General features: G+C 41.0%; 1 protein-coding gene across 1 annotated transcript; it reads left to right on the top strand.

Annotated features, from left to right (window-relative positions):
- Positions 1-3,488: 3,488 nt before the first annotated feature.
- Positions 3,489-54,865, top strand: LOC127622133 (forkhead box protein O3-like). The gene is made up of 4 exons (XM_052096083.1): positions 3,489-4,023; positions 4,217-4,924; positions 51,873-53,305; positions 53,754-54,865. Exons 2-3 carry the CDS (start codon positions 4,385-4,387, stop codon positions 53,289-53,291), a joined length of 1,959 nt encoding a protein of 652 aa, XP_051952043.1. The 5' UTR covers positions 3,489-4,023; positions 4,217-4,384; the 3' UTR covers positions 53,292-53,305; positions 53,754-54,865.
- The last annotated feature ends 17,224 nt before the right edge of the window (positions 54,866-72,089 follow it).

Consider the following 72,089-nt stretch of genomic DNA (forward strand, 5'->3'; position numbering starts at 1 on the left):
AACAGTCTGAATAAACAACACAGACAGCACATAGCCATAAAAAAAGAGAATTATGGAAAGGCTATTTAAAAAACTTATTCAAAGAAATTTCTCCAGAAAATCTCACACCTGACCAGAAAAACATTAACATCAATAAGATGACTAAATTGGAATCTACAATAAAAAAATAACCAAAACCCTTTAGACCATCAGATTAGCAGAGTAGAATTGGCAGATGCACTTAAGAAACTAAAACCGAGAAAGGCATGTGGTTTAGACAATATTAGAACAGAAATGCAGAAGCACAGCCCTGTAGTAGGGCTACAGTAGCACCTGGACCTGCTGGAGAACTACTGTCAGAACTGGGCAGTCAATAAAAAAAAAAAAAGTCTAATAAAATTATGATCTTCCAGAAAAAAATTCAGATTACAGGAAACCAGATACACATTCACTCTGGGAAACACTGCAATATAACACACCCTAGACTACAACAACCTCAGTCTAAAAAATAGTGCTTCAGGGAGTTTTGGCCTAACAGTGAATGCACTAAAAGAGAGAGCTAGAAGAGCATTCTGTGCTATTAAGGGCAAATTTACCAAAATATACATTCCTGTAACACTTTGGTTAAAACCTTTGATAGTATAATTATGCTTATTGCTCTGTAAGGATGTGAGGTTTGGGGTCCACTCTGTCTGGCAGATTACTCTAGATGGGAAAAACACCCCATAGAATCTCTGCATGACGAATTCTGTAGAAACATTCAAAGAGTTCATGCATGCCGGGCGAGATAGGCAGATACCCCCTTATTATACATATTAAAAAACTATCCCTAAAATTCTGGACACACCTAAATTCAAATACCCAGAACACACTGCAACATGATGCCTTAAAACCCAACAGTTGAAACCTAAAACCAGTCCCATTTGTCAGCTGGCTCTGAAACTCACAAATCTACTAACAACTAACAAACACCAGATTCAGACCAGCACTGCTGAATAAACCCAAATCAGAATAATCAAAATAATATAATAAAGCAAAAATTCATATTTGAACCATTGAGAATAGAAAGTAAAAACCAAAGCAAATTGGAATGTTATCGGGCCCTAAACAGAAAGTATAATCTGGCAGAATATCTCCACATTGTAAGAGATCCAAAACAGAGACGGATCCTCACCAAATACAGACTCAGTGATCACAGTCTGGCCATAGAAAAAGACAAACATGGCTTTCAAAGGAAGAGCAAGTCTGTGCTCACTGTGACACTTGTGAGGTTGAGAGAGACAAACTTTCTCCTTCACTCTGAGAAATTTACAGAGATGAGATAGAAATACTTTGACAAACTCTCAAACCTCGTGCCACAATTTTCCAGTTGAGCAGACACAGAGCAAATGCAGGTGTTACTGGGGGAGAACAATCATGCATCAGTAGCAGCTAAATTCATTTTTGAAGTGCCAATCACTGCCTTATTGTACTTTGTTCACAGTACTTTTATTCTCTTATGTTCATAATGTCTTACTAAATGTTTATTTTATTTTATATTGTATAGAGTATATTGTTATTATAGTTTTTATTTAATTCATTATCTGGCACCTTAATTTAATTCTATTTGTATTGTTATTTGTTACTGCCATTATTTGTTCTGTGTATTAATGCTTTGGCAATATTGTATGTGAACACAATCATGCTAATAAAGTACATTTAAATTGAGAGAGAGAGAGAGAGAGAGAGAGAGAGAGAGAGAGAGAGAGAGAGAGAGAGAGAGGACTGCAGGAGAAAAACAGGAGGGGGATGGTTGATTTTGAAAAGATATGTAGTGAATAAAGGAGGGGTCTTGAGCAGAAGCATGTGCTTGTTCATCCACACAATGAATGCAGTGAAATCTTTTGTGAGTTGATGAGCAACAGCATTTTTCTGTCATAGAGCCACTTGTTGTTGGACATACAATAATATCACCACATAGTAACATTCGAATATCAGACCTAAGATTAATGAGTGCACGAAGGCGTTCTAGCAATAGCTCGTGCTTGTTTTCCTGTAATATTTCCGAATGTGGTGCATTTTATTAGCTAAATTGGCATAGATGCGGAATGATTATTCTTCCGATTAATGCAAGTTTTCTCTGATGTTCACAGGTGTTAGATGGATTCGCATTCCTTCAAAGCATCATTAGCGCTCACCGTCGACATCGCTGTACGCATCTCTGTAGGAACAAAGACGTGCTGGTGTTTTAATAAGACTTGAGACGAGGGAGGGGGATATGAGCGCAACAGTAGAAGCGAAACGGCACAGGGAGAGGACAGTAAAAGGCGCATAACAGTCCTTGATTATGAATTACGTCATGTGTTTGAATAAAACCAGGGTGGCAGTAAGGGGCGTGGTATGACGACTTCACACATGGATTAAAGGGCCAACGTTGGGAAATTGGCTAAACTAAATTTATAAGAGGAAGGTAAATATAATACATCTACATTTGTTCTAAATCTAAAACTGCTACTGTTCTGATAGAGGTACAATTCTTAACATTATTAAATATTGTAATGAATTAACATTACTTCAAGTGAATGGATGTTTAACCAAATTGATTTAACCACTCAAAGATCAAAGATCCAGCATAGAGATTGATAATACATTTACTTTTAATATATTGGTTTATTGCATTACATTGTCATGGCAACAAAGTTTTAAAATGGTACATATCTTTACACAGAAAAGGTAAGCATTTTTATTACACTAAAATGGTGTTAACAGGCATATTGTTTACATTTTGTGGTTATACTTTTGAAACAGTGAGTATTTTAACATTTAAGGATTGGCCCCATTCACTTCCATTGTATGTGCCTCACTGTAACCCAGATTTGTGCTTTTTTAAAGAAAGGGAAAAATAATTATTATTAATAATAATATAATAATAAACAAAATCTAAATACATTTTTGTGGTAAGCATTTGGTGGCCACACATGCTGTCGATTGAGCTTAACTTGTATTGAACCCAGAATATTGCTTTATGCCCATTTTGCTTTGAAGAAACTATTGTGTGCCTTGAGCAAGCTGTGACATTCAATATGCAACTTTTACCACCAAAACTGTAGTTGTGATCAAGTTCGGAGTAGTGTCAGCTACTGTTATGTGTATTTTTAAGATTATGCTGAGACAAGAGATTATTTTCTAAGACTTCTAATTATTACCACATTCATTATGCAATAATTTGATTGCTACATGTGTTACCTGGAAAAAATTTATCCAATCTATAGCACATTCCTGATAATATTTTTAGATAAGGTTGTTTGCAACATCTGAATCTATATTTGGAAATCCGATAAACTGATTCGGGTACTTGGGGTGACTTGTTTGAACATGTCCTCTCGCCTGTTGGCAGCTGTGTTTAAGGAGCACGGGCCCTTTAAGAGGCGATCCCACGCGCGGAATCTAGGGGGCAGGTTCCTGTCAGTGGTAGAGGCTGCGTTTTTATTCTCGCCCCCCTCCGCTCCAGTCAGTCAGTAAGTCCTAAGTCGAGCTCGCTTGAGTGCTGATAGAATTGCAGTTAGCCCTCCTGTAACTGCGGACAGCGAGGGGCTTTCTGGAAGTGAATTTTCCGCAAAGTAAAATAAAGCTAAAGCGTGACATCGAGCGGTTCGTCACGCGCAACACACTGACAATAAGCGGGAGTTTCGTTTCTACCTTTTAACTGTTAAAGAGACTCCGGAATTAGAAGGAACATCGGGTTAAACTGGCACATGACAACAAAATATCACTGCTTTCTGTGAGAACGCGCAGTTTTGTTCTCGTTCGTGTAGCTGTCTTGATCTGACATAACGGCGTTTTGATCAAAAGCCCCGCTGAATGTGCTGTGGCTCTGGCAGTTCTTTTGTCACTACAGTGACTTGCTGCTTGTGATGGTTGTGTGCGGTGACGTTGTGGAGCTTTGTCCGTGGCTATTGGCGAGGTGCACTGGAGAGATAGTTGTATTACATCAGTGCACCAAGTGATTGGGAGTGCGACATAGAGAGGAAGACTGCGGGATCTGACCGTGTCTGAGTGAATGCTGTGAGTGCAAGTGTTATTGCATTATTATATTTACTCATGCATACATATGCCTTGTATGTAGTTTATAAATATTGCACTGAGACTGTTTCCATGAACTAAACATATAACGGATTATTAATTTGCCAATATAATACTCAATTGTTTATCAGATATTTTTGTAATTGTATATTGCATTTGTCTTTCTGAATTACAGGGAGAGGTGTTAATGTTCGTTGAGATTTGCACTAGTCGTTCAAGAAGCGTTGAGCCCCAGTTAGAATAGAAGAGACGCATTCATGGAATGCGACTGTGACCGCGTCCCACTGCTTATCTAACTTTGAACTAGTGAGTACCGGGGGAGAGACGAAGGCTGGAAGAGGCGATGACGGAAACAAGCCTGGAGCCACTGTCCGACCTGGACATTGCCATTGATCCGGACTTTGAGCCGCAAACGCGCCCGAGATCATGCACTTGGCCGCTGCCGGAGTCCAGCTCGGTGAAGCCAGCGTTCCATGACACTGACATCATCCCCGAGGAAGAGGATGAGGAGGATGACAGCGCAATGGCAATCAACGCCAATGGCACGGGTGCAAGAGAGGACAGCGGCAGTCCAAGTCTGGCCGAAGGATTGCTTGTCACAAGCGGTCAGGAGAACATGGGTTCCCCACTCTCCTCTCAGTCCCCACCCGCGTCTACATCGAGCCCGGGGGTGAGCGGTCAGGGCAGCCAACAGCAAACTCCCCGGAAGTCATCCGCGCGTAGGAACGCCTGGGGCAATCTGTCCTACGCAGACCTAATTACTAAAGCCATAGAGAGTGCCCCAGACAAGAGACTGACACTGTCCCAGATCTATGACTGGATGGTCAGAAGCGTCCCCTACTTTAAAGACAAAGGCGACAGCAACAGCTCAGCTGGTTGGAAGGTAAGCCTACCGCTAGTATGTGCGAGAGAGAATTCGTGTGATTGTCATGTCCTTGTTAATTATGTGCTGATGTCACTCTAAATCGCAACAAGAAACACATGTTCTGCCGTTTTCACGCATGTTTGGTCACGCGTGCACGCGCGCAGAGAAGCAGAACTTTAAGAGGTTTTGAGGGATCGTGTGCGCATGACTCAATGACGTCACTAGTAAACAAACCAATTCTCCGGATTCCTGCGTAAAATAAATAGCGAATTACCCACGGTCGGTGTGGAAAATTCGTCTAGGAAAACAATGTGCTCCAACTGAAAAGTTTCATTTAGATTTACTCTTGTCACACTGAGATTTTTATGTCCTGGGGAATAGACGTACTTAAACCTTAAAAATGCCATTTCCACAGTGTCAATCCTAATACATTTCCATATATCTAAACACACTTATGTTCATATGCACACCACTGCTTATGTAAAACTTGGCACGGTAAATGTTCCCAAGATAGAAGCTGCCCAGACTGTTTATGTAGGTGTTGAATGGCATTAGGAATTGCGTAACGACACAGAATGGCGCGATGTTCTCCTTAGCAGTCAGTGGTCACGAATGCCTTCAAAGGTAATGTCATGGCCAGCACAAGACTAACAGGCCTGTCACTGACAGAGCCAGGATGGGTTGGGGGTATATGGATGAGGCTGATGTGGGGTGGTGGGAGGGTCCAAGGTCAAGGACTGAATTTGCTGCAGGAGGCCCAGCTCACCAGTCCTATTTGCTGTAAAAAGCTGTGAATTATAATAGTGAAAGCTGAGTTACTGCTGGGACTTTGGCAACAGAAAACCATGTGGACTCCAGCTCAGCATGGAACTGTTTGTACATCAACTCATTTAGTATTCAAGACTGTGCATGTGTGCATCACAATGATCATATTTCACAAACAGCTATGCAAAACATTATCCATCAGTCAAAAATGTTTTATGATCAAATACAATAACCACAGTTCTAGTAGGGGTACACACTAAACACACCTCCCCCTCCTCTTTTAGTCAGACAAGTAGTACAGTGCCTAGTGCCATTTCTGTCATCTGGAAAAATGTCTAACCATGTTCCACTGAACTTTGTGTTCCTGTGTAATTTAACTTGAGCTCTAAATATGAGACACATCCCAGCACATGTCTGACAGACTCTAAGCAGATCTCTATGAACCAAGTGAGGATACTGTTGTTAACAGCCTCAGATAAACACAGATAAAAAAAATGCAGACATGCAGATTCACATTTAAATAAAAATGGAATCATTTAACTGATGTAATACAGAATGAGTCATGTGCACACACATACAAACATGATTTATTTAATATATCCATCAAAACCAATGAAATGGGTAATTATTAAAAATAAATAAAGACTTCACAGGTTGATAACCCCCTGAAATTATATATTACGATTTCTTAATGTATGCATATTATTTCAGTAAATCACTAGGTTCGCTTTACTGTGAGCAGCTTGTAATAAAGAATCTCAGTAGCAATGAGAGAGAACATAAGAGAACACCACAGTGATGCCCCAGGGCAGCGGTCACTAATTAGCGGACTGCGGTCCAGGTCCGGACCCCGGCTTTGTTCCATCCGGACCACGAGACATCATAAGATCGGCTCACCCATTTCACAGTTTTTGCATATAAAATTATCAGCATGACAAAACAACGGGGCTGTATTCTACAATATTTTTCTCTATTACAGAAGAACTCGCTTCATTTATACCATTTTGCGCTCCACCCGTATTGCTACACGTGGCGCCGTGTGCAGATTTGCAGATGTGGTTATTTTAATGGCAGTAGGCCATAGCAGAAAAATACAGTGAGCAGCAATGTAGATACTGGCATCTTTTGCTAAAACTGAAAAATGTGATATTACTAGTAGTATAGTGGAGTTCTCATGAGAACGTTTCCATTATTTGATATATATATTCCATTTATAGGCCTACTTAACTTTAGCTAACAGTATTTTAAGCTTTACTCTTGTGATGTACATGGTTTGTTGTTGGTAGATTTTCAATTTCCAAGGTCCATTCAGACTTTTATATTTTCTAGGGATGCACCGACCCCGATACAGAAGCTTTTAGATGGATCGAGTATCGGTCCGATGAGCCCGATCCAAATCCGATACTGTGTGATAGTCGTTCGTTACTGTCAAGCTCCAAAAATTACATAAAATAATTCATATGACTCGTGCAATTTATTCAAAGCCACTTGAAGATGTGTGAAAGCTCTGTGAATCACAAAAGGCTGTGTATATTAATAAAGAAATATATAGTGTGTGCAGCGCCAGCGCATTAGTGAATGACGCTGCTCTGTTGACACAAACTCATGCACAGGCTGGTGATGCACTTGCAGCTATTTTTAGCATGTGACCAGAATTTGAATTAAGAAAGCGAATTAAACTACTGTAAACTTTTCGAAAAACAGACCCATACAGGACTTCCTGGAGAGTTCAGAATGTCAAAATAAAAGTGTGACGCCCGTTTCACACATACTCCATTTGCTGTGCGTATTTTCTTTCCGTACCCATGTTAACAGGTTAGAGCTTTTACACTGCACGCGGATGCAGTCCGTCGATCCGTTCCAGTTGCGGTACGTATACAGCAGTGCAGCGATCGTTTACGCACCGAGTCTATTTTTGCTGTGCTGCACCGCACTGAATTAAAGTGGCAGCGCATTGTTCACATTAAAATAGACATAGATTGACAAGAAACTGTAATAATTTCATCATATACGCATAATTTCAGTTAATGTGTTCTACAGTTACTAAATTACAGGGTCAAAAAAGTATGATTATAGTCCCAAAATTTGCAAAATGCCATCATATATGATTTTTTTTACCCTAAAAAAAGACAGAGTGAACGCAAATGCGTCTCATTCTTCTCCTTATTAGCAACAGATATAGCGCGATAGCTTTTCTTCTGTCAACAACTCGAACTACATGTAAAACAAAGAATCACAATGATTAAAATTAATTTTCATAATGTTTCAATGTCTTAAACAATGTCAAAGTGAACGTTTGGATTTAAAATCAAAATTTTTGATTTTTGATTTTGTGGCACACAGAAACTGCGGATCAGTGTAGAAAGCACTATAGCGCGTGCTGCTGTACCGTATATGCACCGCATACGCACTGCAAACGGAGTATGTGTGAAATGGGCGCAAGGGTTTAAAAAGTGCACGATTACAATATATTACTGTTCTATTTAAAATTAAAAGTCAATAATAATAATATTAATAACAATTTATTATTATGAAGATTATTATTATTGTCATCATTAGTATTTGTTTGCAATTTGTATCAATATTTAAGTTGATGCAAGTTGAAACATTAAAAAAAAAAAAGAAAAGGCAAAAATAAAACGCTTGTTTCTTTTCTACTGAAGACTTGAAGACTGGAATTACTGTTAATTTTGCTGCTACTTTATCCAGTATACTAGTTAGCAATAAAGTTTTTCTTATTAAGCTATACATTTAAAATGGTATTGGTGCATCCCTATTATTTTCCAAGGTTTTTTCTCAGGGGGTACCACTGTACCCCGATTATGTATCTTTCTTTAGTCACAAGGCCTGCTATGCCCCTTAGGTATAGAAAACTTTCAAACACAAATACTGGACTACTGTAATTCAGCTTCAAAACAAAGAGTTGAATTTGTCTTTTAATATTCATTTGAAAGTGCACTCGATTGATGAACTCATTGAAATATTTGAATCTTTTGGTAGAATATTCCCCAAACCCCACTATTTTGGCTTTGTCTCTGGGGCCCCAATGTCATAATCCTTGCCTAATTTGAAGAGACTGTTTCTTTTACAAAGTAATATTGCTGCCAACTTGTACATTTGTAATAACTATTTCATAAAATTGATTAAGCATTCCTTATGTCATTTCATAGCTACAGTATACTGACTACTGACACCATGTCAATTATTGCCAGGACCTTTGCTGGGAAGGAAGTGTAGAGACCAGACCTCTTGGAACTTTAAATGAATACCGCCTCACCCTAGGGCCTAGGCATTTTAGGGCATGTTTGCAAAACCTACAACATAGGACTGGCTTTGTGCCAGCTTTTCTAATTAAGTGAAAAATGAAGCAAAAAATAAATTAAGCAAAAATTTAATTAAGAAACAAGAAATGGAAACAGAAAGAAGAACAAAACATTACTAAGCTTAAGATGGCTTATACAAACTCAAAGATTGGAATGGCCAGATATAGATTAAAAAAATGTAATGAAGCTGCATCACTGAGGCTACAGGTTGTTGCATTCTCTGTTCTAATGAGGGAGGGTTCTAATGTCATGTGATCTCATAAAGAGGTTCCTGTAGATCATGCTTCTGTGACTGTGCATGGGAGAGAGGAGAGGGCTGACTGTTATTGCATATTGTAGATAACATTAAGTATGGAAATGCTATGTTTTAATTTAATGATCTGGTTATACAAATATATATGTATTGTATACTAATATTAATTAATTCAGTGTTTGAAAAAGATCAAGCTTCTAAACATTAATATTGTAAGGTTTCATTAGAGGTGGCTAGATTGTATTGATTTTTCTTTCCTCTTCACAATATACTCCTGCAGTGACAGATTGCGCATCCACTGCCAAATTATGTACTCTACTCGTTTTAAAAAGCCAGCCTTTAAATGATTCACTGCTTCAAGTATTAATTCAGGTCATTTTATAAATTTTTAAAAGACAGCTCTTGGCTGAGGGTATCTCGCAGTCACACACTCTTACAACGCACACTTGCAACTCACCGTTTTTAATCTTGTAATCTTGACAACCACACATTTATCTGTATTCTCTTACCTATGTAATAACCATGTATAACCCCTCTATTTATCTTGCATTTAAATATAATACGATTATGTAACGTATAAATAACAAACTACTATCATAACGTGTTGCACCATTCTTGTTGCTGGAACACTTAATAGTCTGAGCTGCTCTGCTAGACCCAGTTGAAATGTTTCAGTCACAGCGATGAGAACAGAAGGGTCACCCTCCAGAGGGTCTATATTCAGAAAATTACATTTGGCACAGCTCCAGGATGTAGGTGGGGGATATTTTAAGTGTTTCCTGTAATCCATTTATTGTCAAGAGGGTGGGGTAAACAGTTTAAAGATACAACATTATTTAAGAAATGCACGAATACATGCAGCATTGCACTCCAAGAAGTGCCTGTGTCTTTACAGGCTGTTTTGTCTCAAAAGCACTTACTTAAGAAATGTGTAATATTGTATGCTTGTGTGCAGAAACCTGCAATTGCAATGATTGTTCACTTATGAAGTCCACTAGTGTGTATGATTCTTCTGTTGAATCAATGTGAATGTTGGTGTTTAGTGTTTTTATGTGTACATGCTTGGCATGGATCGTCATGCTGTGTAATGTTACAAAAGGTTGAGATGGTTTGTATACTTCTCTGTCTGGTAATGTAACTACAAAGTACAGTATGTGTGCCAGAGAGACAGGCCAGGAGAGTGCAGATAGGTTTCCAGAGGCTGAGGCATTCTGTGTGTCAAACAACACAGGTCATGACTGAAATACATTAAAGTGAAGGTCGCTGAAAAAGAGTTGTACTGTAGATTTTTCGCTATGGTTACGTGGAAGGCCACTGACATGGGTTTACAGGTTGCCGGAGTGTTGTTTGATAAGTTGTAAGCCAGCCTTTTTACTTTCCTTTTACCCTTCAGTGATTCAACACACCTCTGTTAAGCCTGATAAGCATATGGCTCATCATCATCTTAGAATGACGAATTTGACCATCACCACTTACACTCACTCTACCTCGTACTTATGCATACACTCTTTTTCTTCCCCTCGCCACGCAGACATTTTTTTATTTGAGAACATTTGAACATTTGAGCCGGGGCGGCTGTGGCTCAGTTGGTAGCGCGGGTTGGCCACAAATCGCAGGGTTGGTGATTCGAATCCCGGCCCACATGACTCCACATGCAGAAGTATCCTTGGGCAAAACACTGAACCCCAAGTTGCTCCCAATGGCAGGCTAGCACCTTGTATGGCAGCTCTGCTGAATGGGTGAATGAATCACAGTGTAAAGCGCTTTGAATACCATTAAGGTTAAAAAGGCGCTATATAAGTGCACACCATTTACCATTAAAACACAGACTTCCTGATTGGATGGCAACTGATGGCAACTGTAGTGGCCTGTTAGAAGCAGATATGCTTATTTAAGGACATTTGAATGTCTTTCTAGTTTAACCTATATTTCATAGCACTTTTTTCATGACCGTTTCCCCTCATCCCTCAGTCATTCACTTGGTAAGGGCGTGCTTCCTTGCAGCTCAGACCTGAGGCTTTTGAACGTTTAATTTGTTTTCTTCCCGGCCCGTCATTTCCAATTATATCTGTCTGTCATGACATGAGCACTGAATAGAGGCGGATAAATTGTTCTCAGTTAAAATTTAATTGAGTACAATAAAGATAGCTTTCTGTGTCATAAGCTCTTGGCCAGACAAAGCCAGCAGTAATGAGAGGAGATGTGGCTTTGTAATGAGTGATTATTATTGTGAACAGAGGAAACACCTAACAGACAATCTTATACATCAACCCTTTGAGAGATAACAGAGAAACACTGTCAGACGTGAGTGGGCGATTATTAGCCTGTTTGGTGTGACACAGGTAGCTTATTTTGGTATGTGTGTGTGTAAGAATGTGAGTGTTGACTTTTTATTAGCCACAGGATTGGATTAGATTAACCCAGATTAGAATTAGATTATGGTAGATTCAGATTGAGTGTTGCGGTTCTTGTACATGGATTGTGAAGCAAGTCAAGTCAAGTCAAGTGGTTTTTATTGTCGTTTCAACCATATACAGTTAGTACAGTACACAGCAAAACGAGACAACGTTCCTCCAGGACCATGGTGCTACATAAAAACAACAAAGGACCAACATAGGACCACATGAGACTACACACGAAATAAAATACCTATATAAACTACCTATATATACCTATATAAAGTGCACGTGCAAACATGTGCAAAAAGTACAGGACAGTACAACAAATTACTGACAATGAACAGGACAATAGACAGTGCAGCGCCGACCAGTACTCAGTAGTGCAAAAAGATGACAGTTTCTAAAATGTAAACATAACATACTATGAGATAATGTTCTATGCACATAGCAGTTATTGAGGTAGCAGACAGTTATAAAGTGACAGTAATTAAAGTGCAACTCAGGACACGTGTGTGTCAAACCAGTCTCTGAGTATTGAGGAGTCTGATGGCTTGGGGAAGAAGCTGTTACACAGTCTGGCCGTGAGGGCCCGAATGCTTCGGTACCTCTTGCCAGACGGGAGGAGGGTAAAGAGTTTGTGTGAGGGGTGTGTGGGGTCGTCCACAATGCTGGTTGCTTCTGTGGATACAGTGTTTTTTGTAAATGTCTTTGATGGAGGGAAGAGAGACCCCAATGATCTTCTCAGCTGTCCTCACTATCTTCTGCAGGGCTTTGCGGTCCGAAACGGTGCAAGTCCCAAACCAGGCAGTGATGCAGCTGCTCAGGATGCTCTCAATAGTCCCTCTATAGAATGTAGTGAGGATGGGGGTTGGGAGATGTGCTTTCCTCAGCCTTCGAAGAAAGTAGAGACGCTGCTGGGCTTTCTTGGTGATAGAGCTGGTGTTGAGGGACCAGGTGAGGTTCTCCGCCAAGTGAACACCAAGGAATTTGGTGCTTTTGACGATCTCCACAGAGGAGCCGTCGATGTTCAGCGGAGTGTGTTCACCTTGTGCTCTCCTAAAGTCAACAACCATCTCTTTTGTTTTGTCGACATTCAGGGACAGGTTGTTGGCTCTACACCAGTTCGATCAGCTGCTGCACCTCCTCTCTGTATGCTGACTCGTTGTTCTTGCTGATGAGACCCACCACGGTCGTGTCATCGGCGAACTTGATGATGTGATTCGAGCTGTGCATTGCTGCACAGTCGTGAGTCAGCAGAGTGAACAGCAGTGGACTGAGCACACAGCCCTGGGGGCCCCAGTGCTCAGTGTGGTGGTGGTGGAGATGCTGTTCCCGATCCGGACTGACTGAGGTCTCCCAGTCAGGAAGTCCAGGATCCAGTTGCAGAGGGAGGTGTCCAGGCCCAGCAGGTTCAGCTTTCCAATCAGGTGCTGGGGAATGATTGTGTTGAATGCTGAGCTGAAATCTATGAACAGCATTCGAACGTATGAGTCCTTATTGTCTAGGTGGGTGAGGGCCAGATGGAGGGTTGTGGTGATGGCATCGTCCGTTGAACGGTTTGAATGATACGCAAACTGCAGTGGGTCTAGTGAGGGGGGCAGCTGGGTCTTAATCTGCCTCATGACGAGCCTCTCGAAGCAGGTGATAAATATGGGTCTGTGATGATGTAAGACTTTCAGATCTACAAATCTTGACTAAACACAATTTCTTTCTGTGAAATAACACCACAGTGACCACACTGCACAGTGCATTTGGTAGTCAAATGTGTGATGGGTTGTAGACCTAACAGGGTCATCATTTAAATTCAGGGCCCAAAACAAAATCTATATGTGTGTGTGGGTATGTATATTCGCAGGGAGTAGATTTCAGATTAGGTAGTAAGGCACTATTGTGAAAACCCTGTACAAATCAATTAAATTGGGTTAATGTAATGTACTGTATATGTATCTCTTGGTCTTAATGTTTCTCAATCTGAATTTCTCTGAAGTGAAAGTCTTTTCGACAAAGTTACGTCAACAATGTCCCAAACAAGCACCTCTTATCAATACAGTCTGTTCTATATAAGGGGCCAATCAGATGTTCCACAGGTGCTGAGGTCATCGGCCCCTGCCTGTTATCAGTTTTAAGAGCCCACTGCCTTGCACGCTTATCAGCAAAGACTTATCTCTTTTCAGTGCACCTTCAGTGTTTACACACCTGTCTTTAACCTGTGCTGGAGTCTGCTCTGGTGATATGGATGTCAGGGGAGGCTGGTGGATCAGGTTGAATGGGAGCAGAATGCTGACTTAGCAGTAAAGTCGACAATGGTTCCAGCTGCTGGACACATCAGCAGTTTGTTATTAGCCAGCCAGCTCAGTCAGAGTGAGGATGCAGTCTCTCAGGAACACTGGGTTAAAGTAATGTGGTACATGCCTTTTGGCATGCATTTAACACAACAATTTTAATGTCTAACTAAAGATGTCTTTTAGTTACATTTACTCCTAGATTTTTGTCCCATTTACCTCTGCTTGGCATCCTCCCCACCTACCCCTCCACCTCTCTCTTTACTCCCATGTGTGCTACAGTGTTTATGGGGGCATGAAATCGCTCCACAGCTCCTGGGCATCTCATGTGCCATTTTACTCAGACTGCCATCACTGACATATTGCTCTCTTTGTTTCTACCTCTCTGTTTGAATTTTTATAATTTATTTATTTATTTTTACATTTGCCTGTTTCTCCTTTATACATCCTTTTAAATAAATATACATTCTCTGTCTTTGCATATGCCAATTGTTCCTTCTCTGGAAACAAAGGTTCAAACTAGTCATTGTAGGTCCAATGCCTCATAATCTAACATTACTTTACCACTCACATCATGATATTTTTTTTTAAAGTACAAAAAAAAAAAAAAACATAACACTGGCTTCTATGAATCAAATTCTCAAAAATAATCTTGCTTTGTGAGGTACCACATTTAGGTCCTATCTGATTATTCCACTTTCCATATTGTTTCTATTCCACCTTGGTGTGTCCAGTTACAGTGCAGTAATATAGAGAAAGTATATATAGTATTATTCCTAACACCAGAAGAACTGACAATAAGCATAAAATGTAAGGAAATCTGTCAAACCTTGTGCTATTCCCATCTGTGTAGCACCTGCCACTTTGCAAATCCTACCGAAGGATCCCAGCATTAGAAAACAAGTGGCTGAAGCAGTAAATGGTCTGTTTAATTCTAAGGGTTAGAGCGAGGGAGGAAAATGGTTGTAACATTTTTTAATTATAACATTTTTGGCACAAATATTTGCACTAATGTTATAAGTGGAAAATTGTATATAAAAATAATGTATGATACGACTCCTTTAAAATTGAAATATTTGTTTGTTTCAGTTACACCTAGCGTCATATTTGCAGCATCATACAAAAACAGAAGTACTCTGTGTCATTGTAAAATTGCACTAATTCGCAGTCAGCCATGATTAATTTATTAAACCTGTCCATTATAGGATAATAATCTTAATACTACAGGGATTATTGAGAAAAAGCAAGTAATATGATCTCAACATGGCTCATGAATGTGCACCCAGCACCATATGTATATTATATACAGGACAGTATGTTATATTAATATTGTATTATTATATGTTAAATACATGAATATGTTTAAAAGTTTAGCAATTAGCAAAAAATAAATAATAATAATCATTCCTGAGTGCACCTTTAAGGAATCACTGAGTTTTCTACATGGAAGGTGCAAAAATACAAAGCTTATCCTACGTGTAGAGAAGTATGTAATAGTAATAGTTTGCTTGCTGGCATAGAGGATCACAGGATTTAATGAGTAAACATGCTCTTCATTGACTGCACTAATGAACACGCATGCTCCCTCAATTCTGCAAGCCAAGCTAGCTGGGTCACAGAGTTTTATGTTTCAAAGATAGTTTTCTTTTGTGTGTGTGGATGAAAGCATGAGTGACCATATGCACTAATGTTGCGTGAACTGCAACACAGATATGTCTGTAGGGCTAAAATGATTAGTCAACGTTAACAACAGCGTCGACAAAAAAAAATGTAATTGTCGAACAGTCGTTTGATCTCATTTAACACAAGATCATATGAAACTGATGGCATGCGAGAGCACTGCAGCTCGTGCCTGACTGAGGAGAGGAAAACAGCTCACAGTACAGACGCATTCTAAACTTTCCAAACAGTCAAAAAAGTGATGTAGATCGCAAAGTATGAGGGAATTTTAATGCAAAAATACAAAATAAGTAAATACAGAATCACACAGCGTGCAATCATCGTCAGATCTGGCATTCCGCTTAAGTAAAATTTGCATGTGAGAGCATCTAAAAAGCAAACAACCTGATGTTATATCTTTAATGCATCTTTTATTAAAGTTAAAGTAAAAGGAAGTGGGTCATAAACAAACTCTGAAAATGGCATTTCTCTGTGCGCTCAGCACCGCTTCTATGGGTCGTGTGAAGGGGGAGAGATTAAAACTGCACCCGGCTGATGCACACTCTAACATGGGGACACTTGTCCCGCATGTGCGTTTGCTGCAGTTAGATTATAACGTGATAGCTTGCGACATATTGGATCATAACATACTGTATGTGTCACGGTGTGTATCTTATTGTGAAGAGAATCACTGAAATGCAGCTCTATTAAGAAGAGAGAGTTTGTTTTTGTGAGTTAAAGATGGATTGAAGTGAACATAAAGGTGAGAGAGTGTAGTCTTAGCCCATTATACACTAGCACAAAATATGTTTTTGATTGGTCTTTTTTGGCTTGTTTTCCAAAATAATATCTAAAACCCATTTAAAACAACATACATTTACTTTAGGAGCTATAATGCAGAAGATTTGTTGAGAATTTTGAACACAGTATTTAATATTTAAATATTTTAAAATATCTAAAAATGGGTAACTTATAACAAGATACATTTATATGTTCCTTCTCAAGTAAATGTATCTTGTTTTAAGGATTTTTAGATAATTTAAATGGAAAACAAGACAAAAACTCTTGATTACAATATGATTATTTTGCAGTGAATGTTTTAATGAATATAAGATGTGAGTGGTGGTTGCGTAGTGTGCTAATGCACATTACTAGTAATCAGAATGTCACTGGTTCGGTCCCCACGGCCAACACCATTGTGTCATTGAGCAAGGCACTTAACTCCAGGTTGCTCCAGGGGGATTGTCCCTGTAATAAGTGCACTGTAAGTCACTTTGGATAAAAGCGTCTGTCAAATGCATAAAAATGTAAATGTAAGATGATTGTGTCCTCTTTATTGTTAGTAAGCACATTTAATAAAAAAAGTTTAAGCCGGGCACAAGCTTAATAATCGATAAAGAGCTAATGATTAATTTTGGCAATAATTGCTTGAATAATCGTTCTAATAATCGTTATATTAGTCAATATATTCTCAAAATAATCGTCAAAAGCCCTATATGCCTGTTGTCTATATACAGTGTGTGTGCATGTGTGCTCTCTGAAAGGAGCCCCTAGTTAATCTTTGGTGTTACGGTGTCCATGTCCTTTTCTGTGTTTTCATTCCCTCTGTGTAGAGGCCCAGTAAAGGGTTACATGGGGTACTAGAAAAAGGGGCCCCTCGTCTTCTCTCTCTCTTCCTTCTTTTCTTTATCTCAGTTTCCCTCCTTATTTTTCTCTCAGATTACTGTAAAAGGGTGGGTGGGGGTGGGAGGTTTCACTCAACCGTGCTGTATGTAGACTTTGAGGGAAATATACAGTCTTGGCATTGCTTTGAATAGGAATGTCTCTTTGTAAAACAGTGTATGAAAGTGCAACATCCAACAATCAGTCAAAGTTCTTAGAAAGTTTATTTAGACATTGTAGGGTATATAAATTTGTTTAAATGAGTGGCTTGCTCTAGCATGATCTTGATGTAACAAAATGTTGCATGTTTTCGGTTCACCATCTCGAATCAATCTCCTCAGGTGAAAAGACAGCACTCTAACTTTAGTGTTACTTGTATGCAGTGGCACATCAAAAAGCTCTGGTCAGAGCTCTGTGGTGTGCTGATGAAAAGAAGGCAGTGAATGTTGTATGCAAAGATTTGTTAATGGGTATTGATAAAGTGAAGAACAATATCTTAAAAACAAACTCAAAAAAGAGCTTTACATAATCCTTCTGTAAAAATTTTCATAATTAAGGTTAAGAAGTACTCTGCCCATACTGTGCACTCTCCTGATAAGGCTAGTTTAAAAGGGATGAAAAAATAGCAGAGAGAGAGATGATTGAGATGATTGAGCCGATTGAACTGTATGGCATTGAGCTGCACTGGCAGTAAGCTGTACCAAGAGTTGAGCAAAGAAACCAATCCCCTCTTTCAGCTGGTCAAGAGCTTTAGTCCTGATGCTTCACCAACATCTACTAACCCTCATCATACTGAAGACCTGGACCAGAACAATACTGCTAAACTAATTAGACATAGCCAAATTACAGCACAAATAAAAAATAATTGGGAAACTCAAACACAACAACAGAGTAAAATGCAATGCCATCTGGCCCTAAAAAGAGAATACACCATGGCAGACTATCTGTACACACTGACAGTAAAAACTCTCAGTAAAAACTGAGAGCCACCGTGACAAGGTACAGACTCGGTGGACACAACCTCACTAAAGAAATGGGCAGACACAGGAAAACATGGCTGCCACAGGAAGACAGGTTGTGTCCACACTGTGATCAAAACAAAATCGAGACAGAGATGCATTTTCTAATGGTTAGATTACCGTCTGAGAAAACATGCATGAAATATACAGCCATCCAAGAAAATGTTTACCACAAAATTAAACATATTCAAAGCACATTTGACCATTTAACAAACAATTAAAAACTGCCCTTCTTAGTTGAATACAAGGACTGCTGTGTGGTAGCAGCACAATATGTGTCTGTTTGCCACAGAAAGAGGGACAGTGAGTGAACTGACCCGAGACTGCATATCCATACTTTACTTTGTCTATTAGTAATATTTTATTTTTCCTTTATGTGTAACTTTAAACTTGTGTAAATTTGTATTATTTAACATGATCCTGTAAAATGTTGCCTTATTTGTCAAGAATTCCTTGTATATTTAGTTTTCTTATATTATGTACATTGTTTTGCACTGTCTTTGCTTTGCACTTTGTTTTATTTGAATGCAGCTCAGCTGTAAATGCTTTGGCAATACAAATGTAAAAATGTTTGCCATGCCAATAAAGCACCTTACAACTGAAACTGAAAACTGAGATGGATAGACAGAGATTGGTCCAGTGGGAGAGAATTGCTGATGATCTAGTTTAGGATGACATCACTGCTTAATGGAAAAGGCTTTTAGGCTGATTGATTTGCACACATGCGGGTGAGAATATGTCATCACCATGTGTTGATGCTCACAGTATCAGTGCCATATATAATACTGTGCATATTAATGGTCTTAAAGCTTTCGCCATTTTACACACATTTTTCTTCACTCTCAGCGCTGCTCAGTAAATATGGGTTAGTATGCCTTTCCTGTCTCTCCTCTCCCCACTTCTTCCCCCTGTTTGTTTTACTTTTCCTTTTCATCCACCCAGCTTTTTTCTCCCTGCTTTTTTCCCTCTTCCTGCAGCTGTGCAGCGGGATCCAAGGTTTTTCCAGGAGAACTCAAAGGCTTGCAATGGCCAGACTTTTTGACACACAGCAGATTGCTTGGAGTTGAAAAGGAGGGACGAGTCCAAATAATGTTTTGTGCTAATCGAAATTTTGTTACAAATGATGTCGATTGAGCTTAACATGTATTGAACCCAGACTATTTTTTTTTAATACCAATGCCATTTTTTAACAGAACTTGTGTTTGAAAGAATAGGCTTGCTTTATACATTATGCACTGTAAATACAATTTATCAGTGGTGTGATGTGGTGCAGTGTGAGGATTAGTCTCTCTTTACTTGAAGCTTAGTCAGGTGGTGGGTCATATGATCTAACTGAGTGTGTATGTACACATACAGTGTGCTAATGCTCGTTTGCGTGTGCCTACAGAGAGCAACAGGAGATTAAACAGGGTAGAGAAAGCTGTGGATCACACTGTAATCTGCTATGTGTGATTACATCAGTTTCACTATCACACCATGCATCACACCAGACTGCTTAATGCAGAGAGAAATTACACCAGGATAGAGAAAGAGAAGAAGAGGTGGAGATATTCAGGGCACGCAGATAAAACAAGAACAAAGGAAGCTCTTTGATTTTTTTATCAGTTGCTGACCAGAATGAATGTCAGTTCTCATGCTGACCATTTCAGTTCAGGCTCTATGCTATGACCTCCTGATGACACTGTTTTGGCATTTGCCAAATTAATGTGGTTGTGTGTAAGTTTAGCCAGGAGCTCATGTTTCTTTGTTTGTGTTAGGGTATACTAAGTGTCAGTGGTGGAAAGAGTACTGCTTTTTTTTACTTAAGTAAACGTACTGCTACTGAAGAAATAATTCAAGTAGAAGTACTGAGAAATATTATGAGTCAAGTAAATAAGTAGTTTGCTGAAAAACTACTCAAGTAATTACGTTGCAAGTTACTTTTTGAAAATTGTATTATATATAGTATATATTTTCCCCATTTGCTGAGGTATTTAGTTCTTACAAGTTGCTTTACACTTGCAAGTCAAATTTTGGTTTTAAAAATAGGCACAAAAAACACATTACTCCTGAAATTATATTTTCTCCTAAAATCTATTGTTTTAGATAGAAGGGTATTACATGAATTATTGTTTTGAAAAAATCATTTCTAACCAGGATAGAGAGCGAAGTGGATGGCCAGATGCAGAACAAAAAGACAAGTAAATCACAGTCTCTAGTTTGAGAAACAGACTCCTCACAGGTCCAAAACTATCAGCTTCTAAATGCCAAAGACCTGCATTGCTGCAATAGGATTCTTGGACAAGCAGAACATTTGAAGAATACAACTTTTATTTAAATAGAAATAGCCATTTATAACATTCTAAATGTCTGTAAATCATCTCTAAACCACATAATGTGTATTGTGACAGAAACACATTCCTATTTCAGGTTTATTCTCATTCACGTATGTCCAAGTATTTTGGCTATTAAGTTAACATACTGTACAAGAGTAATGTAATGCAATAGCATAGGAAAGGAAATGTATCTTCTAATGATATTGCAGCAACTATCCAGTTATGGAATTAAGCACACTGTTATCAACTCCTACATGCCAACTGAATAAAATAAGGCAAAAATAAAAATTTCCCACAGTGAGAGATATAATTGATTCAAACACTAAAAGTGGTTGTTCTGTATATGTATTATTGTATTACAGTTGTAATAATAAAGACATATTATGGTTATTTAGCATATTGAGATATTATTATTAAGTAAATTGTTGCATTTGGTTACATTATTTTTTGTGATTTCTCGTACCTTTATATAACATTCATCCATTGCGTACTTTTGGCCTCTAGTGGGTGAGTCTTTTCAGACAGATAAACAGCAGCACAGGGCAGGGAATTACTGTACAGCACCGTGAGCGAGAGTGTTACCCACAAGGACAGTTTATTTTGAACAAGAGGGGCAAACTGTTATGGAATTTAACGTGGTAGCACAATACCGAACTGATGCGGATTGATAGAAGCAGAGAGCCTTTCTGTGTGCACGATGATGCGAGGAACTGGACGGTGGGAAACAATATGATGTTCAGTGAAGTCAAAAGATCGCAATATATGTAATTGTAACTATATCAGATATTATTCATAAAACATGGGAACTCATTGCGTGGGCATTTTCATCTTTTTCAATTTCGGTGGAATATGGGTAGCTCAGCGAGTAAAGACGCTGACTACCACCCCTGGAGTCACGGGTTCGAATCCAGGGTGTGCTGAGTGACTCCAGCCAGGTCTCCTAAGCAACAAAATTGTAGCGTCACATGGGGTAACCTCCTCGTGGTCTCTATAATGTGGTTCTTGCTCTCGGTGGGGTGCGTGGTGAGTTGTGTGTGGATGCCTCCACATGTGTGTGGATGCCTCCACATGTGCTGTGTGTCTGCGGTAATGCACTCAACAAGCCACGAGATAAGATGAGCAGTTTGATGGTCTCAGACGAGGAGGCAACTGAGATTCGTCCTCTGCAACCCGGATTGAGGCAAGTCACTAGGCCACCACGAGGACTTAGAGCGCATTTGGAATTGGGCATTCAAAATTGGGGAGAAAAGAGGAGAGAAAAAAAAAGAAAAGTAGAAAAATTTGAAAAATGCACTCAAGTACTGTAACAAGAGTAATTGTAATTTGTTACTTTCCACCTCTGTTGAGTGTATATATAATTGTGAAATACTAAAGCCTTCACCACTGAGATGAAACTTCAGCGAAGCATGAAGAGGCAGAATTGACATCAGTGCACCCAGCCCCGGATCAGGAACTTAGAAATAGTAAATTCTCATGCTGAAGCTAAAAAAAAAAAAGAAAAAAAGTGGTCACATTTAATTTCCATTCGTAGCAATTTTTCCCCCCTGCTTGACAGCTCTAAAACTGTACAGAGACCGAAAGAGCTTGTGCTGAAGGCAAAAAATGCAATTGGCTAACTATCACTCCTCCCCCATCTGTGATTGGCTCAAAGGTTCAGTGGGGCACTCAATCAGCGCAGTGGAAGCATATGTAGGTCAGTGTGTAGCTGTGCTGCATGGTGTGTTCGTGTGTGTGTGTTTTTGTGTGTGTGTAATGTGCAGTCGCCTACACTGCCAGTCTTCCAGCTCTCTCTTTCTGTGTGAGAGAAGTGAGCAGAGGGGGAGGGCGAGAACGAGAGGACAGAGGGAGGAGTAGACTGTGAGGCCTCTTCTATCCAGTCTGCACATCAGAGTATAATACTAAATACATTAGTGTTTAGGCCCCATCGGTGAGAATCATTTGTAACAACTTTTCTTGCGTCCAGACTTTCTTACTCTTGTAATTCCATAAATAGTATTCTGTTGCAACAGAGATTGGCAACACCTCTGCACCAACTTTCGCTCAAACCACTACATAGAAATGCATAAGGATGCAAACATCAAGCTGTCTCTTTCAGTGTTTCTCGCTCTTTTGTGGGCTCTTTAATAACCATTGGCCACTTTAACAGCCCAAGACTTGGAAAGCTGTAGTGCTTTTGAAGGAAATTTATTTACAATGAAAATGAAATTGTAGAGTGAAATGGAATGCCAGGGTGGTTAGAAGAAAAAACAGGCTTTGAGCGCTGTCCAAAAACTACACTTTTCTATCTGCCATTAATGAATGTGCCCTGAAAGTGCCCCATGCACTTAGAAAGCAGTTCCTTCTGGAACAGCGAGGAATTTCAAGTCCTTATGTCTTGCCACAAAAAGCACAGAAAATGTGTTTAACATCTAAGCTTACTCAAACATCCCATTGCTCACATGCACATGTGCTAGGCAACCTGGCACAGAAAAAAAACATATTTTCTCAGACTAGGAATGTAGCGACTACGCAGCTTCACTATTAACCACGATTAAAATGTCATGGTTAATTTAACCGTACAGATGACACTATTTTTGCAAATTGTTCCGAGATGGCTGACAGATAAGAAATAGTAAGAACTCCTCATTAGTGCGTTCAGACATGCTTGCACTGTGCATGTGAGCACCAAAGCACCAATGACCCTCTGAATACACAGCGAATTAGACATGCGCATTGACGGCTTTTCTTTAGTCTGTTCTTCAAAATATCATCAAGTGTGTTTCTTTAAGTGTGCGTTTTTGTGTCTAATGGTATTTCTTGTCATCACTCCGAGACATCTTACAGGTCGCCTGTCACAGTGGCAGGTAGGTGAGCAAAATTACCCACCAATGTGCATGAAATAGCCACATTTGGCATGTGGAGGATGCTAATTTCATACCCTGACTATTGTCCTAATAAAGTGCCCGACATGGTCTTTTGCTTTTGTAGCACATCCACCTCAAGGTTTGATGTGTTGTGCATTCTGAGATTCTATTCTGCTCACTACACTTAAACAGAGCGGTTATCTGAGTTACCATAGCCTTTCTGTCAGCTTGAACCAGTCTGACCATTCTCCGTTTACTTCTCTCATCAACAAGGCATTTCCATCCACAGAACTGCCACTCACTGGATGTTTTTTGCTTTTGGCCCATTCTGAGTAAACTCTAGATACTGTTGTGCGAGAAAATCCAAGGAGATTAGCAGTTACATAAATACTCCAACCAGCCCATCTGGCACCAACAATCATGCCACGGTCTAAATCACTGAGATCAGATTTTTCCCCATTATGATGGTTGATGTGAACATTAACTTAGCTCCTGACCCATATCTGCATGATTTTATGCATTGCACTACTGCCCCACTTTTGGCTGATTAGATAATCCCATGAATATGTAGGAGTAAAAGTGTACATAATAAAGTGGTATGTGAGTGTATATAATATAAAATATATATTTTTTGTGTAAGCCTAAATGTGAAAATCTCTTGTGCCTGTGCCTGTCTGGTTCGTGGAGCTTTTACTATGGTTATGGACAATGTTTTTGTGGTGCTTGGCCAGGTATTGCGGACTGAACATGTACTTTCAATTCAAGCAAAATGGTGGCTACACTAGAACTCCAAAATATAACAGAAGTATCGGATCTCCCAGACTCATATCCACCAAAAAAGTGGCTTAAAGGGGCTGTTTGGGAGCATTTGAATGACTGAAGGTTACTGAAGACGATGGATGTAAAACATGCAGACAGATGTAATATAAAGGTACACAACCTACAAATGGAACAGGATATTCCACCAGTCATCCAAAAACAAACTAGTGAGTTTAATAACTTTTTGCTGTGGTACTTTTAAAAAGATGAATTGAGAGATGCAACATTTTTGAATGTTTTAGCATGCTGCTGGTGTGCGGTGCATTTGCGTGTTGTTACTATCATCATGGTAAACTTTGAGAAGTTGATTCTAAAATCATTAAAATATTTTTGTATTTTTTTGGGGAATCTGTTGCTGATTTATTTTTTACTGTGGAGTGTCTTGACAGACAGCGGGGATTGCTTAAATAATCTGTTAAAAGAAAAAACACTCTAGTTACATTTAAGCGCATCATTCTGCGCTCATGATGCGCGTAAGCAGTGTTGTGCCCTATGTTGGAGCATCTCTTATTATATACTTCCTATTTATTTGTTGTGTATTTATCAGTTTTCCTATTATAGGGCTGCAATTACCGTGCATATATTCCTAAGAAACGTGTCCACTAACATGATCAATTGTGATATGATATGACCTTCTTTGCCTCAGTGCTGTTGCATAAGACAGTTTGCAAAAAAAAAAAAGAAAGTTAAACCTGTTAACCGTATTCTAACCGTCAAAACTCAAACCGTGGCATCCCAAGTCTAGAAGGAGAGCGAAAGGGTCAGACAAAGAGTCTCATGAGCATCGCTGCCTGTGCATTTTACAGTGAACACACTCAGTAAGCACGCACACAATTATTCATGTACACAAACCCAAACAAAAAAAAAATCACTTAAAGCCCAGTGGCATATTCTACACTTCAATGAATTATGAATCACTGTTGTTAGGCAGACTAAATGCACAAGGTCTTTACCCAGATTTCAAACTGCACACATGCACAGTTCAGCAGTGCATCTAGATATGCTTTGTTTGCAGAAATATGTGATCTAGTTCTTTTTTTGCACTGGACATATCAGACAGTTCTCTTACGAGAGGTGCTCTCGTATTGCGTAAGCTAGCTTACGCTACGGGAAAGATTAATCTTTTCTGAGATATTGAAGCCAAAAAATTATCCTTAATTTTGTATCATTTGTCAACGCAGTGCAGCAACTGCAGACCTTGAGCGGGCTAGCTAGTGAGCTCATTGGTTGCTCTGTGGCAACTGCTGCAGCCTATAGACGAACTTGGGTGAACTCGCGTCCAATGAGAGGCGTCCGCACGCTTACTGCATCAAAGCCCGCCAAAATGGGCGTGGCTAGAGTGCATATAAGCGTAGTTCGTAGGCTGGAACCCTGATTTTCATCTCTTCAGCGAAGCTCTTCGCATCTCTGAACTGGAAGCCGCGTCGCCGTTCGAGGGGCATCTAGCAAGCTTGGACAGCGCTCGAAGAAGCCGGCCGTCTCCGCCACCTTCAGCCATCCTGCGAGCTACGCCATCCGGCGACGTATCCTTTTTTTAGAGCAAGCTAGTTCTTAACGAACTTCACAAAAGAGTAACGAGCGTCTTTTTTAAGATGCCTCGCACCACTTGCGCTTCATGCCGCGCCCCTCTCAGCGCCGGAGACCGCCACATCATCTGCGCTCTCTGCCTGGGACTGGGGCATGCAGAGCTCGCCCTCGCTGAAGGCGGATGCGACCTCTGCGAGGAGCATCCGATGTCGACCCTGCGGGCTCGACTCGAAGTGCTCAGAACCGAAGCCGCCGCGCCGCCTTCCGTTCCACCGCGCAGGAAAAAGCGCCGCTCCCAAAGGCTGCCAGAACCGGTGATAGAAGCGACTGCCTCGCCGGAGCCTCTCCCTCGAGGATCGCTCTCACCCTCCCCGCCCCCCCGGGACGCGCAGTTGCCGCCCAGCGGCCGCACTGCTGCCATCTCGGAGGACGAGGCGGAGGATAAGGGCTGTTCCATCATGGCTTCGGACAGCGAGGAGTGGTCAGGCTCCCACGCCTCCTCCTCGGCCCAGGAATCCAGCAGGACCCGCGCCAGAGTCGAAGGGGAACTAACACGCCTCCTCACACAGGCCGTCGACCGCCTCGGGCTCGAGTGGTCACCGCCCCCTGAGCAGGCTCCCAACAGACTCGACGGCTGCTTTCTTCAGAGCCGTCGCCGCGCAACACCCGCGGCCCGGGCCGCTCCCTTCCTGCCGGAACTCCACACTCAAGGGCTACTCCTCCATCCCCCCGGTCGAGGATTCGGTAGCAGCACACCTTTGCCCGCCCTCCACGAGATGGCGGTCTAAGCCAGTGCTCCCGTCTAAGGCCTGCAGAGCGACTTCCGCCTATGTTGGCCGCGCCTATTCCGCCGCCGGCCAAGCCGCATCTGCTCTGCACTCCTTGGCCGTCTTACAGATCCTCCAAGCGGACCTTCTTCGGGAGTGGGATGAGAAAGGCAGGCACCCAGAGGCTGTTACAGATCTAAGAAGCGTGACGGACCTCGCCCTTTGCGCCACCAAAGCTGCAGCCCAAGCTCTTGGGAAGTGCATGGCCTTGCTGACTGTGACCGAGAGACATCTGTGGCTAACGCTAGCCGACATGGGAGAAGCAGAGCGCTCCACGTTCCTCAACGCACCGCTCTCTCCGACCGGTCTCTTCGGCTCCGCGGTGAGTGGCATTGTTGACCGCTTTTCAGAAGTCCAGAAAGCAACCCAAGCCATGAACCTCTCCCTGCCGCCCTCGATCGCGCTCAGATAGCCACCGCAGACCGCCGCCCCCCCGCGGGCCTCGGTCTAAGGTTGCGCTGAAACCTGAGCAACCGAAGTCCTCCTAGCCTTGTTGAAAAAACAACGGCTCAGTCCTGCCGCGGCCGGACCACCGTCAAAGCTTCGCCCCCTGTCAGTCCCCCTCTCTCAGGCTACTACAGTGGTGGATTCAGCAGCCAACAAGCCGGTGATACTGCCCGCTTGCCTGCACTCAAATGCCGTTTTCACGGCGACCCAAAGAAATCTTGTAAAGAGCAAACATGCCTTATGTGTAGAAAATGTGCCCACAATCCAGTGTTCACCTCTACACACAAGCATTACACTTCCCGTGTCCCGATCAGAGCCCACTCACATAAAGCGGACACAACCGGCTCGAGTTTTAGAGTCAATAAACGCGCTCACGAATACGTGCGCGCGCCCATTCTCTGCCCGCTCTGTCACACGGCCAGCAAACACTTCTCTGTATGTAAGTCCCGTGCCCGTGACTATGCTCGCGCATCACTTAACAGATGTGACTCTTTCCCCATTCACCTCAATCGGGAAGTCCCTCACAGAACAGCCTGTCCCTGCTGTCTGCGAGCAGTCATGCATCTGTTCATTCTGTTCAGCGCGCTGTGTGCGGCAATCAGGGCGATTTGGCCATTCACCCTCTAGCGTTACGCTTCAAAGCGTGGGAAGCTATCCCAGGGATATCCAAATGGGTGTTAAGCACAATAAAACATGGCTATTTGCTACAGTTCGATCGCCGCCCTCCCCGCTTCAGAGCGCGGCTCGAAACTATTGTGAACACGGAAGCAGCCTGCATGCTTCCTTCAGGAATAGCAAACCTTCTGTGCAAAAGGGCCATAGAGAAAGTGCCGCCTTCGCTGAGCGAGTCGGGGTTTTACAGCCGTTATTTTCTTGTTCCCAAGAAAGACGGCGGCCTCAGACCAATATTAGATCTCAGGGGTTTGAACAAGGTGCTTGCAAAAAGACCGTTCAAAATGCTTACAATCAGGAAACTCCTCGCGCATACGCGCCAGGGGGACTGGTTTATCTCTCTCGATCTGAAAGATGCCTACTTTCAGATTCAGATAAATCCCCGTCACAGGCCATTCTTGAGATTCGCCTTCGACGGCCAGGTTTATCAATACACTGTCCTTCCGTTCGGCCTGTCTTTAGCACCCCGTACTTTCACGAAGTGCATGGATGCGGCGCTCGCACCCCTGCGGAGTCAGGGCTTGCGAATTCTGAACTATTTGGACGACTGGCTGATTATGGCACAGTCACATACGGAGCTTCTGTCTCACAGAACAGTTCTCCTCAGCCATCTGAACAGTTTGGGTCTTGCAGTCAATTGGACCAAGAGCTCACTACAGCCCAGTCAGGCAATTTCCTTCCTTGGAATAGAACTAGACTCCGTGGCAATTACGGCTCGCTTATCTACACAGCGCGCGCGCCGTGTTCAGCGACTAGCCGCGTCCTTTCAGATGAACAGCCTCACGCCTCTGAAAAAATTTCAGAGAGTGCTAGGTTACATGGCCTCAGCCGCAGCAGTACTTCAGCTGGGTTTACTGCGCATGCGCCCGCTTCAGCATTGGCTAAACACCCGCGCGTCTCGCCGGGCTTGGGCCACAGGCCGCCAGCAGATCAAGGTGACTCAGACCTGTATTTCAGCTCTGCAGCCCTGGACAGTAGCCGAATGGTATCAGCGGGGAGTGACGATGGGAGCTGTATCTCGCCGAAAAGTCATCTCGACAGACGCGTCCAACACTGGTTGGGGCGCGGTCTGCGAGGGCTCTCTGGTTTTTGGCCTATGGTCAGTTCAGGAAAAGCTCCTTCACATAAATTGTCTGGAAATGATAGCGGTCGAGTACGCGCTTGTGCGTTTCTCCCGGTCATTCAGGGTCACCACGTCCTGGTCCGTTCGGACAACAGATCTGTGGTATCCTACCTAAACCGTCAGGGCGGTGTCAGATCCAGGAACCACTTCCATCTGACGAAACGCATACTGAGTTGGTCCCAGCGCCACCTGCGCTCGCTGAGGGCGACGCACGTGCCAGGCCACCTGAACGACGGCCCAGACAGACTGTCCAGAGACAATATTCCTCCAGGGGAATGGTCCCTGCACGCTCAAACAGTCCAGAAGTTATGGCGCATATTCGGCAGAGCAGAGATAGACCTCTTGCGTCAAAAGAGAACTCTCACTGCCCAATATTTTTCTCGAAAAGCGAGGACGCGCTGGCCCAGGACTGGCCCAACTGCCCGCTTTACGCCTTCCCTCCCGTCTCGCTATTGCCACAGGTAATGCAGAGGATCAGGGAAACGCGTCACTCGGTGCTCCTCATAGCCCCGCGTTGGGAGAATCAGACATGGTTCCCGGAGCTTACGCAGCTGTCACTGACAGCGCCGTGGCCCATCCCAGTGAGAGCAGATCTCCTCTCTCAAGCTTGCGGCACGATGTGGCATCCCCACCCAGAGCGCTGGGCGCTGCACGCGTGGGTGATCAACGACTACCCGTCGCTCTGCCAGAAGGGGTAATAAACACCATCATACACGCTAGAGCCCCTTCCACGAGAAGACTCTATGCGTCAAAATGGTCTGTGTTTTCAAAATAGTGCACCGACAGAGACCTGGACCCACGGACATGTGGGGTGTCGTCGCTGCTCGTGTTTTTACAAGAGCTGCTGGATAAGGGCAGATCCCCATCCACGCTCAAAGTGTATGTGGCGGCCGTCGCGGCGTTCGCTGAACCCCTGCACGGCCAGTCACTGGGAAAAAACGAGCTGGTCATCCGCTTCCTCAAGGGAGCTAGAAGGATGAACCCTCCGCGCCCCCCATCGGTTCCTATCTGGGATCTTTCTATAGTTCTTGAAACTATGAAAGCCCCCCCTTTCGAACCGATTCAATCCGTGGATTTGAAATACCTTTCACTCAAAACCGTTTTTCTGACTGCCCTATCATCAGTCAAACGTGTGGGAGACCTTCACGCGCTGTCTGTCAGCGCTGCGTGTCTTGAGTTTGGACCAAGTGACTCCAAGGTCATTTTAAAGCCTAGACACTGCTATGTTCCCAAGGTGATCGGTACTCCTTTCAGAGCACAGGTCATTTCCCTATCGGCGCTGCCAGCATCCGATAGCGAACGCGACGCCAATCTCCTTTGCCCAGTCAGAGCACTGAGATTGTATACTGCACGCTCCGCCTCTTTCAGACGCTCTGAGCAGCTTTTCGTTTCGTTCGGAGGGCGCACCAAAGGTCTCGCCGCCTCGAAACAGACACTGTCTAGATGGATAGTGGATGCTATTGCTGCCGCATACGCGTCAAAAGACCTGCCATGCCCGTTGGGCATTAGGGCTCACTCCACTAGAGGCATGGCCTCATCGTGGGCATGGTCCAGCGGGATTTCCATTCACGACATATGTGTGGCAGCGGGCTGGGCTTCCCCCTCCACCTTTGTCAGATTTTACAATCTGGAAGTGCCCGCCCTACAGGCAAAACTACTAGCGGTTTAATACGCTACAGCTCCCCTGGTGAGCTGCACTGATGGGACTCATTCCACACAGACCGGCACCGCCGCTCTGTCGTTCCCTTCCCACTATGTGTTTATGTATTACACACACACTGGCCCGCACTCTTGCCAGCCAAATATTATTTCCCCACTCACAAGGGCTCCCCCGGGTCCCCCCACCCCCGGGGCTCATGCAGTGGATGCTTGGCGCGCAGATGCCTCGCACCACTTGCGCTTCATGCCGCGCCCCTCTCAGCGCCGGAGACCGCCACATCATCTGCGCTCTCTGCCTGGGACTGGGGCATGCAGAGCTCGCCCTCGCTGAAGGCGGATGCGACCTCTGCGCAGGGTCGACATCGGATGCTCCTCGCAGAGGTCGCATCCGCCTTCAGCGAGGGCGAGCTCTGCATGCCCCAGTCCCAGGCAGAGAGCGCAGATGATGTGGCGGTCTCCGGCGCTGAGAGGGGCGCGGCATGAAGCGCAAGTGGTGCGAGGCATCTTAAAAAAGACGCTCGTTACTCTTTTGTGAAGTTCGTTAAGAACTAGCTTGCTCTAAAAAAGGATACGTCGCCAGATGGCGTAGCTCGCAGGATGGCTGAAGGTGGCGGAGACGGCCGGCTTCTTCGAGCGCTGTCCAAGCTTGCTAGATGCCCCTCGAACGGCGACGCGGCTTCCAGTTCAGAGATGCGAAGAGCTTCGCTGAAGAGATGAAAATCAGGGTTCCAGCCTACGAACTACGCTTATATGCACTCTAGCCACGCCCATTTTGGCGGGCTTTGATGCAGTAGCGCGCGGACGCCTCTCATTGGACGCGAGTTCGCCCAAGTTCGTCTATAGGCTGCAGCAGTTGCCGCAGAGCAACCAATGAGCTCGCTAGCTAGCCCGCTCAAGGTCTGCAGTTGCTGCACTGCGTTGACAAATGATACAAAATTAAGGATAATTTTTTGGCTTCAATATCTCAGAAAAGATTAATCTTTCCCGTAGCGTAAGCTAGCTTACGCAATACTCGTTCCCTCATCTAGAGAGAACCGAGGTTACGTTAGGTAACCGATTCGTTACCCTGCATTGTTGCACAAGGTATATTCTCTATATACAGTATACAGTATGTGCATGATTGTCTAATATCTTATTAGGCAAGTGCATGCTTCCACACTGTTTTGAAGCATTATAAATTGGTTACAAAAGCAGTCGGTAACCTTTGTATCAGATAATCATATGGTGTTTAATTAGGAGTTTCGTTGACTGCTCGGAATACAGGTACTGCATGAGAAATGCTGTCAGCTGACAACCACACCTTAAGAGCACACGAGCATTATGCCAGTTATTTTTGACCCCGCAAGCAGATAGACGAAGAGGAACCAAAGAGTAAACATCCTGCACAGCGATGTTGGCTTTTGTCTGTCTCGTGATCCGACCGCCACTTCTGTCTGTCTGCAAATAAAAATAGAACATTAACTTCCTTTTTCTGATGAGAACCATGGCTGCGGGGGCAAATGCAGAGTACATAATGTAGCGCTTTTTAATGCAATGAGAGCAAAACTGATTAATTCACAGAATTTAAAAAACTTCTTGGTTAGAGGGTTAAATTTAGAGTATACATGAGCAAGCTTGTTGAAAGCTATGCTCCGAATTTCTTATGTCATAGGTCAGTTTAAATCCAGTTAATATACTTATTCTGAAACACATATAATCTTGCAAAGAGAGACGTGGTCAACATAAACATACACATGCAACTGAGACACACTTTTGATATGAACACACTACTTTGTTACATTTCAAGAAGTCAGGAGGTGGGTGATGGGTAGACGTGTGCGTGCATGGGTGTATGTGTCAGGGAGAGGGGTTGCTATGCAGGTTTTTCAAGTTGTCTGGAGTTGTGCTCCAGTTCTTAACTGAAGAACTTGTCAACACTTATTACACCACAAAACCCCCCTTCTTTCTAAATTTCTGGAGGGATTACCTCCTTAAGAGTGGGTTTCATGGTAAGATTCAGCCCTTGGATTGACACCCTGCTCATGTATCAGTCTTATTTAGTGGATGGGTACCAATACTACTGTATGTGTTCACTCACTTATGACTTGATTGTCTGTGGATTTCCAAAGTGCTCTTCTAGAGCTCTTTTTTAATTCCAGAGAGAGGCCCAGTTCAACCGTGTGTGTGTGTGTGTGTGTGTGTGTGTGTGTGTGTGTGTGTGTGTGTGTGTGTGTGTGTGTGTGTGTGTGTGTGTGTGTGTAATGATTCTGGCAGGAGTCCAATTTGCCAGAGAGCATATGAATGCATTGGCACTTTGCCAGAGATTTCAGCGCTGTAGATGAGTTGTTACTGGAAGGCTTTTGTTCTGGATTCCACTGGATTTCCACTAAAATCCCTTCACAGGAGTCAGCCAGTCAAAATGGTAGAAAGGAGAAAGAAGAGGAAAAACCCAAAGTCCAACTTATAATTTGGATGCTACAGTGTATCGTGGTTAACCATTTTATGATTATTTACCAATTTTCTTATTATGCAACAGCACTGAGGCAAAAAAATCATATTCAGATCACAATTGAATGTGTTAGTGGATGCGTTTCTTAGGGTTAAGTGGATGCTAAGCACAGCCATACAATAGTCCCTCATTTCATCTGTTGTGGATCGCTCAATTGGAAACATCTTAGTCTCAGATCACGCCCTAGTAAGTTTAGAGGTGGTTCTTAGGGGCTGGATCATACAGTATGCGTCATTCATCAAAAAATCCAAAGCACGAGAACTCGTGGACTTGGAAGGGAATATTAAGAGTGCCTAGGCAGAGCTGAAGTGCTGAATGTCACCTGATGGCCTCAGAGTTAACCCCATTGAAATACAGATATAATACTATTTTGTCGCGGAAGGTTAAGTTTTGGCTATTCAGGGCAAGAAAGTCATATTTTGAGTTGGGAGACAAAGCAGGGAAGCTTTTGGCTAGATATATAAAGCAGAGAGAGTCTTTTTCTACCATTCCCTCAGTGAAATCTGCTGGTGGTGAAATATTTACCTCAGCAATTGATATTAATAAAGCTTTTAAAGAGTTCTATCTTGATCTCTATAGTTCCACATCTTCATCTACTGATTTGTGGAACCTCTAGAACTCCCTAAATTGATGACTGAGCAAAGAATTATCTTGATTCTGAGAAAACCTTGGAGGAGCTTGACGAGGTAATTAAGGCCCAGCCTACAGACAAGGCTCCGGGGCCAGATGTCTTTGCCACTGAATTTTATTCAGTATATAGGTATATTTAGAGATGCTCCAACATAGGGCACAAAACAGCTTATTCACATTATAGGTGCAAATTGATGCGCTTCAATTAAACCAGAGTGCTTGGAGTCACAGGTATTTTATGGCATCCAAAAATATAGAATATATTGTCTGTTAGACACACCACCAGAAAGAATACATAAAATGAATATGTCCACAATACCTCACAAATAAATGTGTGGACTATGCATATTAATGGGAACCTTGCTTTACAGCAGGTGATTTAAAATAACATAATAAATAACATTTTTGTTGAATGAGGGATTTTCTCCCATTTTCTCACCAATTTGGCATGCCCAATTCCCAATGCGCTCTAGGTCCACCATGAGGGTGGTGTAGTGACTTGCCTCAATCCGGGTGGCGGAAGACAAATCTCAGTTTCCTTGCATCTGAGACAGTCAATCTGCGCATCTTATCATGTGGTTTGTTGAGTGCGTTACCATGGAGACCTAGTGCATGTGGAGGCTCATGCTAATCCCTGTGGCTTCCACACACAACTCGCCAGGTGCCCCACTGAGAGCAAGAACCACATTATAGTGACCATGAGGAGGTTAACTCAACGTGACTCCACCCACCATAGCAACCAGGCCAACTGGTTGTTAAGGAAGCCTGACTGGAATCACTCTGTATGCCCACTCCAGGTGCGGTAGTCAGCGTCTTTGCTTGCTGAGCTACCCAGGCCCCCTCAATAGCAGCCTTTGAGATTCTGCTGAGTTACTGCTGACATGGAGAAATGTGCTTCAGGATATAATAAGCCAAAATTACCCCAAGCAATCTTCTAGGAACTCTGGCTTTCCCTGGATTCTCATGAAACGTCAAGTCTACTACCACAGGACTTAAGCCCCTAGAATGGATCTCATACTTACTAAAGGTGAAAAGCCATTTATATTTTAATGAATTTAAATTAGTTAAATAACTGGGGTCTCTGATTTTCGTAAATGATAAGGTAATATTTAATGAAAAAATGTCTCCACAAATTTGGACAGTTTTTAAATATTTCTTGTTGCTTAGTACTCTCAAAGACAGGTGAAGCATATACATGTGTGTGAAAAACACTGGTGTAAAGTCACTTCATAGACTTCAGTGTATTCTGCAGCGTTGACGTCAGGGTTTCCGTTGTCCGGTAATTACCGGACATTGGCCGGTAAAAAAATTAAATGTCCGACAAAATTAAATCTCTCCGGTCAAATTGTCCGATTAAAATTGCCTAATAATCCCGTCCCCCTAACACAATCTGAATTTGAGAATAAGCCTAAAATACACCGATCTCTTGCTATGTTATAAAGGAACAGGCTCTATCGTTTGAAAGTTATGAAACAACATCGCATGCTGCATTTCAAATAAAGCGCACGCCTAAAACGGCTGCAATATAGACCTAAACAACGAACGATTGAGTGAGACGTTTCAAATATGGCCAGGCCCAGGCAGACTAGCTTTAAAAGCTTTTTTCAGAGGCCAGACGATGGTGAATCAGGAACATCTCATTATAGATAGATCAGTGCTTCTAATCTGCGCATTCGTGCAGTTTTTTTTCTCTATCATCAAAACTGAATAGCCTATGTTCATCAGTGCATGGTTACAGTCTATATCAAGCAGGGACACGTTTGTGTGCATTTTATTTTGTGATTTCACCGGAATTAATAGAGTCTCCGCAACGGCGATAGATTGAAACGCGCGTCCTAGTGAAGATTGCGCAACTCGCGCAGCGCGTCGTCCATGCAACTGATAGCAGCGGACACGAGCGCTCAGCTTGATTTCAAAAACAACAGATTTTTAGCGCTAGATCTCTTATTTAATAACGGACTAAATGAATGATCTGCTAGTTAACTGGAGATGTTTTATTTATTTGTATTAGGTACATCCGTGCCTCAATGTTTCAAAAAGTGAATGTGTGTGAAACCACAGTAAAAAACAATTGGCGTTGATTGACGCCAATCGGACGTTCATGTTTTTTTTTCGTCTATTTGAAAGTTAAGCTAATAATAATATGTTGCATTCTATACGGCCTGATTATGTCATTTTTTAAGTTACATAGACTGCCTCCAGTTTTCCTCAACTTGACTAATTAAGAGGCGATATATTTGACCGGCATATCATCAAAATGTCCGTAAAACGAAACCTCTGCCGGTCACTTTGACCGGCACCATTTTTTTCTAGCGGAAACTCTGGTTGACGTGAGTCTTGTGAAAGACCCTTAATGTGTATAAATGTCAGTCACTTTTGCACATTAATCATTGCTCTGAACAATCACAAAAGTGACCGATAATGCTTTAAAAATGGCGAATTTCTCCAAATTTCAGGATCCCTGAAATTATTTGTTTTTTCGTGCATTTATTTATTTTGTGGAATTTGATAATTTTCCACAGCACACCTGACGATCTTTCATGGCACACATGGCACAGTAGTTGGGAAACACTGCAGTATATTGGCCCCAAAGTGTATTTGGACACTTAAAGCTAATTTAGCCATTCTGGAACTTCCACCAGACCAGCCATTGAATTAGCCATGTCCCACTCCAAAGACACCGCAAACAAAGACACACTAGAGACCGTTGTGTTGGAGCAGATGGAAGGCGATGGGTCCCTCTTTGCATTTCGCTGTCCGACACTGAACGTACCTAAACTTATCTCATAATTTTTAGGCTGCTCTGTAAATGTGCAAAATTATTAACTGACAGAAAGTCTTCAGACTGACTAAACAAAAGGATCTGTCTGCATTTCATGGACATCTTTTACCCTGCTGTTTACCGAGCCTAGGGTTGTTACAGTGTGTCAGCGTCAGTGTTAGAGAGACAGGTGTGATATTTCATGCACCTATTTCATTGACATCTGACAGTGATTAGGGACATTTTGAAAACATTCAAAAATGTAATGCCCAACAGATGTAGAAAGGAAGTCCCTCATTACAGGTGAAAGAGCCAGTCACCTTTTAGACACAGTCAATTTATTTTTTGGCGTAATCTTAAACGGCAAAGAAGAACAATTTATGATACCAGTGTTGTCTGATTTTACTGCTGATATTATATATAAATATATTTAAATATGTTTTCCAGGCTGCTTAAAGGCACTGTTAACTTGGTGTATGTAAACTTCTGAACTGTGATATTGTCAATTAAAAGTGAAACAATCTGTCTGTAAACAGTTGTTGGAAAAATTACTCATGTCATGCACAAAGTAGATGTCCTAAATGACTTGCCAAAACTATAGTTTGCTCATATTAAATCTGTGGAGTGGTTAAAAATGAGTTTTAATGACTTCAACCTAAGTGTATGTAAACTTCTGACTTCAACTGTATGTATTTGCTCTAAAATTGCTCAAAGGGTATCAGAGGAACTATAATTTCATCCAAACAGCCATTGTAGCCAAGTAGATTTATTATTTTAAAGGCATTATAATAATTATAATTATAATTATAATAAACGCCTATTTAAAAATAATGAAGGCATGTTTCCCAACAGTGTTTTACTAATTAAACAAAAGGGAGAATGTTTTTTAGAATTATTTTATATTTATATGTTATATACAATTATACATGGTAGCTTAATACAAAGTATTATTTACCTTCATACAGTATATTTGTATAAAAATATTTTTGCAAATGTACAAGGTGTGCAAAATCTACTATACCCAGTTGAATATAGTGTAATCATAAATGATTACTGTGGGATTCTGAATTATCATAATTAAAAAGTTACAAATTGTAGTAGATAAAATACCAAACCAAGTGGCATCATTTCAAAGCAGCTTTACAGGAAAATGATGCTTCAACAGAAAAAGCTGTAATATAGTAATGACTTTGAGTCATAATAGTGCAGTTTAAAAACAAAAGACATGATTGTAAATTGTGCCATTAAATAAATAAAAAATATCAAATAATTCAATGTATATTTAGACCCCCAGTGAGCAAGCTTAAGGCAACTGTGGCAAGGAACACAAAACTCCATAAGATGTTGGATAAAGGAGAAAAATAATCTTGGGGGAACCAGGCTCACTGTGGTGGCCAGTTCCCCTCTGGCTAAGCAGCATAAATATAATGCCAATATTAGTTATGTATGTTTTACAAGTCAAGATTTTAAATGAGTAAACCAAGTAAGTGTTAGGGGCCAATGTTTAAACAAATAATATTGTATTAACTGTAAGATTAATGACTAAAGTCTTATTAACTGCAAAAGTGCAAACTGATGCATTGTCTATTGTTATTTGGCTGATGAAGGCTGGAAGTAATTTATTATCTACGTATTCCATTTTAAGAGTGTAGTCCATCCTTTGACCAAGGTGATGCAGGCAGAGTTCAGTAAGGTGCACTGCAGTTTGACTGTAAGCTTGTGGCAGATTAATTTCCGGTGGAGTCCACCTTGAGTCCAAGTTTCAGGCAGTGTCCAGTGAAAGATCCCATGTCTGACGGTTGGTACTGGCATCAGTTCATCCTCTGTGAAGTCCATCTTAGTAGACGTGATATCTGTCTGGCACAGGCTGCAGTTATAAGTCATGACTCAGCAACACGTAGTAGTGTTCATTTTTGTGAAATGTTTGCTTGACAATTGTGCTTGTGCTATCTTTCTATAAAATAAATGTCACTTGATTTGAAATTACTTTATAAAATGCAATGAAATTGGTTGTGGATGTAAGGTCTTAGAGCGACACACCTGTGACCTGTGACACACTAATGAATTTCAGGGCAGAGGTCTGTAGGGTGTTAATGTCACTGTGTTACTTTAACTTAAAAACCTGTTCTTGTTACCCCCACCTGTAAGACTGTGTTTATGTTCACAGAGTAGATGCACTGTTGTTGAGAAATATGGTGCAGGGGATCATCGTAAATCTTTGTGAAAGGGAAAAAGTGAGAGCAAGATGGAAAGTGTGGAGGGTGAGGGGAAAAATCAATAGACAGGGACAGCTCATGTCTTTACGGTGTTTCAGTGTGTTTCGTCATGATGGGGAGCTGCAGCATGAGTGAGAATGTGGTAAAGCCCTGTGTGCCTCAGAGAACAAGAACAAAGATGCATGTAGAAAGAGTGAGAGACAGAAATGGGAAAGGATAAGAAAGAAAGGGAGACTAACAAATAAGTGACAGATAAAAGCGTCCTCCTTAACCTGTTACACATTAAGGAACTGTGCTTTTTTAAACCAAACCGTGAGCCACACAGACACTGTCCTGGCACAAGAACTAGAGGGTGCAGCTAGTGTATGTTTTTGTTTGTTTGTTTGTTTGTTTGTTTTTTGTTTATTGAGTTGTTGGAGTTTTTGTTCAATCCACTGGTGTGTGATTGGCTTGAAAAAAACATGACGTAAAAAATCTTTTGTTTTAGACTTTTCTGCTTACAGTCTATAGACGGAAAAGTACATATGAGTAAATGAAGGAGAGACAGAGAGGTGTGTGTGTAATGTGTTTTCCTGCACGTCTCAATATTTCTATGTTTAGAACTTTAATCTCCTATTTATCCAAACACTCACACACATACACACAGTCAAAATGACCTCAGCCTTAATCATCTAATCAGGCTGGTTTATTTTAAAGGAAGACATTAGCACACACCTCTCAACTTTTTTCAGTATCAGAGAAGAAGATGAGGGCAGACAGATTTAAACTCTTCAGGGTGCACTCTGCACAGTTTACTCAAGAACATGAACGTGTTACCTTATCTGAAGTCACATCCACAAACTAATGATATCCATCCTCTCCTATTCCCTCTATCTGCCTTAAACACATGCATAGTGGTAACATGCTGTACTCAGGCTCTAAAAGTGCAAGCATGGTAAAATAAGAGTCAGGGGACTAGAGTCCTACATTATCTATATTATTTAGATTGATAATTTGTAGTTGTGGGTGGGCAGGGCTGGACTGGGAAGAGAAATCGGCCCGGTATTTTACATGGCAACTGGTTAAAAATTCGCTGTCCTTTTCTGCATATTGTGGTGCCTATTTGTTGTCAGTTCTGCATAACCCTGCACATTTGAGCTTATCGCAGCTCATTCAGCACATTTCTCGGCCAACCCACCGGCCCGTTCATTTCTCCTGATGGACAGTCCGCCCCTGATCGGTCCCAAAGTGCGTCAGCCCACCGGTATGCCAGATTACCAGTCCAGCCTTGTGGGTGGGTAAACCTTCCCTGGAGGGTTATCCACAGCTGACTGTGTGCTTCTTGTGTGATATAACAGTATAAGGTCACCTTTTCACAGAAAAAGTGTTTCTTCAAAGATCAAGCTTTACTGTATCCAGATGTGTATGTGTGTTTGCATGCACGTGCAATACTGTGAGTGTATTTTTGTTATTGTGGAACGCATCAGAAGAAACAGGAAATCATGCGATCCAAAAGTCAAGGCAGCAGGAAGTACATGAGGGGCGTGAGAATTGCTGGTACAGCAGAAAACCCTGTGACACACTACTTTCTTTGTCTCTTTTGTTTTGGTCTGTCATGACACTTCTGAACTGAATGCAATATAACTGTAGTGCTGGCATTACTGTGCATGGTCATCATACAGTAATATTCACTAACGTTGCATGAAGAGGAGCGATAAAGAAATGCTGCTCTAAAGTTATCTACTTCTTGCAGGATGTATATGTGTGTGTGTGTGTGTGTGTGTGTGTGTGTGTGTGTGTGTGTGTGTGTGTTTGCTGGCTATCCTGGCTCTCCCTACACTGCTGAACTCAGCAAAGTAAAACATTTTGTTTGTATGCAACTATACAAGCATACGGCCACAGTTTTTTAGCAAATGGTCCGTAGAAAAAGGCTAGGGGTCAAATTCAACAGTATCACTGATGATGTTTTAAAAGGATAGCCACAAAACTTAAACATTGTACATGTTAATGATTTTAGTGTGATAAAATTACTTCTCTTTTCTCTGTAAATTTTTATCCAACATTATAACTCATGAAGTTGTCATGAAAACAAAACCCTGTTATCACACTAAAATTGTGTTAACATGTATAATGATTATGTCTTTTGAAACAGTGTGTATTTTAACGTTCATGGATTTGCATTCATTTCTATTATAAGTGCCTTACTTTCACCGTAATTTTAAAAGGATTGAGTCAAAATATTTTTTTGTGGTAATCAATATTATACCACAAATGTAGTAGTTTGAGCTTAACTTAGCCTGGAACATTCCTTTAAAATGGTAACTTTGATTGATTTTGAGCTTTGATTACTCTTAAATGGGTAATGTCCTGAGGAATAAAATTGCCCTTGATATTTTGCATATAATAGGTCATAGTTCTATAAAAACATACTGTAAGTATCAGAACTCAAAACTTTATGTCCAGTCCGACATTTATTGTTTCTACTCCGCAAAAATTACTTGTTTTGAAATCGGCTACATTGTGATGTCACAGTGCGCTGTTATTTGAATAGCCCCACCGCAACAAATGTAATCATTGCGGTGAACTGATAGAGTGGCTGAGGTACTTCAACACATAAAGTTGTAATATTGTTAGTTTGCTTTTAACTAACGAAAAGATCTGAAGGATCCCATCATTAGGAATGAGAGGCATATTTTAACAAAGTTCTTTGTTACACATTTCTCTAAGGATTTTTTGAGAACTATTATAATTCAGACTTTGCAAAGAAACTTATTTTGAAAGATGGGACAGTACCAACTATACTGAACATGACAGTAATGTCAATAAGTAACAATACTACTGTTCCTGTCTGTGTTTGTTTATAAGGAATCATATAGTCAGCCATTTTTAATTGGAAAATAAACCATGACCAAGACTCCAACATGGAGCTGATCATACTTATTACATGTTACTTACCAAATAAATACATAATTATTCATGAAATATTGATGTTAGATTACATTATTTTATTATTTTTGACGAATGCAGAGCGCAACAAAAGACAATGATGTTGTATACGCTAGTAGCTGCCTTCTCATCTCTCTCGTAATAGTCAGGGCATCCCTTATTTTGGACGAAATTATGCACGGAGATGCCCATTAGCTGTAGTAGTTTGATTGCATACTGTATTTCACATAAATTGGGACATACAGCTATTAGTTATTGCCTGGACTGTATGCTTTCAGGGGATTTTTTAAATCCGGAAAAAACTGTTTGATGAGTGTTGGCAGGGGGTGTTGTGCTTCAATAATGTTAGCCAATCATAACACAGTATATTGAAGTCTTAAAGGGGACAGCATTTAAAACCAAGCGTTACAGACAGAGGGGTAGAGACAGGTTGGGAAAGGTCTTTTAATACTGTATTTTGACTGTTTTTGTCCAAAAACTTTAACTAACTTTATAAATTAACCGAAAGGGGATTAAAGCATGACATGACCACTTTAAACAACAATCCACTTCAACACCAATTCATGAAATCCATGTAGGGATAAAATAAAATGGCCAAACCAAATGAAACACAGGCTTGGCCCTTGAGCAAGCCGCACCCTTGTGATTCTTAAACACACACACACAAACACCTGCAAAAATAAAAAAGAACCAGGCCTTTTTTATCTAGCCCAGGTGTGCAGAAGAGTGACAAACACTTGCATTGAGATGGAGCCAAAAAGTGATAAAGTTGTTTTCATGCAGTCCCGAGAGCCACAGCAATGTGATGACAACAGCCACTATGAACTATGAATTCATTATGATATATTACATTAGAAAGAGAAACCTGTTCTCAATTGAGTCTTTGTTAAATTACACGGCATTTCCATTATTAAGTCAGTGAATCACCCAAAAAGTGTCATGGAGTACTGTGCATGTGCATGTGGACAGTTTTAGAGATGCAAACTTTTGCAACCAATTGTTCTCAGAAATTTCACAAGCTCTTTCTGCCATTATTATGGCATAAATATAGCTGCTTGAACTATCCAAATACTTGTTGTTTGTCCGAAACATGCTGCTTGCATTTTGCTTGACAAACAGGTTCCTGGCACTATAAAGTGAGAATCAAATACAGCCATGATTGAGAACAGATTTGTTGGAGCCATGAGAGCTTGGTTTATTGCCTTTTCTTAAAAAGCTTCTCTATTATAATATTTGAAAATGAAAATCTAGCTAAGATTAGCAGACCTTTCTAACAAATGTATGAAGAAATGGGTGGCTACTCTATCAGTCTGGTCAGGTTAACTTGGGACATCAAGGGACACAGTGTTCCACATTGCAGCTAAAAATACCACATGTGTAGCCAATGTCTGTTCAGTGTTGTTTATGTGCATGAGTTTGTCTTGGGCCTTTCGTATTCCAAGTGAGATGCCAAAGAGGGCGTGGACCAAGAGGTTAGACATGTGGGAAGTGCATTAAGCAGTGGAGAGCAATACATAGACATCTGTTGAAAGAAATGTCACACATGCACGTGTGAGGTGTTTACTATGAGCTTCAAATCCAAGGCCAACCATTCATATCCATAGTCAACTTTCTCCTCTAACTTCAGTCTCTTCCCTCCCTCTCTTATATATCCAGACCTAGCAAATCCTGTGTAGTCCATCATCCTAAATATCCAAGATTTAGATCCAAACAATTCTATTCATCACCACCTGACAGGAAGGGTACATTGAGTACTTCTTTAGAGATTAGAGAGAGGAGGTAATCTTCCTTACTGGTTTGGTAAAAAGTACAGTATGAATTACACAATACTTCTTGTCAATAGTTTGTTTATTAACATAAATTAAATCATACATAAATAAATATAATTTTCAAAGAAATTAAATTTTTTTAACAAAAGTTGCAGGTTCAATACAAGTAAAGCAAAATCATCAGTATTTATGACAATGTTCATTACCACCAAAAATGATTTTGTTTATTGAAAAAAGGAAAAACCGGGGTTACAGTAACACACTTATGGTTGAAGTGAGTGGGGCTGGTCTATTAATGCGAAAAATACACACTGTTTCAAGTATAGCTACAAGACTTTATATGAAACTATGTGTTAACATGATTTTAGAATGATACAATTAGGGATTTGCCAGTTTTACGGCATTTACCATATTACAGGGTTTCATTACATGACAACAAAGTTTCAATATTGGATATAACTTTACACAGATATGGTTAGTAACTGATTTTATCACACTAATCTCATGTGAACTCATATCATGTTTACATCTTGTCACTATACTTTTGAAATAATGTGTATTTGAATGTTTATAGACTGACTCCATTCACTTCCATTGTAAATGCTTTACTGTAACCGTGATTTTATTAAATTTTTTTAAATAAATGAGGGACGAAGCATTACTGTGAGGTCTCTGTTGTTCCAAAGCAGCTTACAGAAAATCAGCTGTAATGTCTGTAACGTCTCAAAAACATTAATAATGTGAGTCGATGGCTGTGACATGCTAATGACAGTGGTAATGAGTGGCTACTAAGCTCTAAAATGTGTGCAAATGTCAGTGAGTAAACTTGTGTATGTGAATATTTGCGCTGGCACAAGTTATAAATATACCGTTGAAATGCAATAAAATCAGTGTGTACGTTTGCTGGACAGCGCAGATAAAACATACTGACCTACTATGAGGTTAGATATGCAATAGGTGTGTGTGTGTCTGTGTACAAGATCTGTGATTGGCTAAACAGAGTGGGCTGGGAAGGCCACCACCCCCTGGATCTGAAGTCTCAGAATAAACATTGGGCAATGTACACACTCTCTCACACACACACACACACACACTCTCTCTCACACACACACACACACTCACTCTCTATCTATCTCTGCTTGAGCAGTATTATGGGCTTAACATGCTTTGTACGGATCGTGTTTTGGAAACATTTGCTTTAATTATCAGTACTCTGTAAAGGTTAGGTAAGAAATAAATATTCCCATAATTTCATTTGTGTGTACGACATTATGTATGCATTTCTAAACATTAATATTAATTACTTGTGCTTCAAGACTTGTGTGTTTACGGTAGTACTTTTAACAAGCCAAGGACATTCTTACAGTATATGGTTTGCTGTAACATACAGTATGAACCCCTGAAGGAAGATAACAGACATAAGAGATCAGAAAACACACAATGTACTTTCAGAGAGAGCTGGAGCCCCACTCCACATGCAGTCCACTCCAGTTTTCAGTGTATTCATATACAAACACACTCTCTCCCCTTTCTCTCACACATATTCACACTTTTGTACACAGACTCACACACACAAGGATAGAAACGTCCTGTGCTGACCGGAAAATGCACATTTTGGTTGGATGGAATGGAATGTTCTCTCCTTCTCTCCAGCAGTCAAGTCAGCTGGGAATGGGATGAGGTGAGGGTGGGACGGTGTAAGATATTTTGTGTGCTTGCATGCATGTGCATGGCTCAACACTAAGATTTTTCTATTGGACCGGTCAGGCCAGTGGTTCAAATTTTTACTTGCCCTGCCAAATTTTCACTGGCCCCAAAACAAAAATTTTAAATAGCTGTTTTTAACATCATGGCTTTAAAAAATATGTCTGAATCAAAATATATTTATTTTTATTTGTATATGTTTTTAAGACAATTTCCCCCAAAATTGTAGCATATTTATAATTTGCAAGATAGCTATAAATTATAGATTTATGCTTTATGTAATCCCATATAAGTGGTTTACAGATATTAATTCATAAATACATCATATTAAACTCTGCTGTCCTGCCATTTACACATGTGTTTTATTAAAGAGTTCAGTGGAGCAGATGATGGCTTTTCGGTCACCCGTTTAGTCATGCTGTCAACTTTTGGGCCATGAGTTGTGTTTTCACAAACCAAGCTCAAAGGTTTAGTCTCTGAGTGAAAGATTTGATTGTTGGCTGAATATTAAAAACATGTGAATTCCTGAGTAAGGAGACCTTGCTACTAAATCGGTTGTGACATGTATTAGTCTATTCAGTAGGTAGATAGGCCTAATATATGAATTAAGAATGTTGAAATAAACATGAAATTAGACAACAAGACCAACACTCACTGATACACAGAAAGAAAATACCTGTAACAGTCCAGAGATGATAAATGTAACAGGTGTGCTATGAGATGATATGAAGTAGACTGTTTTAAATAGTCATCTTTACCCTGCAGCTAAACAGTATGATAATACGAATACCAATAATGATTTTGCGCCTTTTCATATCAAACGACATTCGCATGTCGAATTAATGTTCACATTTTGAAACATTAGTTGTTATTTGTACAGTATAATTCAATTTTGGAAAATGAGCAGCTCATGATTTCCAGCCACATGAATAACCGGAGTTGAACAAAGGTTAATTACGCCTCATCCAGCGCTTCATCGCTTTATCCACTGTGGGAACAATATTAGTGCTCTGTCCCTTTGCAAGTGCACATGCACGCTAAATTATCTATGCTGCACGTAGAGAGATAATGAGAGAGAGATGCATGGAGAGAGATAGATTTACAGTCCAACAGAAATAAATGATTGATTTCTTGTGTTCCTATGTGTGGATTACAAATTTTCACCAACATATTAAAATGAAAGAATTTCCCTCACTGTGAATATGGAATGTGCGAGGATAAATCAAATGTTGCATAATACTTGCATTCCTTCTCCAAAATTCATTTTTTTTTACTGTAATTTTCAACCCTTTGGAAATTGATTCTGCTGCTTGGAACAAAGTTCTAGGAGAGAGTGTTAAGTGCTCATCTGTGCTTACATGACTCTGCCTCTGCATGCTAAATACTGTATATAATGTGCTCTCTCGTCTTTACACGCTCGTTTAGATAACTGTGTTTGCTCCATGTATTTTTTGTGCTCTCTCGATTGTTGTCTGCTTGCACAAACGTTATAAATGCAGCATTGACCCAATAGGTCAAGTGACAGTTATAGCAACTGGCCCAAATCTCTCTCACACCTGCCTTGGGCAGTATTTATTGTTGAGTCCTGGTGTGAGTATAAACTCCCTCTCCCCTCACCTTTGCTGTATCAGCAGCTGGTCTCAGTTTATTTCCAAACTGTGCTCAAGTGCCCTTTACTCTCTCTCTCTCTCTCCCTCCCCTCCCTCCCTCTTTCATTCACTCCAAGCATCCCCCACTTTTTACTCTCTCCCTCCCAAAATTTCTTTACATTTTTCTGTCCCTTTCTAACACTCTCACTACCCCTGGTCTGGCCCTTTTCAAAATACATAAACATTGGATTTTCCTTTGAATTAGATTTGCTTTCCTTTTGGTGACAAAGACACATACTTGAACCAAATAGCCTACTTAGAAGGCCAGTACGTGGCTTACTTGGAACATAACTCTATAATTATTCCTGGAAATTTCTGGCAAAACACTGCCCCTACTGCTGAAATAAATGTGTATGTGTGTGACAGAAGGGGAAAGAGTGGGAAGGAAAGAGTTTATAGTTGCTTATGAAGATGTGAATTGTGTTTTTTTTATATGGCATGGTATATGAACACAAATAAGAGAAAGGGTTTAGTTTCTTCCCTCTTCACTGACTTTCTGGCTTTCAAAAGGGACACATGTGAACTCTATTCAGTACCACATGTAAGGATTTAGCTTTTTTTTTTTTGTACCACACATATGCCATTGTATACTTACAAGGGCTTGGTGACATATCAAATGTTCAGAATATATTTGTAATGAATTTGCTGGCAATATAAATTTAAGCAACATAAATATCACAATGATTTTATTGAATTTTTTTATTTGTTCATTAAGTATCCTAAAGACATGTCATTAGTCTGGTTTTGCGATGCATCCTTGTTTCAGAACTTGCGAGAGTTTAAAGACATTACGATCGATGTTTTAATTAGGGATGCTCCGATACTGAAGCTGTTAGATGGATCGGGAATCCGACGAGCCCGATCCAAATCCGATACGGTGTGATAGTCATCAAGAAAACACCATTAAAGTAGTTCACAAGACTCATGCATTTTATTCAAAGCCACTTGAAGACATGTGATAGCTCTGTGAATCACAAAAGGCTGTGTTTAGTAAATAAATATATAAAATGTACGTGCAGCTCAACTGCGTCAGTGAATGACACTTCTCTGTTTACACACACTTGCGGCTATTTTTAGCCTTCACGCGGTGTGCAATATTAGAGTGCTACTCAGGAACAACATCTCAGATGCAGATGCTCAATAGTTCGCTTCACTTATAATATGAATTTAGAACGGCACTGGAGGTGTATCTTACCAGAATTTGAATAAGAAGCGAATTAAACTACTGTGAACTTGCCTACAAACAGACACACTTACAGGACTTCCAGGAGAGTTCAGAATGTCAAAATAAAAGGATGAGTGTTTAAAAGTTAAAGGTGCATGATTGAGATATATTACTATATAATACTATTATAATATATTATTATTTGTTTACAAATGATAATAATATTTACATTGAATGGGTTCCAAAAAATAACTGTGAATGAAAAGTGAGCTGATATTTTACAACTAAATTAACAAAAAAGAGATCTGAATCATTTAAAGTCCAGATACAAGTTGAAAATGTTTTGCAAAAAAAATAAAATAAAAATGCTTCTTTTCTACTGATGACTTAAACTGGAATAACTGTTAATTTTGCTGCTAAATTATCCAGTATACTAGTTAATAATAAAGTGTTTCTTAATAAGCTATACATTTATATTGAAATAATGTGTAGTTAGAGGTATGTGCTTCTTTTCATATTAAAGAGCACACCCAATTAGTTCCACACAATAATGTAAAGATATTCTAAACTGATTATGCAAAAAACAACAACACTGGTATCGGATTGGGATCGGTATCGGCAGATACTGAGATTTTCAATATCGGGATCGGAAGAGAATAAGTGGTATCGTTGCATCCCTAGTTTGATCTCTGATTGAATCTCTTGTAGCAAAAACAGTCTTAGACTTAATCTTTAAACTGTCCATTTCAAAGAATTAAAACAAAACACTGTGTAACAAGTTCATGATGAAGGTGCACGGAGTAAGCAGGAGTCGGCAAGTTCCAACACAAAAATGTATTTATTTTTTAACAAAACTTCGCTCTATTCATTTGCACTCAAGTCTCTGTGGGCACGTGGTAGCTCTCTCTCCGCTCACTGGTGCCTGGCTCACCCTTTAATCCATTTCCAACTCTCACTGCAATGACAAACAGCAGTTAGAGACAATCATTGACAGGTGATGATCCTTACTGTTCTCATCCCCTGATCTCGCTCTCCATTTATAAGCCGGCACAAAGCACGCCCCCACTTCCACACACTGATTCAGCTGTCTACCTAACATCAAAACAATTACCAGCCAGAGAGCAATAACATTCACAGAGAGCTCCAGATAACCAAAACAGGCTCACTCCTCCACATCTCTCATGCAGAAAAAGTATGTGAGTAAAGGCATAGTTGTGTGTGTGTGCATTTGCGTGACTGCTGACATTGATGGACTGTTACCACATGTTGCTGATGGACAAAAAGGTCTCTGTGTTCCATTGTGCAGCTGGGCGCTCAGTTAACAACCTCCCCAACACACACACACACACACACACACACACACACACACACACACACACGTTGGTCTACCTATCATTATGAGGACTTTCCATAGACATAATGGTTTTTATACTGTAAACTATAGATTCTATCCCCTAAACCTAACACAACCCCTAAGCCAAACCCTCACAGAAACCTTTAGCATTTTTCATAGTTCATACACATTAATACTGATATGACATTTACACAAAACATGGGTGAAATATAAACATAAGAGGTAGGGTGGGTGTATGCACTTTTGCATCTCATAATATGTGAAGCATAGTGAGTGAGCATTTTATGGAAGGTATACTGTTTAAGGATGGTTTTTTTTAGCTGAGGGTTACCTGCACAAATATTAGAGATATTTAGATGTGCAAATGCTGTAATGGGTTGGGGGATATGAATCCAAGCCCTTTTCTGCTTCTGCATGCTTAATATATGTTATATAATATATGGTAGTACAGGGCAGAGGGGTTACTTTAATATGGATAGTGTTGCTATCAGAAAAAGCACTGAGGCATTGGCAATCAACACACACACTCTTATAAACAAAATAATAAGCTTTTCACCTGAGGGCCTTACCTAGAAAAGGGTTATGTAATAAAGATAAACAAGCAGTTAAAATTAGTAACTGAAAAAGGGAAGGCAAAAGGCATTGATTTGAAACTGAAGGCAAGACAGTAGTGGAAGAAAGGAGAAAATGTGTTTGAGGTTAATAAGTTAATTTAGAGCTACCAAGCAAGTGGAGTAAGAAAATAATAATTCTTAATGTCTTCATTCACAACATGATGCTCCATTGAGGTTTTAGTCATACCCTTCCACCTCTTTTCCCTCACACATGCTCATGCACACAAACATTATGTCATTAAACTCTTGAGAGAATTGGCACTGTAAACACCAGTATCCATGGCATCGCTCATCTTAGCTCAACAGCTACACACAAACACACACATCTTGTAAGTCTTATAATGGTACAGGTACTTTGGTTGAGCATGAAATGTGTTCATTAGGTGAACAAGAACATGAACTAAGCTTAATCTCTTACTTAAACTGATAGTTACATGAATTAGCTATTTAAAGGTGCTGCAAGCGATTTTAGCCATTCTGGAACTTCCACCAGACTAGCCGATGAATTAGCCAAGCCCCCTCTTTTCAAAACCTCGCACTCCAAAGACAAGCACACACACAAACACTAGAGGCCGTTGTGTTGCAGCAGATGGGGGGTAGAGGGTCCCCCTGAGCATTTTGCCATCTGACCCTAACTGTACGTTCACACCAGAAGCGGCGAGAGCGTCAAAATTCACTCTGGCTGCCCTGCCTTCGACGCTCAAGGACACTCGTGGACGCTCTGACGTAGTTGAAATAGGCGGCAACTTTTGTGAACTATATTTAAAGAGGCCGCAATTTAAACATCCAGACATGTCGACCATTTACTTTTTGCCGACCTATCACAAGTAGCGTATATCCTCATGAACTCTTTAAAATGTGAAAATAAGAAATCGATTGATGGCAGAAAGTAATTAAAATTATAGTTGTTTGTTATCAAATTAAAATACATTTGTAATAATAACTGTGGTCTTGGTCATATATTACAGGGAAACCCGTCTTGGAAATAATTCGTTTCTCCTCCATTTTATCTTCGGAACGAATGTTTGGTGGGAACCAAAGTTTACACGGTTATGTTCTCTAGACTTCGCTAGAGCAGAGCACTTCTATATTCCAATAGGTTGCCGCCGAACCGCGTCACAGCTCATTACCATAATTTACCGGCACTTATACGAATATACTGTGTATTGGCTTTCCTGTATATGCACACAATGATTGATAGGCAGAAAGTCTTCTGATTGGCTGAACAAACAATCTGACCACGGCCCATGGACATATTTTCTCCCACTGTTTTATGAGCCTAGGACTGTTACAAAGACAGCTGCGATATTTCATGGCACCTATTTCGGTGATATCTGACCGGTAATAGAGGCGTTTTCTGCATGCTTTTTCATTCAAATGTTTTACTTTTAAATATTTATTACTTTTAGAATTTAGAATGTATAGTATAAAATCAATATATAGCATTTATCACCATTGTTCTGTGAAAAAAGAAGTATAGCCTTATTCAGCCTACCCCATTGCTGAGGGAAAATCTGATTTTAGAAAATGCAACCCCTCTGTTCTTCCAAGTTTACTGGCAATAAATTGTTTCCTCTGCTAAGTTACTGTAGTTACACAGCACATTGTGCTATCTCAGCCTCTGGAGATCACATTGTATGCTTAATACACAATGGCATCAATTTTCCACTGGTTTCCTATTCACTAGCACTGAAAAGTACCTGTTCTTCAGATGAGTTAGGTTTCCATGAAAGGAGCATTATTTTGGTCCCTTGTGAGCTACATCAATAGTCTGTATGATTTGTATAGATCTTCATGTGTTTTCTCAACAAAGCTGACTTATTTACTGCAGTTCTAGCTGTACGCAAGACTTGAGATATAAACTGTACTTGAGAGTGTCTGTTTGTGTGAGAGTAAAAATGAAGGAAGATCTGAGGAGGTAAAAAGAGGTAAAAGTTCTAAAAGTAAATTAAGAAGAATCAGACAGTAATGTTTAAAAAAGAAGGATCAGATAAATGTTATAAAATTTAAACCAAGTGATTATTTCCTGAATCATGTGTTGGTAACTGATTCATAAACACCTGTTTTCTGTGGTCTCTGTTTGCTCTCTCTCTCTAGAACTCCATACGGCATAATCTGTCCTTGCATAGCCGTTTCATCCGTGTACAGAATGAGGGAACTGGAAAGAGCTCTTGGTGGATGATCAATCCTGAAGGGGGGCGGGGAGGCAAAGCACCAAGGCGACGTGCAGTCTCCATGGACAATGGTAACAAATACACGAAGAGTGCACGAGGGCGTGCGGCCAAGAAAAAGGCAGCATTGCAGGCTGCCCAAGAGGGTTCGCTGGAGAACGTATCTGGTGGTGGTCTTTCCAAGTGGCCAGGAAGTCCCACTTCCCGCAGCAGTGATGAACTGGAAACCTGTTGGACTGACTTCCGCTCACGAACTAACTCCAATGCTAGTACCTTGAGTGGACGTCTGTCACCCATTCTGGCCAACCCAGAGCTTGATGATGTCCCAGATGGCCCACCCCTTTCCCCAATGCTCTACTCCAGCCCCAGCAGCCTCTCTCCTCCCTCATCCTCCTCGTCCAACTCCAAAACCTGCCCAGCTGAACTTCCAGGGCTAGCTGACCTGACTGGCACAATGAACCTCAATGAGGCTGACAACCTAATGGACGATCTGTTGGACAACATCACCACACAAGTGCAGGCAGTTCAAGGATCTTCCGCTTTCAATTTTGGATCCAAAAACACAACATCTCCTCCTAGCTCCACTTCATCCCAAACTGTGGGCAACAACAGTGGAGGATTCAGTATCATCCTGCCTTCGACAGGAGGGCTACGTCAGACACCCATGCAAACCATCCAGGAAAACAAACAAACAACATTCTCTAGTATTTCTTGTTTTGGGAACTCTCTTCAAGAGTTGCTGAACTCTGATTCCTTGGTCTCTCACAGTCATAGTGATGTCATGATGACGCAGTCAGACCCACTCATATCACAGGCCAGTGCTGCAGTCACCTCTCAGAACTCCCGCCTCCGCAATGGCCTTATGCTCCGTAATGATCCCATGATGTCATCATTCAGTTCTGTGCTAAATGGACGAAGCACCCATCTCCAGAACAAGCAACATCATCAGGCGTCCAGTGCCAAGGGTGCTTTGCGTTCCCTCTCCAACAACAGGGTGCAAAGTCTTGCTAATGATGCTAATAATTTAGTCTCTGCAAAGCAGCACCTCCAGCCACAACCCTCCATGTTGATGACTGAGACTTCACTTTACACTGGGCTGAATGGAAGTATTGGGATGGGGATCTGTCACCCCTCAGGAACAGACCGTTTTCCCTCAGACTTGGACCTGGACATTTTTAATGGGAGTCTGGATTGTGATGTGGATTCGATAATCCGCTCAGAACTAATGGACTCTGATGGACTGGATTTTAACTTTGATGCATTGGTGCAAAATGCTGTTAGTCTGAATCCTGTGGGAAACTTCACCGGGACAAAGCAGTCCAATCAAAGTTGGATACCCGGCTGACAGCAGTCACATAGGTGAGCAAAAATGCAAAGTCATAGCTGTCCATGTAATGGAGTGGTGGTTGCGTAGTGGCTAAAGCACAGGGCTGTTACTCAGAAGGTCATTAGTTCGAACCCCACGGCCACAACCATTGTGTCCTTGAGCAAGGCACTTAACTCCAGTTTGCTCCAGGGGGATTGTCCCTGTAATAAGTGCACTGTAAGTTGCTTTGGATAAAAGCGTCTGCCAAATGCATAAATGTAATGTAAATGTAAGTGTAAAACAGAAAGGCAATTAAATACATATTTATTACTATTAAGAACTGAGATAGTGACAGACATGAGTAACTAAAAGTAACAATAAAATTGGTAGTAAGTCTTTTTTCTGGGTCTTTTTAGATTACTGAAAGATTGTGTTGTGTTGTACTGTACATAACCTGTACTGTTTTGTTATTATATTAATTTCTCTCTATCTATGGTCTAGGCTCTGAACGGCAAAGATAACAACAAACAAAAGAATGAAAACCTGCACAAAAACCCTTCCAACACAGACTTGAAGTACCCTTTGCCAAGTATGTTGCCTACAGCAAACACTGGATGATATGCCTGTTTGCAGGACTATCTGATTGCAACATCCTGAAGAACTTCACCTACAGTTCAAGACAATTACAATAGACTGCCCAATGGAGAGACACAAAATATCAGTGAACTGACAGATCATTATGCAACATCATGCAATGATTGAAAGAATCCCAAGTCATAAAATATAATTGTTTTTTTTACGACAAACAGAGGCCTGTGGTAACTACTATCATTGATAAAAGTAGTTTCCTTTGTTGGGTTCTCTATATTCTTTCTCTGTTTTCCCTAACATATAAATGATTGGTTAGTTTTGTCATCTTCTATGCACTATCTGTGTTGTCATTGGTCAATATAAGAATACAGCTAAAAGGTTGAGAGTTAAAGCTGAAGTATGTCACTTTTTCTGTTTAAATACTTTCGCCTATCCCAGCTTAATATGGTGAGAAAATATTAGTAAGCCATTCAAAGGTTCATTTTCTCGAAAACTAAAAACACAGTTTTTTTTTTTTATTGCTCGGTTTGTTTTGAGCAACCCGACTAGACACAACAATGTTACTCAACCAACAGTTTGAATTAGGGGTGGGAATATCTCTTTGTTTGACAAACGTATTCAGAAAGCTGTTTGTAAAACAACGTTTATTTTTGCAATTCCGTTGGGAGGTGCAAAATTACATACTTCAGCTTTAACCTGGAGAATTTCGGATGTAGAGCACTTCATCCTGTGCTTTTATTTTTAATTCACTGTTACCATACAGTAGTTAGTTACCAATCTGAAATATAGTTGCCTCATAACAATACTGAAGTAATATGTTTTTGTGACAGAATATAACCATATAAGGAGTAATTACTTGTGTGTGATATCTGTAACTGTACAAAAAAAAGAAAAGAAAAAAAAAGAGTGGTACATTGAAAGCTTGTCAGGTGGAGGCATCTTATTTAGCCAGCAAAGTTATGTCTGGACTTTTTGCATTTAAATGTAGCCAAAAGTAATGAATAAATAAATATTTACTTGCATTTGTGGACATTTTCATGCCATACCAGGTGCTAAATTATCAGTGTTCAGCCCTGTTCTTTATTAAGGCCATCTGTGTTTCCCTGGCCACAAGGACATAGCATAAATGATTATCATTAGCAATTAGCATTATGGCAGCATTCGTTGGTGGATGGGTCTTTCCACTGGAAGCCATCTTTACTGAGCAAAACAATAAGCTATCTTTTGTATATTGCCAAATTACTTGAAAATATAGCAGATGCTGGCAGACAAAATCACAAAACACAGTGAAATTTGGGGACTTTTCAGTCCCTGTTTGCTAACTGCATCACTATTGCTCAGGGGAGAGTGGGGTCTCCATTTCAACATCAGGGCCTCCTCTTGAATTTACTGCAACCTGGCTGTATACCGTTTTAAATATGTTTTATGAACATTTGTGGATAAACAACAGTCTTCTAAAGCAGGAAGATGAAACAACAGGAATCCATCCTGTGTTTGTCAATTAATTGATATGTTTATGTGGGGTTGTCACTTTATAAAAAAATTTCTCCCTTTTGCTAAACTATTATCACAAATCAAGTACAAATTCTGATGTTCTGTGTTTTTGTCTCTTTAAAGAGGGTTACCCTTCACTGCATACATCCATGTATGCATTGCACGCATGTATGTAAATGTACATATGCATCATGTGAAATGCATATATATGTATACATCCTGCTATACTTGTGTAATGTAGTGATAGTGCAGATATATCTTTCAAAGTTCATGTATTGAACAAAATGTATGTCATTTTTACATTGGGATTTGGACTGATATGGTTTATAACAGGGGTGCCAAACTAATTTTAGGTCATGGACCGGATCATACAAAATGTCACCTTATGTGGATGATTTTTTTTCTTTTTAATTTGACAAACCGTGGTGTACGCATGGAGAGTGCATGCACAATACATTATCTTTTTGAGCTAATACAATCCAGAATCAACTTTATGCTGATTTAATCATTAATATTGGGGTAAAACTAAATGTAGCACATGGAATTTACAAACTTCAATCACCAAAGGCCATTCAGTTACACATATATACAAAATTGGCAATAATTATAATTTTGTAATTAATTTAACAATTTCAAACATTTAAATGACCGATCTGCTTCTCATTCTGACAGTACTGAATGAGTATTAATGTATCATAGCTTATCTAATAACTATTAAGTGGAGACTTGGAAAAAAATGAAAAATTCATTACCCCAATATTTTCCGTACCTGTCCATGTTTGTCGTTATTGCCATGAGCAACTCACACAAATTGTAGGAAAATAAAGTGGGTTGCCCTGGGACAGTTTTGTCACCCATAGATCCAGTCAACTCATGCATCTGCACGAGTTACTAATGCTTAACACAGTTAAAAGAAAAGTTCTACCACTTTGGTGGATGCTAGCTATAACACGCAGCACAACCATTTAATTAGTTTTCTTAATCTTGCTGTAGGACAAAAATAGAATAAGTACATGGGTTCATCACATGGATATAATACATTTATGTGTTTTTTAGCATTTTTTTCCCTCCTCAAATCTTAACACAAGCCATGTGTTTGACACCCCTGGTTTATAGCATGATATACTCGCACCCTTCAGCTTCTTCCTTCATCATATTTATTCAGTATTCCAGACACACACTCACACTGTAACTTACGTTGTCTAATATGCAATAAATTCATAGATTGAAAAGTCATCCATAGAAGACAGTTGAACGTTGTAAATTGATTCCGAGACCCAAAATATTGTAATTGTCTCAAATACGGCCTTGCATGTATGCTTACATCTCCTTTTTCATTGAAAAAAAAAATGTAAATTTTTTTTTTCTAAATAACTTAGACAGAGACTTGTCTTCCCATTTACAACCAGTCACATCCTTAAAACATTACAGGTGTAATTTTGTATACCTGTGGTGATAAACAGCAAATACCACAATTACTGCATCTTATTACCTTGAGTGTAGCCTTCCTCCATCTTCTTGCGCTTATTAGCCTACCTTTGCTCTTTGACCCCTTTATCTTATAGTCATATGGCTTCTCTACTAGATGTTTGTGGGTATTTTTTTCTGTGTACTCCAATTTGAATTGTAATCAAGTTTGTATAAGAAATGGTGCACATGTAAATAAAGCTTGATTGAGCTATATATATGTGTGCTGCAAGTTATTTAAAATGTTATTCTAATTAATCTCCCAACAAGTCCCAATGTGATGGATTTCTTTCGAAGATTCCTTATAGGATATTTAGTGTCTTTTGTTTGAAATTCACAAATTCTGTTGCACATCATCCACTTACATTTACGAATTTAACCTTATGCTGCATTTCCCACAAAACATGTTGCCGACCAAATGGCGAGTAGATTACTCAAACCCCATATCTTTTCTTTCTTGATATAACACGTCTACAGAGGCAGAATATTTGTATGAATGAACAAAGTCAGAGCTGTGTAAAAAAATGTTTTTAATGAGAGCCCAGGGCGGCTGCATGCGAGTGGAGAGATTCACGCTCGCACAACTTGTACGTGGATGGGCTCTCGCATTATATGCATGCATTCACGACATTCACAACAGTATTATAATGCCAAAGAGCTATGGTGTATTAAGCTGGACTATGGTATGCTAAGCCAATAATTTTTAATTTATCATCACAAAACATTATTATAGTATTTATTTATGTTTTGAATTCACTTGGTGAATTTATCATCAATCTCTGTGCCTCCCCTGACATGCTCTGGTACCGCCCTGGGGAGACGTGCCTCCCAGTTTGTAAACCGTGGGCTAAAGGTGTGTTCACACTGCCAGCTACTTTGTCGCTGCATGTCGCCAGTGGCTGCCTGTTAGGTCGCTAGTGGTGTGTATGGAGAGTCTAAATAGCACTGTTTCTTTACAATTAATATTATTATTAAAATATTAGGATCACATGAGCACTACCATCTACTCTCATATTGGCTGTCGCTCCCGAAAGTCGCTCTTCATTTGCATAAAGTTTTCTCAGAAAAACATTTCTCAACTTTGTCGCCAATGGTCGCCGTCGCTCGTGTTGCCGGAAGTCGCCAGCTCTCATTGAAAATGAATGCGATGAGGTTGTTTAATCGCTACGTGTCGCTGGCAGTGTGAACGCAGCTTTACAGTATTTTCATTGATTGTTTAAAACAACAGGCATGACTTTGCTGTGTTCTTAGAAATTTTATGTTTGAAATATTTAATTTTAAACCTTTAAACATTCCCTGAGAAATTGTGGTTTAATGCCCAAATATAAAGGCTTTAGTTAAAGCTGAATAATTTGACTTTGGTACGAGTGAATGCACTCCCAGAGTGTTACAAGTACTAGGTTTAATGTCCATAAAGATGTCCAGTTTAATTTTAAAGCAAATGTTCTGTACATGCCAATAAATATTGCACAAATGTCTTTCTATGTACAAGTTATATGAGAGTGTTGACTGTCTCTCCCTGACTGAGCTATAAGAAATGTCTGGAATCCCCAACCTGTCCCACTGAAATGCAGACACACTCACTGTACAGCATCCAAAGGTCAAGGGGTTGTTACATAACTCTAAGGCAAATCTAATGTGCCAAAACTGCGGATCAGTGGCGTGTGAATGTGGTGTGTGTGTGTGTGTGTGTGTATTCAAGGTGAGGTGTTTGCTGTGGGTACAGCATGCTAACACATAAAACAAATCTGTTACAAGGATATCTTCCTAAGCAACATTTATTAGGTTAAGATAAAACTTATTGTAATACCATATTAAAATCCAGCCATGGTGTCAGTGTGCTTTATGTTTTCTAATTCAAGCACTGCTGGTAATCTGTCTGTGCAAATTGAAAGAAGAGTGTTTTCTGTTTATTAGTACACTATAATGACAGATCTAAAATCAGTGTTTTCCATGGAGGTTGGTTCTTGTTCTTGTGTGTGTGTGGGCAGATTTGGGTGGTTTACGAGGACTTTTGTTTAGGTTACAAACAGGTAATTAACATGTAAGGGCATTATTCTATAAATGTGGTTTATGAGGACGTTTCTAGAGTACCCATAATTAAAATCGTTTAAAAAAACTAAACTGCAGAAAAAACTAAAATGCAGAACGTTTTTTGTGAGGGTTAGGTTAAGGCATTGTGTTAGGGTTAGGGATATAATCTATAGTTAGTACAGTATAAAAATAATTATGTCTATGAGAGTCCTCATAAGGATAGCCGCGCGTGTGTGTGTGTGTGTGTGTGTGTGTGAGAGCACGTGAGCAAGCTCACTAAACCTGTCTGTTTAGGCTAAATTCGACAGAACAGCCCATTGCAAACCAAGTTCTTCTGCACACAACACAGCGGCGTGTCACTATAATCAAATTTGACCTTTAAATTTAGTGACACTCAACACAGTGATGTGTCACTGAATTAAAATTATATTTTATCTTTACATTTCCAGCCCCATTTAAGTATATTTAGTATACATTATTTCCAGGGAGAATAAAATATAAATGGACAACTAAGCATCATTTAAAATTAGTCTATATCAGCCATAATGATAGAATAAATCATAATAAACCACAGAGAATAATCTGATGAGTTCAAGTCTCACGTGAACACGGTTTTCTTGTGTTGTGAAATACATTGATTTTTAGTAGTTATCAGCGTATTGGTGTGCATGTAACTCAGTGAGGAATATTCATATACAATTCATACACATTTAAGTGCTGTTTGGGAAGTTGAAAACAACGCAATGCAACATTTGTAAGATTAAGTCTCTAAATTCATCCACTTTATAGCACATAACATTCACCAAAGCAACGTTTCTGTAAAAAATTCACGGCCTTCAACAATATATTTTAAGACAAATACTATCTAAAAATATTTTTATGTACAGATTTACTGTTGTTATGCCTAATAATCATCAGTTACCCTATTGAAGGGCAGCATTAAGCATCCATATATCTCTAAGAAATGCGTTTGGGAAGTGTCTGGTGAACATGACTCTAAACCAGCCTAACCCAGGGCTTTCTTGAGACTGACTATTCGACTAGCCAGCTCATTGACTAAATGACTTTGAAAATGTGAAGTTTTGGAGTGATGGTGGCGTAGTGGGCTAAAGCACATAACTGTTAATCAGAAGGTTGCTGGTTCAATCCCCACAGCCACCACCATTGTGTCCTTGAGCAAGCACTTAACTCCAGGTTGCTCCGGGGGGATTGTCCCTGTAATAAGTTGCTTCGGATAAAAGCGTCTGCCAAATGCATAAATGTAAATGTAAGTTTTGCAGATCCCTAATTTAGAGGCAGCAACAGAGTGCTCATTGGAACAGTGTTCCCTGGAGTCCTCTTTTCATTTCACTGTCTCTAATGTGATGTTAGGTGCAAAGATAATGTGGCATAATGAGACACCATGCAAGAATATCAAAGATGACAAATGTATGACTTAAAACCAAATACACTGCCTGGGCAAAAAAAAAAAAAAAAGTACCATTTCATTGGACCTTAAGTTTTGATTACGGTGAGCATTAGTCTTGGCATTTTTTCGATTACCTTGCAACTGTACAACATCACAGCCAGCTACATGTTGTTCAGGCTCGCGCTCGTGCACACACTCCATAGGAACGCGAGTGAGCAAGTGTCCAAAACAATGACGCAATGTACAAAGTGGCTCAAAGTGATTCACCGGCATCATGCTGACAGATGAGGTAGCATGATTAAAATTTACATTTACATTTATGCATTTGGCATATGCTTTTATCCAAAGCAAATTACAGAGCCCTTATTACAGGGACAATCCCTTGCCTTGCTCAAGGACACAATGGTGGTGGCTGTGGGGATGGAACCGACAACCTTCTGCTTAAAGTTTAGTGCTTTAGCCCACCATGCCACAACCACTCCACGCAGTGCAGTTGCACAGTTATGATTGTTTTACTACAAACTTTGATACTAAACTAAAACATCTTTTCAGCTAACACAGCATATTGATACACACATACAGCTATATACTGCCGTACTATACCAGACAGTTTACTGGTGCACTGCAGTAATGTTGCACTATTGTGTGTCATATGTTGTACAACGATCAAGAAACCAGCGTATTTGTTTAAATTGATCCTGTATACCTGACTTTTAGTATAAAGATAAGATCGTTGAAATTATTTTAAAGTTATGATGCAAGGTAGCTTGCAATTCGTCAGCATTAGCAGGTAAGATCAAGTTAGCTAAAATTACACAGATCAATCCTTGTGGCACTATATTTCACATGTTTTGCATTTATGTAAGCTTACCTGTCCAATAAGAAGAACGGCAATTCAGGGTCGGTTTTGATCCCCAAAACCGAACTAAGATCCCTCCAGGAATCAAATGCCCTGCCGATATTCACTTGACCACGATCACGTTCCCTCTTAGCCAGATGGGATTCAGTAGATAAATGTTTATTAAAATTTTTTTGGCTTTCCCAGAGTTTGTGGAGGAGTCGGTGTTGTGCTGGGAGCAGGACGTTTGCTAGATTCCATCTCTAAGATAACGTTACCTAGTGTTGCAGTTTGTTGTCACTGTTGAATAGTGGAAGAGAAGATATTACTCTCTGAGGCAAGGCTCTAAGGAGTGCGCATAAACATCACATCCTTTGGATTTTCCCCGCATGAAAATCAGTCTACCGGCTAGAGGATTTCAGGTTGCACTGTCCTTGTGAGTGGGGCTGGGTAAAAACTTTCTTCATTTGAACAATCTTGGTATCTATTCTTAAATCCAAACATTGATCTTTTACTCCATGCAGCAACCCTCTACAATGTGAAATCACAAAATTTTCAGATTTTCCTCACCAGTGATTAAGAAGCGTATTGGCGAACAAGTTTACCACCAAAATCCTTTGAATGTGTGTTGAGAGTACACTTGTTCTGTGTTTTGTGTGTCCAAAGATGAAAAACACACAACCAATTTGTCATTGTATGGTGTCAAATGACTCATTTAATATCCTTTCAGTTCAGTTGTTAATAAAAAACAAAACATAAAATAAACATTTTACTCTAATCATATATAGCATGGATGCGGTAAAGTAGCCATTCGACATCACTCTCGTTAATGTGCGCTCAGCCAAAACACTTCTGTGACCCTTGCTGAACAGCCTCCATTCTTAAAGAGAGTTTTAGCACATGTTCTACAACTCAATGTAAATACTTGCAAAAAGTGCAAATTAAACATGTAACAAAATACACCGAGCACTTTATTAGGAACACCTGCACAACCTCTTATTCATGTCAAGTCAAGTCAAGTGGTTTTTATTGTCGTTTCAACCATATACAGTTAGTACAGTACACAGCAAAACGAGACAACGTTCCTCCAGGACCATGGTGCTACATAAAAACAACAAAGGACCAACATAGGACCACATGAGACTACACAACGAAATAAAATACCTATATAAACTACCTATATATACCTATATAAAGTGCACGTGCAAACATGTGCAAAAAGTACAGGACAGTACAAGAAATTACTGACAATGAACAGGACAATAGACAGTGCAGCGCCGACCAGTACTCAGTAGTGCAAAAAGATGACAGTTTCTAAAAATGTAAACATAACATACTATGAGATAATGTTCTATGCACATAGCAGTTATTGAGGTAGCAAACAGTTATAAAGTGACAGTAATTAAAGTCCAACTCAGGACATGTGTGTGTCAAACCAGTCTCTGAGTATTGAGGAGTCTGATGGCTTGGGGGAAGAAGCTGTTACACAGTCTGGCCGTGAGGGCCCGAATGCTTCGGTACCTCTTGCCAGACGGGAGGAGGGTAAAGAGTTTGTGTGAGGGGTGTGTGGGGTCGTCCACAATGCTGGTTGCTTTGCGGATACAGTGTTTTTTGTAAATGTCTTTGATGGAGGAAGAGAGACCCCAATGATCTTCTCAGCTGTCCTCACTATCCTCTGCAGGGCTTTGTGGTCCGAAACGGTGCAAGTCCCAAACCAGGCAGTGATGCAGCTGCTCAGGATGCTCTCAATAGTCCCTCTATAGAATGTAGTGAGGATGGGGGTTGGGAGATGTGCTTTCCTCAGCCTTCGAAGAAAGTAGAGACGCTGCTGGGCTTTCTTGGTGATAGAGCTGGTGTTGAGGGACCAGGTGAGGTTCTCCGCCAGGTGAACACCAAGGAATTTGGTGCTCTTGACGATCTCCACAGAGGAGCCGTCGATGTTCAGCGGAGTGTGTTCACCTTGTGCTCTCCTAAAGTCAACAACCATCTCTTTTGTTTTGTCGACATTCAGGGACAGGTTGTTGGCTCTACACCAGTTCGTCAGCCGCTGCACCTCCTCTCTGTATGCTGACTCGTTGTTCTTGCTGATGAGACCCACCACGGTCGTGTCATCGGCGAACTTGATGATGTGATTCGAGCTGTGCATTGCTGCACAGTCGTGAGTCCGCAGAGTGAACAGCAGTGGACTGAGCACACAGCCCTGGGGGCCCCAGTGCTCAGTGTGGTGGTGGTGGAGATGCTGTTCCCGATCCGGACTGACTGAGGTCTCCCAGTCAGGAAGTCCAGGATCCAGTTGCAGAGGGAGGTGTCCAGGCCCAGCAGGTTCAGCTTTCCAATCAGGTGCTGGGGACTGATTGTGTTGAATGCTGAGCTGAAATCTATGAACAGCATTCGAACGTATGAGTCCTTATTGTCTAGGTGGGTGAGGGCCAGATGGAGGGTTGTGGTGATGGCATCGTCCGTTGAACAGTTTGAACAATACGCAAACTGCAGTGGGTCTAGTGAGGGGGGCAGCTGGGTCTTAATCTGCCTCATGACGAGCCTCTCGAAGCACTTCATGATGATGGGTGTAAGTGCGACGGGACGGTAGTCGTTGAGGCAGGACACTGAAGACTTCTTTGGCATGGGGATGATGGTGGTGGCCTTGAAGCACGTTGGAACAACGGCGCTGCTCAGAGAGATGTTGAAGATGTCGGTAAGAACATCTGCTAGCTGGTCTGCACATCCTCTGAGCACTCTGCCAGGAATGTTGTCTGGTCCAGCAGCCTTCTGTGGGTTGACTCTACGTAGAGTTTTCCTCACATCTGCCGTGGTAAGACAGAGCACCTGGTCGTTGGGAGGAGGGGTGGACTTCCTCTCCATCACGTCGTTCTGCACTTCAAACCGAGCGTAGAAGTCGTTCAGCGCATCTGGAAGGGAGGCATCTTTGTCACAGGCAACTGATGTTGTCCTGTAGTTGGTGATGGCCTGGATGCCCTGCCACATGCGCCGCGTGTCACCGCTGTCCTGGAAGTGACTGTGGATTCTCTGGGCGTGTGCGCGCTTTGCCTCTCTGATTGCTCTTGACAGTTTGGCCCTAGCTGTTCTTAGGGCTGCCTTATCGCCTGCTCTGAAGGCGGAGTCTCGGGACCTCAGCAGCGTGCGCAGGTTCATGTTATTATCAAATCAGTTAATCATGTGGCAACAGTGCAATGCATAAAATTATGCAGATACAGGTCAGGAGCTATACAGGTCTAATGTTCAAATCAACCATCAGAATGGGGAAAAATAAGATCTCAGTGATTTCAACCATGGCATGATTGTTGGTACCAGTCGTGTTAGTTTGAGTATTTCTGTAACTGCTGATCTCATATGCAGTGAGGAGCAGGTCTGCAGACGGAAAAGCCTTGTAGAATACAGAGGTCAATGGAGAATGGCCAGTCTGGTTCGAGCTGACAGAAAGGCTACCGCAACTCAGATAACCACTCTGTACAATTGTAATGAGCAGAATAGCATACAGTCCCCCTCAATGTTGACAAAACCTGACACACACACACACACACACACACACACACACACACACACACACACACACACACACACACACACACACACACACATTAGTGCAGCTATCCTTATGAGGACTCTCCATAGACATAATGATTTGAATACTGTATGAACTATCGATTACATCCCCTAACCCTAAACGTAACCCTCACATAAACTTTCTGCATTTTTACATAAAAAAACAATTAAGTATGTTTTTTAAGCGATTTAAATTATGGGGACACTAAATGTCTTCATAAACCACATTTATAGCATAATACCCTTGTGATTACCAATTTGTAACCTAAAAAATCTTTCTCGTACACCACCCACACATACATACACATACATACACACACACACACACACACACACACACACACACACACACACACACACACACACACACATGCACTCCTATCATTACAAGGACTCTCCATAGACAATAGACATAATAATTTTTATACTGTAGAAACTATATATTCTATCCCCTAAACCTAACCCTCGCAGAAACCTGTTTGAATTACATGGACACTAGGGGTGTCCTCATTAACCACATTTTAGCATAATACACTCGTAATTACTAGATTGTAACCTAACATTTTATTTTTCATAAACCATGAAAACCAACTCACACACACACATACATGAATGTATGAATGTCAGCGACAGAGAGTGAGACAGCCAGCACTTGAAACTGTTATATTGTCCAGAAAAACGTTTTCCACCATGTGATTCATGATCCCTTTCTCAATTCTTTTCATCTTTCAGTGTGATTATTCTCTCTCTTGAACCATTCCTCTGTTTTATTACAATCTCTTTCTTTCACTGAGCTAGAATAAATGAGTCCCTCTGCTTTGTGAGACAATGGAGCAATAATCTAGTGTAAACAATCTGTGCCATTGGCGACTGCTGACATGATCACAAAAGGAAAATGGGACATGTCATGATTTATTAGCACTATTAAAGTATGTGCATCTCACACATAACAAAGATACTTTTACTTTGACCCTTCTCTCTCTCTCTCTCTCTCTCTCTCTCTCTCTCTCTCACACACACACACACACACAAAGCATATACTCCTTTCTTTGTCACCCAGGCCAAATGAGAGCCATAGTTTCTTTGCAATATTGGACCTATAGACCAGTGGACATGAGCATTCGAATAAAATAAAACAAAACTGAGTAATGTGTGTGAATAGAGGGGGGATTAGACAGAAGGAGAGAGGGAGAGAAAAATAAATAGATAGAGCTCATTTATGACAGTCCTTTGGGACTCTTCTAATCAGCAGTGAAGGGGGAAATGGTGCTCTACCTACATAAATCTTGGGTCAGGGGAGAGGGGGAAGGCAAACAGTATTGTAGTGCCCCACAAACACGAAAAAACAAAGACTGAGACCCATTGTGTTCAAATACAAAGGAATCCTAATTCTAATAAATTCTATAAAATAATACTAGCAATGCAATCAGTACAATAAAACATGTGCTTTATTATTCATTCATTCAAACTATAACAATAGAATATCTTGTTGGTTGACCATCACATCAATTGTGTTTATGACTGCAATAATTAAGCACTGATGAGTGTTAACTGTGCCAACATTCCGTTTTCAAATTCTCCAACAGCATAATTTGTTTTGTGCATTTATGTATTTGTCCGATTACAAATTTATCTCAATGTGCAACTAGGTGTAGCTGGGATTGACAAACTATAGGTGGTGCATGCTTCTGGCTCAGTGTGCATTACTGTGATGTCCTGCAAACCCTCAGAAGGGCACAACGAAATGTCGAGACTATTATAACTACAAGCTACCTCATATTCCATCTCATTAACCTTCACTCACCTGAGGTTAGCATGCATTACATTCATTCACTAAAAAATATATTTTAGACTATTTTCAAGATGCAAGTTTTATTAATTAAATTTTCTTCAAGACTAGTCAATTAAATTAGATGGAAATTTGTTATTCAATTGAAATGGATACATCTTAAAAATAGGCTAAAATATTTTTTTGAGTGTTGTATCTTCATCAAGATGAGCTATATTTATTATAATTGTCTGAAATATAGCACCCACACAGAACTCACAGAACAAAGTGAGAAAGTGTGTGCTGCTAGCTTTCCTGGACAAGACTGTGTGCAGATAATCAGCAAATTGTTGTCACTTGCTGGGTTTCCATCCAAAATGTTTAAATTTTTTTAAGCGCATTTCTAAATATTAGACTTAGGAAAGTACGAATCGTTGCACGTTTCCATAAACTAAGTAATGTGCATTATCACGAGAGAGCCACCTCGACATGATGGGACAGCTGAATGACCTCTCCCTGCTGTGGGGACTGTTTTATTTGCAAGATTGAAGCAAATATCTTATTTTATTAAATGCATCCACGAGACACCGCAGAATAAGTGTAATATCTGATATATTGTGGGCTGAAATAGCTGCAATTTCGCAACCATCGAATGCAAATGTCAGATCTTTCGATAGGCTAGTCACATCAAGCTATCGCAGACTGATAACACACGCATGGTCAAAACACTTCATCGTTTTGTGAATAAACCGTTTTCATCATCAACTTAATGTGCATTTTAACTAATGCGAAATTCAAGAAAATCAACCTCCGCCAAGCAAATTTTAAAAGTTTACTTGCATATCAAGCTTTTCCATTCAGGATTTCATATGCACAATTTCAAAATGTGCATAACAATAGTTGGATGGAAACCCACCTAGTGCATCATAATCAAAGTCTCACTATTTTTCTTTGAGTAAATTAGCATGTCAAATTAAAAGGTCAACAAAGATGCTTCCAAAAGCTATTGGAAGCCAGGCTGTATTTATGTTCTAGATAAGTCTTATCAGGTTTTTGTTTTTCGCCACCCTAATATCGAGGCTTTGTATGATATAACATGATAACATACCCTATATGGCCAAAAGATGTAGATGCCCCTTTTAATTAACATGTTTAGCAATTCCATTAATTTCAGTAAAGACAAATCTTAATGCTACAGCCAGTGCTGGGTAGATTACTTCTGAATTGTAATGTTGTACTGATTATAAATTACATGTCTAAATTGGAGTCAGTAATGTGATATCTTGGATCACATTTTTAAAGTAATCTAATCTGATTGCTTTTGGATTAGTTCTGACCTAATTCTTGTTTATTTGATGTCACATGCATGGGATAAGCTTTTTCCATTTTGACAATGTTGCTTAAAATAATTGATAAGCTGTGAGTGTCTGTGTATGTCTTTTTCTTAGTGAAATAAAAAGGGACATAAAAGGATATTTCTCCAGCAATTTTGGCATTACAAATGCCATACATGTGTTTATAAGACCAGTTATAGTTGTGAATTAACAACACACAAAAAATAAGTAAATAGCATGCATGTACATTTTTGAAGCCACGTACAAATCAAATAGCTATAATAAAACATATTTTACAGCACTAATGCAATCCGATTGCCATTTACGTGTGGATTACCATTCATCCTCAGTGTATTTATGGCTGGTGGCTATTATCAGGTCTGTGTGTGCAATTCCAGACTTAAATTTAAAATCCACACAGGCAGAGACTAGCAACCAAACAGATACACGAGACAGGACCAACTAGGCAGAGAGAGTGCTTGACATCAAACAACAATCAAACAACAATCTAGCATAGATACTGAGAACACGAAGGGCTTAAGTAGGGAGTGAATCCGTGGAGAACCATTTGCTGCTAGCACGCTAATTAGTGGCATGATCAGCATTCCCCCGGGAACATGCCGGCAGTGCCTGCAAGTCATGAAGGAGAGAAAATAATGTCATGGTTACTGTTGTAACCTCCATTCCCCGATGGAAGGAACGAGACGTTTTGTTGATTGTAGTGACACAAGGGGTCTCTTCTGAGAGCCTCGCGCACCTCTGAACTTGAGAAAACTGAGAGAATTTACATGTCCCGTCCCTGGACATACGGGTATAAAGGAGAGTGGGCGAGTGAATGTCAGACAGGTTTTCACTGAGGAGCCGAGAATAAGGTTACGGCACATTACAGTGATAGAGATAGTGCCATGGCAAGGGGAACACAACGTCTCGTTCCTTCCATCGGGGAACGGAGGTTACAACAGTAACCATGACGTTCCCCTTCAGTCACTCACTCAACGGTGTGTCGATTGTAGTGACACAAAGGGTCCCACTTCAAAACGCCATGAACTAACACGTGTTACGTGGCTGCTGAGCCAGGTGCAAGCAGGCTTTTGCGTGCTAGTAGCAGCTGGGTCGTCTGCACGTAATCCTCCCCAATGCCCCAATAAAAGGTGTCATATACCGCTCTTAGGTTCCAGTACCCGTACGGGAACAGGCGACATGACTTGTATGGGAGCCAGCCAGCCAACTTTTCTATCTCTATGTTTCTCTTCATAGAGTTAAAAGTGGCTGGGGCTATCTTAACGCTATGTGTCAGGGAAGGCATCCTTTCCCGTTCCTATTCTTTCAGGGGGAAAAGGCCCTGCAGAGACCACGACCTGCCCAGACTGGGGGGAGGTAACTTGTGGGTAATACACACGGGGGTTTGTCAAGCCACCCGTGGACATGGTGCAGTGGTAGATCCTGCCTGACAAGGGAGGAGTTGCTAAAGAAACGGCAACCAGGGGGCAGCGAGCACTTTCCAAGAGAGATGCGGGTCCTGCCAGCGGGGGGACCGTACCATGGAAAATACGTCACAGGGAGTTGCCTGAAGCAGGAACTATGCCTGTGGAACGGAATCTGGCGGCGAATTCCTCAGCTAAATCTGCGGCCAGAGGGCTAGGGAGTAAGAGCATCCAGGAAGCTCACCTTGGAATGATGGCGCACTTGATCAGCTTGTTAAAGGGCTCAAGGTGCAAGTGGAACACCCGGTCGGTTGTTCCATATTACCGAGTTCTACCGGCTCGGACCTGTCAAAACATAGGACGAGACCGAATCAACCCTGAGGTTGTAGAACCTAGCAAAGGTGTTGAATGTTGCCCAGCCCGCTGCTCTGCAGATGTCTGCTAGGGAGGTGCCATGGGCCAGTGCCCACGAGGATGCCACACTACTCGTAGAGTGTGCTCGAACCCGCAAGGGGGGCGGGTATGGCCTGGGTGTGATAGGCTAGGGGATAGCATCAATAACCCAATGAGCTAACCTCTGTTTGGAGACGGTATTCCCTTTCCACCAAAGCAGTCAAAGAGCTGCTCAGAGCATCTAGAGCCCTGCGTGCCGTCTACATGGGTACGCAAAGTACGTAGTGGACACAGCAACGAAGAGGCTGAGGCAGCTTCGCTTGCAGGTTCCTGACCTAAACCCTGAAGGGGGTCGTAGGAACCTTGGGCATGTAGCCCGGTCGCGGTCTTAGGATGAGGTGAGCATCTGCTGGGCCGAACTCCAGGCAAGTGTCGCTGACAGAGAACGCTTGCAGGTCCCCAACCCTCTTGATGGAAGTGAGCGCAATCAGAAGGGCCGTATGCAAGGAGAGGGCTTTGAGCTCAACTGAATCAAGCGGCTAAAAGGGGTGTCTATGGAGGCCTGAGAGGACCACTGAGAGATCCCAGGAGGGGAACAGGCTTGGCCGAGAAGGGTTCAACCTCCGGGTGCCTCAGATCAGCTGGACCGCTGAGCGAGACCTGTCACGACAGCATGTCCGCTGTCATGTTGGGGTCGCTCGGGATGTGAGTGGCGAGCGGCGTCCTGAGTCGAGGCTGACTCCAAAGGAGGACGGGGGCGGAGGTTTCCAGTCCACCTCGCGCTCACGGCGGCCCGGGAAAGCATAGGGGACATCCGTGCATCAGGCTCAGACTGGGTGAGTGGACCCGAAGGTGGTAGCCCAGGCGAGTCATCAGCATCAGACGCCGATGTGACACTCTCCGATGCAGCAGCGAAATCGCCATCCAATTCCGGGGGCTCGATGGAGCAAGCAAAACTCATCCCGAGCTCGGATGGAAGCAAGCAAGCGTTCCGGGGGGCGGGTGGTTCGTGGGGTTTTACCCGGCGAAACTGAGCCCGTCATCATCCCCGATAGCTGAAGTGGCTTCCTCTCGTGAGAAAAGAAAGCCACGATCATAATGTGGCCATGGCTGTGTTCTCGCACTGAGAACATGAACCATTCATAAAACGCTGCCTGCGTGTGTTCGCAGCCCAGGCACACGAGACAGCTTTTTATGTCCCCGCAGGCGGGGCATGCAAATTCTGTCTGCCAACTTGACATTGGATTTTTTCAAGTTCAGAGGTATGCGAGGCTCTCAGAGGAGACACCTTGTGTCACTACAATCGACACAACTTCGAGTGACAGAGGGGGAACAAAACACACAGAGCAAACCAACAAACTCACCGGAGCATGACAGATCAATGTAAATACTTGTAAAAAGTAAATTAAATAATAAACGTAACAAAAATAATATATGAAGTTTAATATATTATTTATTGATTGAATACATGGAATTGTTAATTTTTAAAAAGGCAAAAATGTGACCAAAATGATGAAAAAATTATAAAATACAATTATTCTAATTAATATTTTCATGAAGGTCCCCTGTATAAATAAAAGCATTAGCTGGGTTATAATTTATTTCACATGTAAGCAAAAGAGACATTATAACTGAAATATACCCATATGAATCGATACTGAATAGAAATCAGAATCAAATTGAGAGCTTGTGAATCAGAATCGAATCGGGCAATCTGTATCAATACCAGCCCTAGTTCCTATACATTAAGTTTGCAAGCAAGGAAATATTCTTTAAACGTCAGATAAATGTTGAAATCTCTTTGCGTTTGGTCAACAAAAGGAAAAGTGAATGCCTCTTGACCTACAGGAGTGTCTTGTGTAGAAATCTTCACTGAATGTTGACACAAGCTCAAAGTGTTTGACAGTTCTTATCTTTTCATGCAGAGAGGGTAACAAGGAGAGGAAAACCAGAAAGAAATTTGGGATAGTTCACCCAGAAAAGTATAATTCTCTCATCATTTACTCACCCTAATGCCCACAATAAGAACTTAAATTTTGGTCTGATTCTCACCCAAAGCGATTGAATCGCTTCGGAAGACATGGATTAAACCATCTGAGATGGATTACTTTTATGCTGCCTTTATGACCCTTTTGGAACTTCAAAGTTTTGCACCCCTTTGACATTGGCCAACACATCATACATCCTTCAAATATCTTCATTTGTGTCCTGCAGAAAAAAGAAAGTCATACAAAACTGAGACGGCATGAGGGCGAGTAAATGATGATAGAATTATCCTCTTCTCCTTTTATCATTCTCCTTAGCACCAGGTGAGGGAGTAAGTGTGTGTCCAAAGGCTTTCCACAAGGAACTGGTTGCCAGGGAGACACACCAGCAAGAAAGATTATGGCTCTTGCACGGCAAATCAATTTACCACAGTGACGTAGAAGAGAAACTAGCATCATTAATGTGCAACTGTGCATATGTTACACGTTTCAGAAGACGATTAAATTAATTCACACTCTTCATACGTCCCACTAAAT

This window comes from Xyrauchen texanus, chromosome 28 (genome assembly GCF_025860055.1).
Source record: "Xyrauchen texanus isolate HMW12.3.18 chromosome 28, RBS_HiC_50CHRs, whole genome shotgun sequence".
NCBI classification, from domain to species: Eukaryota; Metazoa; Chordata; class Actinopteri; order Cypriniformes; family Catostomidae; genus Xyrauchen; species Xyrauchen texanus.

Bases quoted from the DNA above. Each gene is read 5' to 3' on its own strand.
- LOC127622133 (XM_052096083.1), top strand. From the start codon at position 4,385: ATGACGGAAACAAGCCTGGAGCCACTGTCCGACCTGGACATTGCCATT. The intron at 4,925-51,872 runs GTAAGCCTACCG...CTCTCTCTCTAG, and splicing joins ACAGCTCAGCTGGTTGGAAG to AACTCCATACGGCATAATCT.